At 34.8% G+C, this 72,089-nt stretch overlaps 2 protein-coding genes and 1 pseudogene across 3 annotated transcripts; all 3 read left to right on the top strand.

Annotated features, from left to right (window-relative positions):
- Positions 1–25,885: 25,885 nt before the first annotated feature.
- LOC112727555 (probable inactive purple acid phosphatase 16) lies at positions 25,886–42,771 on the top strand. Its single transcript, XM_025777351.3, has 5 exons — positions 25,886–26,323; positions 28,250–28,474; positions 29,178–29,448; positions 30,010–30,178; positions 42,318–42,771. Exons 1-5 carry the CDS (start codon positions 26,017–26,019, stop codon positions 42,525–42,527), a joined length of 1,182 nt encoding a protein of 393 aa, XP_025633136.1. The 5' UTR covers positions 25,886–26,016; the 3' UTR covers positions 42,528–42,771.
- Positions 42,772–44,455: 1,684 nt separating this feature from the next.
- LOC112730143 (uncharacterized) lies at positions 44,456–46,027 on the top strand (annotated as a pseudogene).
- Positions 46,028–66,333: 20,306 nt separating this feature from the next.
- LOC112727554 (protein IQ-DOMAIN 12) lies at positions 66,334–71,013 on the top strand. Of its 2 annotated transcripts, none has more exons than XM_025777349.3 (6): positions 66,334–67,379; positions 67,649–67,788; positions 67,870–68,157; positions 68,903–69,121; positions 69,307–69,450; positions 70,299–71,013. In XM_025777349.3, the coding sequence occupies exons 2-6, from the start codon at positions 67,705–67,707 to the stop codon at positions 70,686–70,688; spliced, it is 1,125 nt and encodes a 374-aa protein (XP_025633134.1). In that variant the 5' UTR covers positions 66,334–67,379; positions 67,649–67,704; the 3' UTR covers positions 70,689–71,013. The 2 variants fall into 2 exon arrangements, with proteins under 2 accessions (XP_025633134.1, XP_025633133.1); XM_025777348.3 differs by having other exon boundaries at positions 67,254–67,361.
- Positions 71,014–72,089: the final 1,076 nt, after the last annotated feature.

Raw genomic sequence — 72,089 nt, 5'->3', positions numbered from 1 at the left:
GGGTTGGATTGTTTGTAGTTGACCTTTTCTTCTTTATAGATATTGTCCTTCGTATCTTGGTCACAATCCTCTTTTTAATATTTTTGTTGGTTGCCTTCACTTCTTTGATATCAAGAATTGGGTGTAGTGTTATGGTTAGAGTGTCCTCTTCATCAAGAGCTTCTTGGATTTATGGTTCAATGAAACCATCCTTCATGCAACTCTCTGCTTCATAGAGATGTGGACTCCTTTGGTTGTCTTCCTCCCTTTCTTTTGTAGGATATTGCATTACTTCCTTTGGAAGTGAGTTTGCATGTTGCTTTGTCACCTCAAATAGCCTTTGTGGATATGGAATCCTAGGATCATATGCCTCTACCACCTCATTCTTCATTGAAATTTCACTTGATACAGGGACCTCTTTTTCTTGTTCTTCCACTTCCTCGCTCACAAATTGGTCTTCATCCTCCTTGCTTGGTACACTTAAGTGTTTTGCCGCTTGATCTAAATACTCGTCCATCTTCTTGCTGAGGATTTCTCATTCTTCCTAAGATTGTTTTTGTCTTTCCAAGAATTTTCTGTGTCTTTGAAGGCATTGTTCCACTTCTAGCAAGAGAGAAGAAAGTTTGGGAGGATTTTGTGAACTTGGGGGTGTTGTGATGAAGTTGTTTTGAGGTGTATGGAATGAGTTTTGTGGGTAGCTAAATGTATTTTGTGGATTTTCCAATGAGAGTTGTGCATAGTGAAATGAATTTTATGGTTGGTGAAATGAATTATATGAACTTTGGAAGGAATCTTGTGCAGAGGCATACTCAAGTGATGAAGAGTCTTGATATGAAAAATCATGAGGTGAAGTTGGACAATCTTGTATGAATGTATATGAGGGATAATCAAGTGATGATGGCTCTTGATGACTAGAATATGGAGCATCAAAATCGTCTCCCCAGCCACAATTTATGTAGTCGTCATAACAATAAGAGTTAATTTGTGGCTCTGGGAGGTATCCCATTTCATTCGGTTGTTCACAATCCATCATTCCTTGTTGATATTCCCATCCACCATTAGCATAATGACATGAATCATTTTGAAGTGGTGGACAATATCCCATGAAATTGTCTTGATCATTTTGTGGCCCTGGAGCATATCCCAATTGGCTTGATTGCTCATAATCTATCATTCCTTGGTGATATTCCCAACCACCATTAAGATAATGACTTGAATCATTTTGTGGTGGTGGACAATATCCCATATGATATGATTGATCAGAATGTGAAGTAAACATTATTTGAATTTTGTAAAACACAATAACCAAGAAAAATTGAAATTCCTTATATCAGAGATAAGGAGTTCTTAGTGAGGCAATAACACAAACACCTTAGTAGCAAGAGAAAATAGAAAATTAAAATAACTTAAATGACGAAAAACAAAAGAAAAAAATGTCTAATATAGGTAATCAACCACCGGTAGTTTGTTAATCACAATTAATCATCGGCAACGGCGCCAAAAACTTGATAAGTAAAAATTAATTTCACGTAATTACCGGCAAGTATACCAGGTCGTATCAAGTAATAAATCTCAATTAGAGTGAGGTCGATCCCACAAGGATTAAAGGATTAAGTAATCAATAGTTAGTTGATTATTCTAGTTAGATGGTTCATATTGGAGTATAAGTAAACAAGAAATGTAAATAGCTAGAAATTAAAAGAAAGCAATAAAGTGCAAGGAAAGTAAATGACGTAAAAGTAAAGTGCAAGAAAATAAAGTACTGGAAAATAAAATGCAAGGAATATAAAGTACAAGAAAGTAAAGTGCAAGAAAGTAAATGATGGAAAGGTAAATACTAGAAGTAAAAATAGAAGAAAAGCATTGGGATCAAGAGATATTGTATTCTCAGGATCAACAATTCTCATCTCCACTTCAATCATGCAATCATTGATCTCTTGGCAAATCATAAGTAATCAAACTCCAATCTCTTGGTGATTTGATTTCTCTTAACATAAACAATTGCCAATCTCTTGATCTGATTGGTCATGAGAATAGATGAAGTTCAATTTCTGATTCAAAGGCCACACAACTCTCAAGACCTCAATTCATAGTGGTTACATCTCACATACCAACTAAGAGTTTATTGATCAAGAGAATTATGAGAGAAGAGCCTCAAACTGAATTCCATGATCCCTTTCTCAAGGCTCACATGTAATTCAAGTAGATCCAATCCCCTTCTCAGTAGTAATTGGATCTATGAAGTACAAAAACTCTCTCTAAAGCAACAATAAAAGAAGAATTGAAGACGAAGAATAAAAATACATCAACCCATTGAATTGTAATAGAGCTTTCTTTTCTGATGGAAAGAGTTAGTAATTCATAACAAAATATTTACAAAATTAAGAAAGAAAAGAGAAGAAGATGATGGTGAGAAGAGAGGGTCCGAAGACTCCCCCCTTAGCGGCGTCCTCATTCTATGAAACTAAAACCTATATATAAGCTAGCCTAAATTACAAATTGAAATGAGATTGAAAACAAATTGCATGCAAATGAAAATTGACTATTCTAGATTATTCTTGTGGCCTTGATTGGTTGACAATTGTGGGCTTGCTTGCTTGAAGTATAAGTGGGCTTGGAGTGAGGTTAATTGAGCAAAGGTGAGGCTTCCAGGCTTGCGTAGTATTTTTGAAGAAAGCGTAGCGCTCATGCACTCACGCATATGGGTTGCCCACGCGTGCGCGTCATCAATGTTTTTGGCTCTTGTCACGTGTACGCGTCACCCACGCGTGCGCGTGACCTTCAGCATTGGTGTCAAAGGCGTAGCGTTAGTGTCAAAGGGGCTCTTCCACGCGTACGCGTCACCCACGCGCATGCGTCACCCTTCAAAATCTCACTCTCACGCGTATGCGTCACCCACGCGTACGCGTCATCGACGAAATTTTTCCATCATCGCAGGCGCTCTTGGAACAAACGTAGCGCCAAAGGCACTCTCCTAGTGTCGTGCAACACTTTTGAGAAAAGCGTAGCGCCAAAGGTTCTTTCCTGATTATGAAGCGTTTTTGGTAAAAGCGTAGCGCCAAAGGCGCTCTCCCTTGTTTCTTATCTTCTCTGCTTCACCCTTTAAGCTCATTTCTTCTTTAATGCTTGTGTTGTGCTTTTTACTTCTTTTTCCACCATTTTCTAAAAAATAAATCAAAATCAAAGGGATGAAAGTAATCTATGATTTAAGCACAAAAACACTCAATAATTAAGCATGATTAATTAAATTATAATACGAAAAAACATAGAAAAACCTAACATGATGCACAGTCATTAGCAGAGATCCTGTTCATCTTCTTCTTTTCTTTTCTTTTCTTTTCTTTTCTTTATTCTTTTACTTTCTTGTTTTCAATATTTCAAATTATCTTCACACTCTTCTCTCGCCTTTTTCTAAATATCTTATGAAAAGAGAATTATAAGATTCTCAATTTAACTCTGTATTCCTAACGCTTTTAAAAAATCTTATTATTTTATCTTTCTTTCTTATTTGATAAAATAATAACTTTAATAGAATATACTAGTTAAATTAATACAAATAATAATATTACTTAAAGAATAGTAATATTTAATATTTTTATTTTAATATCAAAAACCAGTTTGTAGATCTTTATTCTTAATTTTTAGAAATTTCGTTTTAAATCTCAAGCTTGTTAAATATTTTAATTTTTAACCCAACATTTTATAAAATAACTAATTTAACTTCATATTTATAAAATTACTAATTTAATTTCATATTTCTAGAAATAACCCTGAACTATTATAAAATATCCGGTTTACTTCAGAACTTTTACTTTTTACTCAAAATACCCCCCTAAACTTATATAATTACTATTTTTAACCTCGATCTTTCATAAAATTACATTTTTATATTCAAAATTAATATTTTCATTGGTGACAAAACTCTTTTCAAAACCGAAATATTCTCTTGTGATCTTTTAAAATATATACTTAATTTTAAATCTGTTTTCGAACTTTTAGGTTACTGATTTTTCACAAATTTTAATTTTAATCTTCCAACTATCAAATCTCATCAATTTTCTCAATATTCAAGTTTAACAACAACCCTTAAATCAGGCCACAATAGATCAATTTGGCAGCCTCATCAAAATCGAAACATAAAATACTAAATAAATAATATTTCATCAAAATTCAAACACAAAATCATTCAATTTCAAGTCATAAACATCTAATCAACAATTACGCATCAAGAACATATTTAATTATTATAAAATTACTAAACCTTATCTCCGTACGAGAATTACAACAACCAAAGCTTCAGGAAAGGTTTCTGACCGAACAATTGAGGAAGAAAACGTCAAAATTTGGCTACTCCACCTTTCTCCCACTTGGCTGAACCTTGCATGGAAGATCAGCGGCGCCACCGTCGATTTTTTCTGAACAAAAGTGATGTCAATGTGAAGAGGAAGAAGATACGAACACTTTAATTGGATTAGAGTTTTTATTAGAGTTACGAAAATCAAGAAATCGAACTCGAAAGATCACGGTTCTATGGAGTTTTCTCACAATTCTCTCTCTCTCTCTCTCTCTCTCTCTCTCTCTCTCTCTCTCTCTCTGCTTTGGTTCTTCAAAGAATGAAGAAGAAAAACGATGTTTATGAGGGGGTTTTATAAAAAAAAATGGCATGTGTCATGTAATAGGACACATGTTATTGTTCGAAGCTGCTGAGTTAGCGAGTCAAGTTATAAATATCTTAAATGGATAATTACAAAAGTTGGATATATTAAAACACAAGTAATAATATATATGGAGATAAATATATATGAGTTATTAATATACTCGACTTTGGTTCTTGAAAGAATGAAGAAGAAAAATGATGTTTATGAGGGGGTTTGGTGCACGAAATTGTGATGTCAATGTTCACATTACTCTCTTACAACTTCGCACAACTAACCAGCAAGTGCACTGGGTCGTCCAAGTAATACCTTACGTGAGTAAGGGTCGATTCCATGGAGATTGTTAGCTTGAAGCAAGCTATGGTTATCTCGTAACTCTTAGTCAGGATATAATATCAATAATAATTTTTAGTTTGAATTGTAAAAAGTAAAAAGGGCAGAACACAAATTATACTTGTATGCAGTAATGGAGAATATGTTGGAGTTTTGGAGATGCTTTGTCTTCTGAAATTCTGCTTTCCTCTGTCTTCTTGTTCACGCACGCACGTCCTCCTATGGCAAGCTGTGTGTTGGTGGATCACCGTTGTCAATGGCTACCATCCTTCCTTTCAGTGAAAAGGGTCCAAGTGCGCTGTCACCGCACGGCTAATCATCTGCAGGTTCTCAATCGTACCGGAATAGGATTTACTATCCTTTTACGTCTGTCACTACGCCCAGCACTCGCGAGTTTGAAGTTCGTCACAGCCATCCAGTCCCAGAATCCTACTCGGAATACCACAGACAAAGTTTAGACTTTCCGGATTCTCATGAATGCCGCCATCAATCTAGCTTATACCACGGAGATTCTGATTAAGGAATCTAAGAGATACTCATTCAATCTGATGTAGAACGGAGGTGATTGTCAGATACACGTTCATGGATTGAGGAAGGTGATGAGTGTCACGAATCATCACCTTCTCCATAATTAAGCGTGAATGGATATCTTAGATAGGAACGCGCATGTTTGAATGGAAAACAGAAATACTTGCATTAATTCATCGAGACACAGCAGAGCTCCTCACCCCCAACAATGGAGTTTAGAGACTCATGCCGTCAAAGAGTACAAAGTTCAGATCTAAAATGTCATGAGATCAAAATTAAATCTCTAAAAGTTGTTTAAATACTAAACTAGTAACCTAGGTTTACAGAAAATGAGTAAACTATGATAGATAGTGCAGAAATCCACTTCTGGGGCCCACTTGGTGTGTGCTGGGGCTGAGACTAAAGCTTCTCACGTGCCTGGGCTGTTTTGGGCATTCAACGCCAGGTTGTAACCTGTTTCTGGCGTTGAACTCCAACTTGTAACGTGTTTCTGGCGCTGGACACCAGACTGCAACATAGAACTGGTGTTGAACGCCAGTTTACGTCGTTTATCCTTGAGCAAAGTATGGACTATTATATATTGCTGGAAAGCCCTGGATATCTACTTTCCAAAGCAATTGGAAGCGCGTCAATTGGACCTCTGTAGCTCCAGAAATTCCATTCCGAGTGCAGAGAGGTCAGGATCCAACAGCATCAGCAGTCCTTTTTCAGCCTGAATCAGATTTTTGCTCAGCTCCCTCAATTTCAGCCAGAAAATACCTGAAATTACAGAAAAACACACAAACTCATAGTAAAGTCCAGAAATATGAATTTTGCCTAGAAACTAATGAAAATAAACTAAAAACTAACTAAAACATACTAAAAACTATATGAAATTAACCCCAAAAAGCGTATAAAATATCCGCTCATCACAACACCAAACTTGAACTGTTGCTTGTCCCCAAGCAACTAGACAAATAAGATAGAATACAAATGAGTCAAGAAAGAATAATATCTCAGAGTTTTTGAGTGAAGCTCAGATTCTAATTAAATGAGCGGGGCTAGTAGCTTTTTGCTTCCGAACAGTTTTGGCATCTCATTTTATCCATTGAAGCTCAGAATGATTGGCATCTATAGGAACTTAAAATTCAGATAGTGTTATTGATTCTCCTAGTTCAGTATGTTGATTCTTGAACACAGCTACTTTTATGAGTCTTGGCCGTGGCCCTAAGCACTTTGTTTTCCAGTATTACCACTGGATACATAAATGCCACAGACACATAATTGGGTGAACCTTTTCAGATTGTGACTCAGCTTTGCTAAAGCCCCCAATTAGAGGTGTCCAGGGTTCTTAAGCACACTCTTCTTTTTGCTTTGGACCTTGACTTTAACCGCTCAGTCTCAAGTTTTCACTTGACACCTTCACGCCACAAGCACATGGTTAGGGACAGCTTGGTTTAGCCGCTTAGACCAGGATTTGATTCCCTTAGGCCCTCCTATCCACTGATGCTTAAAGCCTTGGATCCTTTTTATTACCCTTGCCTTTTGGTTTTAAGGGTTATTGGCTTTTTCTGCTTTCTTTTTTTTTTTTTGCAAGCTTTGTATTCACTGCTTTTTCTTGCTTCAAGAATCATTTTTATGATTTTTCAGAATTACCAATAACATGTCTCATGTTTATCGTTCTTTTAAGAGCCAACATATTTAACATTCAAGAACATCAAATTCCAAAGACATATGCACTGTTCAAGCATTCATTCAGAAGGCAGAAAGCATTGCCACCACATGTAATTAATCAGAATTTCTTGTATTAAAAACTCGAGAAATATTGCCTCCTTATCCTAAAGAAAATCTTCTATTTTATTCATGTTTAATGATGATGAGAAAAATAAATTATAGCTTAATTGGAGATAAAATCAAAATATAGATACTAATTACTACTACTTATATGTAACTTCTAAGGTAAAGCACAAATAAGAGCAATTATCGCAAAGTTAAGGCTAAGATTAGAACTCAACAACCTTGAGGTTGGGAAGTGGATGTTCCTCTACTTTGTGAGGTGCTCAGTCCTTCAAGATATAACTTCTGACGCTTCAGTTCCTTGAAGTCACGCCCTTGCTCTTCTTGTTCCCTGAGCAGTTTGCAGAGCATGCTATGTTGATTTTGTTGTTCTTCTTTTATTTGGTCCATAGCTTCTTGCAACTTAGTAACAGATGCTTCAAGATGTTCCCAGTATTCAAATTGAGGGAGTTCTGGTAGAAATTCTTGCGCCCTCCTCTTGATGGGGTCATCCTGTATTTGTTGTTTTTCCATTGTGATTTTAGTGATTGGTTGCTCCACTGAGATATACTCTGTTATTCCCATCTTTACTCCAGCATCTCTACAGAGCATAGAGATTAGGCTTGGATAAGCCAACCTGGCATCCTTGGAGTTCTTGTTTGCGAGTATATAGAATTCAGATGGAATCAGTTGATGAACTTCTACTTCTTTTCCCAACATAATGCAATGGATCATCACTGCTCTTTTAACATTGACTTCAGAACGGTTGCTGGTGGACAATATAGAACGCCCAATGAAGTCCAGCCATCCTCTGGCGACTGGTTTGAGATCTTCTCTCTTGAGTTGATTTGGGACACCCCTTGTGCTGGTGGTCCACCTGGGTCCAGGGATGCATATATCCTCTAGAATCTTATCCAGGCCCATGTTTGTTCTCATCATTCTCCTATTGAAGGAGTCTGGGTCATCTTTCAGCTGAGGTAGCTTAAAGATCTCCCTGATTTTGTCAGGGTGGATGTGAACAATCTTTCCTCTGACCGCAGTCCTATAGTCATAGAGGGCAGTTCCAGATATTCTCTGCCTGTCTGTTTGCCACAGATTAGCGTAGAATTCCTGAACCATATTCCTTCCCACTTTCGTTTCAGGATTAGCTAGGACTTCCCAGTTCCTATTTCGAATCTGCTCTTGGATCTCCGGATATTCATCTTCTTTCAGACCGAACTTGACTTCCGGGATCACTGATCTTAGACCCATTATTTTGTAGTAATGGTCTGAATGTTCTTTGGTTAAGAACCTCCCCTGATTCCAAAGTGGTTTTGGAACACTCTCTTTCTTGCCTCTTGGAGTGGGTTGTTTTCCTTTAGGAGCCATGATCTTAGTGGGTATGATTTAGTGATCACGGATAAACACACCAAACTTAGAGGTTTGCTTGTCCTCAAGCAAAAGAAAGAAAGGAGAGGGATAGAAGGAGAGCGAGTGTTGAATGGTGGATGAGAGGAGGGAGGCCGAAAGTGTTTTTAAAAAGGGAGGGGGGTGGGTTTTCGAAAATAGGGAGAAAGATAAGATAGAAGATATGATTTAAAATTGAAGAGATATGAAAGATATTTGAAAAAGATAAATTTGGATTTTTGAAAAAGATAATATGGAGATTTAAAAAAAAAAGATATTGATTAGTTGAAAAGATTTTAGAATGAAAAGAGATAGATTTGTTTTGAAAATTTGAAAAAGAGTTGAATTGGATTGAAAAAAGGATTTGTGCTTATGGATTAAGATACATTTGATATTTTTAAAGTAGGGTTTTTAGAAATTAGGGATTTTAGAAATCAGGGTTTGTAACATGTTTATGCAAGAAATCATGAATTGAAACATGAAAATTAAAATTAAAATGAAAAATATGAAGTAAAAACGAAATTACCTCCTCCCCACCATCCTGGCGTTTGAACGCCCAAACGCTGCATGTTTTGGGCGTTCAACGCCCAACTGCTGCTTCTCCTAGGCGTTCAACGCCCAGCAGTTGCTTCTTTCTGGCGTTGAACGCCAGGAACTCCTTTGTCACTGGGCGTTTTTCTGAACGCCTAGGACGCTGTAAATCTGGCGTTAAACGCCCAGAAGGAGCTTCTTTCTGGCGTTCAACGCCCAGAAGATGCTTCTTTCTGGCGTTTAACGCCCAGATGGCTATCTTTACTGGCGTTCAACGACCAGTGGATGCTTCTTTTGGGCATTGAACGCCCAAAACAGACTTTTACTGGCGTTTTCTTGCCAGTGAGCTTTTTTTCTCTGTTTTGTGTGAAGAATCCTTTTGTAAACCTGTAAACTTATACAATTGACTCTTTACCTTAGTATCAATGAACTTTATATAAACAAATAAAATCAAGAATAGGGCAAAATGCTTAGAGGAAGTGATGCCCCATGGCTGGGTTGCCTCCCAGCAAGCGCTTCTTTATTGTCTTTAGTTGGACCTTGCTGAGTTTTTAATCTAGCCTCAGCCTTGAGCACTCTTGCTCAACATTGCCTTCAAGATAGTGCTTGATTCTCTGTCCATTAACAATGAACTTCTTATCACAATCAATATCTTGAAGCTCCATATAACCATATGGTGATACACTTGTAATCACATATGGTCCCCTCCACTGGGACTTCAGTTTCCCGGGGAATATCCTGAGCCTAGAGTTAAACAACAGAACCTTTTGTCCTGGTTCAAAGATTCTAGATGACAGCTCTCTGTCATGTCACCTTTTTGACTTCTCTTTATAAAGCTTGGCATTTTCGAAGGCAGTGAATCTGAATTCCTCTAGCTCATTCAGCTGGAGCAATCTTTTTTCTCCAGCTAGTTTGGCATCAAAGTTTAGGAATCTGGTTGCCCAGTAGGCCTTATGTTCCAGTTCCACGGGCAGGTGACAAGCCTTACCATACACAAGTTGGTACCGAGAGGTCCCTATAAGAGTCTTGAATGCTGTTCTGTAAGCCCACAGAGCATCATCCAAGCTTCGTGCCCAATCCTTTCTACGGGTACTTACAGTTCGTTCCAGGATTCTTTTTAGTTCTCTGTTAGAAACTTCAGCTTGCCCATTTGTCTGTGGATGATATGGAGTCATCACTTTGTGGCGAATCCCATACCGGACCATGGCAGAGTAAAGCTGTTTGTTGCAGAAGTGAGTGCCCCCATCACTGATTAGTACCCTAGGGACACCAAACCTGCTGAATATATGTTTCTGGAGGAACTTTAGCACTATTTTAGTATCATTGGTGGGTGTGGCAATGGCCTCAACCCATTTTGATACATAGTCAACTGCCACCAGAATATAAGTGTTTGAGTATGATGGTGGGAAAGGCCCCATGAAATCAATACCCCATACATCAAACAACTCAATCTCCAAGATTTCTTGTTGAGGCATGGCGTAACTGTGAGGCAAATTACCAACTCTCTGGCAACTGTCACAGTTACATACAAACTCTCGGGAATCTCTGTAAAGTGTAGGCCAGTAGAAACCACATTGGAGGACCTTGGTGGCTGTTCGCTCACCTTCGAAATGACCTCCATATTGTGACCCATGGCAATGCCATAAGATCCTTTGTGCTTCTTCCTTAGGCACACACCTACGGATTATGCCGTCTGCACATCTCTTAAAGAGATAGGGTTCATCCCACAAGTAGTACTTTGCATGAGTAATTAATTTTTTCTTTTGTTGCCTGCTGTACTCCTTGGGAATGAACCTTGCAGCTTTGTAGTTTGCAATGTCTGCAAACCATGGTAATTCTTGAATGGCGAACAAATGCTCATCCGGAAAGGTTTCAGAGATCTCAATAGAGGGGGAGGACGCCCCTTCCACTGGTTCTATCCGGGACAGATGGTCAGCCACTTGGTTCTCTGTCCCTTTTCTGTCTCTTATTTCTATATCAAACTCTTGCAGAAGCAACACCCATCTTATGAGTCTGGGTTTTGAATCCTGCTTTGTGAGTAGATATTTAAGAGAAGCATGATCTGTGTACACAATCACTTTTGATCCTACTAAGTATGATCTAAACTTGTCAATGGCATAAACCACTGCAAGCAATTCTTTTTCTGTGGTTGTGTAATTTTTCTGGGCATCATTCAAAACATGGCTAGCATAATAAATGACATGCAGAAGCTTGTCATGCCTCTGCCCCAGTACTGCACCAATGGCGTGATCACTGGCATCACACATTAATTCGAATGGTAATGTCCAGTCTGGTGCAGAGATAACTGGTGCTGTGACTAGTTTAGCTTTCAGAGTTTTGAACGCTTGCAGGCACTCTGTGTCAAACACAAATGGCGTGTCAGCAGCTAGCAGGTTGCTTAGAGGTTTTGCAATTTTTGAAAAATCCTTTATAAACCTCCTATAGAATCCTGCATGCCCCAGAAAGCTTCTGATTGCCTTAACATTGGCAGGTGGTGGTAATTTTTCAATTACCTCTATTTTAGCTTGATCCATCTCTATTCCCTTGTTTGAAATTTTATGTCCAAGGACAATCCCTTCAGTCACCATAAAGTGACATTTTTCCCAGTTTAAAACCAGGTTGGTCTCTTGGCATTTTTTCAAAACCAGTGTCAGGTGATCAAGACAGGAGCTGTATGAGTCTCCATTTACTGAGAAGTCATCCATGAAGACTTCCAGAAATTTTTCCACCATATCAGAGAAAATAGAGAGCATGCATCTCTGAAAGGTTGCAGGCGTATTACACAGCCCAAAAGGCATCCTTCTGTAAGCAAATACTCCAGATGGACATGTGAATGCTGTTTTCTCTTGATCCTGGGGATCTACTGTAATTTGGTTGTAGCCTGAATAGCCATCCAAAAAGTAGTAATAATTATGACCTGCTAGTCTTTCTAGCATCTGGTCAATGAATGGTAAAGAAAAATGATCCTTTCTGGTGGCTGTATTGAGCCTTCTATAAACAATACACATGTGCCACCCTGTAACTGTTCTTGTAGGAACCAGTTTATTTTTTTCATTATAAACCACTGTCATGCCTCCCTTTTTAGGGACAACTTGAACAGGACTCACCCAGGGGCTATCAGAAATAGGATAAATAATCCCAGCCTCCAGTAATTTAGTGACCTCTTTCTGCACCACTTCCTTCATGGATGGATTTAGCCGCCTCTGTGGTTGAACCACTGGCTTAGCATCATCCTCCAATAGGATTTTGTGCATGTATCTCGCTGAGCTTATGCCCTTAAGGTCACTTATGGACCACCCAAGAGCTGTCTTGTGTGTCCTTAGCACTTGAATTAGTGCTTCCTCTTCCTGTGGATTTAAAGCAGAGCTTATGATCACTGGAAAAGTATCACCTTCTCCCAGAAATGCATATTTCAGGGATGGTGGTAATGGTTTGAGCTCGGGTTTAGGAGGTTTTTCCTCTCCCTGAGGAAATTTTAGAGGCTCTTTCAATTCCTCTGAATCCTCTAGGTCAGGCGGAACATCTTTAAAAATGTTTTCAGCTCTGATTCGAGACTCTCAGCCATGTTGATCTCCTCCACTAGAGAGTCAATGAGATCAACTTTCATGCAGTCTTTTGGTGTGTCTGGATGCTGCATGGCATTGACATCATTCAACTTAAACTCGTCCTCATTGACTCTCAGGGTTATTTTCCCCTGTTGAACGTCAATAAGAGTTCGTCCAGTTGCTAGGAAAAGTCTTCCTAGAATAAGAGTAGCACTCTTGTGCTCCTCCATTTCCAGCACAACAAAGTCAGTAGGAAAGGCGAATGGCCCAACCCTGACAATCATGTCCTCAATCACGCCTGATGGGTATTTAATGGAGCCATCAGCAAGTTGGAGACATATCCGGGTTGGTTTAACTTTTTCAGTTAAACCAAGCTTTCTGATGGTGGATGCAGGTATTAGGTTGATGCTTGCCCCAAGATCACATAGGGCTGTCTTGGTGGAATTACCCTCTAGTATGCATGGTATCAGAAAGCTTCCGGGATCTTTAAGCTTTTTAGGAAAGCTTTTCAGAATGACTACACTGCATTCTTCAGTGAGGAGAACTCTTTCAGTTTCTCTCCAATCCTTCTTATGACTTAAGATCTCTTTCATGAACTTGGCATAAGAAGGTATTTGCTCAAGTGCCTCTGCAAACGGAATCTTAATTTCAAGAGTCCTGAGGTAATCTGCAAAGCGAGCAAATTGCTTATCCTGCTCCTCTTGGCGGAGTTTTTGAGGATAAGGTATCTTGGTTTTATATTCCTCAACCTTAGTTGCTGCAGGTTTATTTCCTACAGAAATGGTTGAAGAAGCCTTTTTAGAGGGGTTGTCATCAGCACTTGTGTGTGTCTGATCCCTCACTGGCATTTGAATGCCAGAGTTAGAAGCTGAAGTGACATTAGACGCCAACTCCTCATCTGTTCCTGGCATCTGAATGCCAGAACTGTGCTTCTTTTGGGCGTTCAACGCCAGTTCCTTGCTTGTTTCTGGCGTTAAACGCCAGTCCTGAGCATGGTCTGGGCGTTCAGCGCCAGCCTTCCACCCAATTTCTGGCGTTTTAACGCCAGAATTATTTTTTTCTGGGCTCTTACTGTCCTCAGATAGATTTTGGGTGGTTTGCTCATTTCTTGGCTTCTTGTTGCCTTGAGGTGGGGTATTTAATGTTTTCCCACTTCTTAATTGAACTGCTTGGTATTCTTCTGTTATTTGTTTTGACAGCTGTTGTTTTGTTTGCTTCAATTGTTCTTCCATATTTATATTAGCCATCCTTGTCTCTTGTAGTCTATCTTTGAATTCGGCTAACTGCTGTGTTAGAAAGTCCAATTGCTGATTGAATTCAGTAGGTTGTTCAGCAAGATTGGGTTCAGTAGTCACTGTTTTAGCCTCTTCTTTCATGGAAGATTCGCTGCTTAGGTACAGATGCTAATTTCTGGCAACTGTATCAATGAGCTCTTGAGCTTCTTCAATTGTCTTTCTCATGTGGATAGATCCACCAGCTGAGTAATCTAGAGACATCTGAGCTCTTTCTGCAAGCCCATAATAGAAGATGTCTAACTGAACCCACTCTGAAAACATTTCAGAGGGGCATTCTCTTAGCATCTCTCTGTATCTCTCCCAGGCATCATAAAGAGATTCATTATCTCCTTGTTTAAAGCCTTGGATGTAGCCTTAGCTATGTCATCCGTTTTGGAGGAAAGTATTGATTCAGGAATTTCTCTGTCAGCTGTTTCCATGTCTTTATGCTAGCCTTAGGTTGGTTATTTAACCACCTTTTGGCTTGGTCTTTTACAGCAAATGGAAATAGTAATAATCTGTAGACATCCTGATCTACTTTCTTATCATGTACTGTGTCAGCAATTTGTAAAAACTGTGCCAGAAACTCTGTAGGTTCTTCTTGTGGAAGACCGGAATACTGGCAGCTTTGCTGCACCATGATAATGAGCTGAGGATTCAACTCAAAGCTACTGACTCCAATGGAGGGTATGCAGATACTACTCCCATATGAAGCAGTAGAGGGGTTAGCATATGACCCCAGAGTCCTCCTGGACTATTTATTTCCACTTAGATCCATGATGGAGAAAGGGAGATGATGTAAAATAGAGAAGAAATGTTTTTATTTATTTAATTATTTATTTATTTCGAAAATAAAATAAATTAAAATAAAATAAATAAAAATGGGTGAAGATTTTCGAAAAAATAAGGAGAGAGAAAGTGGTTAGGAAGTATTGAAAAAGATATGATTTGAAAAAGATTTTAAATTTTGAAATAAAAATCTGAATTTTAAAAGTAAATTTCGAAAATTTGCTTTAAAATAGAGAGAAAAGATGTTTTTGAATTTAAAGAGGAGAGAGAAAAACAATAAGATAGCACAAGATTTAAAATTTTTAGATCTAATGCTCCTTGTTTTCGAAAATTTTGGAGGGAAAATACCAAGGAATACCAAACTTAAAAATTTTAAGATCAAGACACAAGGAAAACTCAAGAACACTTTGAAGACTCACAAGAACACAAGAACATGAAGAAAACACACCAAACTTAAAATTTTTAGAAAACCAAAATAAGATTTTCGAAAACCAGAGAAAAATCAACAAGAAAACACCAAACTTAAAGTTTGGCACAAGATTTAATGTAAAAATTATTTTTGAAAAAGAATTTTAAAAAGATGGTACCCAATTACTAAGAACACAGACCAACGCTCTAGCTAATTGGGCAGTAAATGTAACACTTGTCTTGAAAAAGTATTTTTAATAACTAAGAATAAAATTTTTGAAAAAAAAATAAAAAAAAGGATTTTAAAAAGAAAATTTTAACCAAAAACAATATTAGAAGACTCTAAACTAAAAAGAAAAATTTTTCCTAATCTAAGCAACAAAATAAACCGTTAGTTGTTCAAACTCGAACAATCCCCGGCAACGGCGCCAAAAACTTGGTGCACGAAATTGTGATGTCAATGTTCACATTACTCTCTTACAACTTCGCACAACTAACCAGCAAGTGCACTGGGTCGTCCAAGTAATACCTTACGTGAGTAAGGGTCGATCCCACGGAGATTGTTGGCTTGAAGCAAGCTATAGTTATCTCGTAACTCTTAGTCAGGATATAATATCAATAATAATTTTTAGTTTGAATTGTAAAAAGTAAAAAGGGCAGAACACAAATTATACTTGTATGCAGTAATGGAGAATATGTTGGAGTTTTGGAGATGCTTTGTCTTCTGAAATTCTGCTTTCCTCTGTCTTCTTGTTCACGCACGCACGTCCTCTTATGGCAAGCTGTGTGTTGGTGGATCACCGTTGTCAATGGCTACCATCCTTCCTTTCAGTGAAAAGGGTCCAGGTGCGCTGTCACCGCACGGCTAATCATCTGCAGGTTCTCAATCGTACCGAAATAGGATTTACTATCCTTTTGCGTCTGTCACTACGCCCAGCACTCACGAGTTTGAAGTTCGTCACAGCCATCCAATCCCAGAATCCTACTCGGAATATCACAGACAAGGTTTAGACTTTCCGGATTCTCATGAATGCCGCCATCAATCTAGCTTATACCACGGAGATTCTGATTAAGGAATCTAAGAGATACTCATTCAATCTGATGTAGAACGGAGGTGATTGTCAGATCATGGATTGAGGAAGGTGATGAGTGTCACGAATCATCACCTTCTCCATAATTAAGCGTGAATGGATATCTTAGATAGGAACGCGCATGTTTGAATGGAAAACAGAAATACTTGCATTAATTCATCGAGACACAGCAGAGCTCCTCACCCCCAACAATGGAGTTTAGAGACTCATGCCGTCAAAGAGTACAAAGTTCAGATCTAAAATGTCATGAGATCAAAATTAAATCTCTAAAAGTTGTTTAAATACTAAACTAGTAACCTAGGTTTACAGAAAATGAGTAAACTATGATAGATAGTGCAGAAATCCACTTCTGGGGCCCACTTGATGTGTGCTGGGACTGAGACTAAAGCTTCTCACGTGCCTGGGCTGTTTTGGGCGTTCAACGCCAGGCTGTAACCTGTTTCCGGCGTTGAACTCCAACTTGTAACGTGTTTCTGGCGCTGGACGCCAGACTGCAACATGGAACTGGCGTTGAACGCCAGTTTACGTCATCTATCCTTGAGTAAAGTATGGACTATTATATATTGCTGGAAATCCCTAGATGTCTACTTTCCAACGCAATTGGAAGCGCGTCAATTGGACTTCTGTAGCTCCAGAAATTCCATTCCGAGTGCAGAGAGGTCAGGATCCAACAGCATCAGCAGTCCTTTTTCAGCCTGAATCAGATTTTTGCTCAGCTCCCTCAATTTCAGCCAGAAAATACCTAAAATTACAGAAAAACACACAAACTCATAGTAAAGTCCAGAAATATGAATTTTGCCTAGAAACTAATGAAAATAAACTAAAAACTAACTAAAACATACTAAAAACTATATGAAATTAACCCCAAAAAGCGTATAAGATATCCGCTCATCAGGGTTTTATAAAAAAAAAAGGGGCATGTGTCATGTAATAGGACACATGTTATGGTTCGAAGCTGCTGAGTTAGCGAGTCAAGTTATAAATATCTTAAACGGATAATTACAAAAGTTGGATATATTAAAACACAAGTAATAATATATATGGAGATAAATATATATGAGTTATTAATATAAATAATATTAGTAACATAATGATTATAAGAATAAAAGATATATGATGAAGCATTTACAAAGTTAAGTTCATCAAATTCTACCGATATTTACTCATACCAGCAGATTTTGAACTGATAATAATATTTTTAAACAAATCCTTATTTTAATTAAAGCGCGTAAAATAAAATATCAATATAATAAGGGTAAAGTATATTTTTTGTCCCTGAAATTTGACAAAAGTTTCAAAAATATCCCTAAATTTTATTTTGTTTCAATTTTGTCTCAGAAGTTTTCGATTTGCATGAAATATACCCCTGACGGCTAATTTTTCAAAAAGTTTGAGACCAATTCAACAACAATTTATAAGAACAACCCTCAACACAAGCAAATCAAGCATAATTTTTATACATTATTGTGAGATTGGTCTTGAATATTTTGAAAATTTAGCCATCGAGGGTATATTTTATGCAAATCGAGAATTTTTAGGATAAAATTAAAACAAAATAAAACTTAGAGAAAAGGACAAATAGGTCTCTAACCTTTTACCCCGTGAACATTTTTCGTCCCTAACCATTTGAAAATGCTTTTAAATCCCTAACCTTCACAAAACTTGGACGGATGAGTCCCTCTGTCCAAATGCCTCCGTCAGACCCAACGAAAAAGTCTGATATGGCTCCTGTTCTGATGACCTGGCATCACGGGTTGACATGTGGACTGATGAGTGGAAGGCTACTTTCGAAAATTGGATAAATAAGTCCCTCAACTTAAAAACTACACCATTTTATGTTTGGCCCTAATCCTTAAATTGATTGCGTTTCTTTGTGTCTGCTGGTGGTGAGGAGCTCTACCTGCATCAACAATGAGTGCTAATGGAGCATCATCAACATCAAGAAGAAGCTTCAGCAGAGTAAGACAAGAAAATTCAGCTTCAAGCTCAGTTCCTTGTGTTGTGCATGCCAGAGACCTAAAGGAATGTATATGTCAAGGACGATTAGCAACCCGAACAGAATCTTCTTGGGTTACCCATTCTATAAAGTAAGATAAAAAATTTGGGGATTTTGTTCTGAAATGGTTTTAGATAGTACATAATTTTGGAAATTTTTGACAGGGAAAGCAACCGCATTGCAAGTTTTTTGTTTGGGTCAATGAGCATCTTGCTAGAATTGGAAGCAATGGTTGCATCTCTGATAAAAGACCTCTGGGTGAGAAAGAGGTTGAAATTGTTGAAGAGGAAGAGGAATTTGATCATAGGATGGCTGTTCTGGAGGAGGGTACTGCTTTAGAGAAGAAAAAAACCCATTAGCTTATTGTATTAGTATAATTGTATGTGTTGTTTTTGTTGATTTTTATGTATGTAGTGCCTGAGAAATGAATTCTAGAAATTAGAATAGAAAAATGGGTTGATCCAGGTTTTTGTTGTGTATTAAAACATGCCATTTAGGCAATTTATGTATCCTATTATCTAAATGCGATATTAGTATGTTGTTGAAGTTATGTTTTCAATATCTAAAGAAGCTTTGAATGATTGAAGAAAGTAGGCTTAAAAGTTGTATACATAAACACATAACATAGATTGAAAGTTATATAAACATCTTTGCCACAGTCAAATTTTCTAAAAGCTACCCCAAAAGAACAAATCTCCTAAAGTGTATAGTTTTATGAAGCTTAACATCACAAAAGTAAGTCTCAAACTCCTAACAAGTTTGCAATAGTTTATATAATCCTAAGAGCTTCCAAAAAAAACAAGCCTCCCAAAAAAACAATGTTGCCACAGTCAAGTTTCATAAAACCTATTACAAGGCATAGTGGGATGTCCAAGATGACATATTTCTTCACTTCTTTGGATTGATGGAGGGTGGATTAGGGATGAATTTGAACAGTCTTGTTGTAGCTGTGCTTGCTGCTGCCAATGTCTCCCTGGTAGCTGCTATACTTGGTCCAGGCCTGACTTGAGATGGTTGTGGGACAGGTGGAGCACCTTGAGATTGAGGTTGTGGTGGTGTAGGCTGGCTTGGGGTGGGAGTGAACTGGGGCAAAGTGGAGCAGGTGGTCTGAATATCTTCTGCTTGGGCCTCATTTTTGAAATTTTTGGCTAAACTGTTTGGTGAATTGTAGATGGAACTTGAAGTGGAGGCCTAAATGGTGTTCTTCTAGTTACAGGACCTAGCCTCACTTGGTCTGCCATTAGAGCTAGTATTGCAGATCTTGGTGTTGCTGCTACAGATATGGAAGGAGTTGGATTCACAACACTTGAAACCTGGTTGTCGTATATAAGAAAGTATTCATGAAATTTAAGGTAAATAACAGTTTGAGGGGTCAACATTTCACACTAATAGAAGTAACTTACAACTGGAGTGTGTTGCTGGCTATTGTTAATGTGATCTTGGCTAGATGGAGCCTGGCTAGATGGAGCACTTTGGATCTTAGGAGCATCCTGTCCCTAACATTACGTTAAACAAAGAGTTAAATCACGAAGCAAAACCAATTATTCAGATTACTACTTAAATACAGTGCTTACATTCTCATTTAGTGCTGACTATGATAGTGGAAGGATAACTATTGATTGACTTGTGCTACCTTTTTTGGACTTCTTGATTTTAGGTTTCCGGTTGGGGTTAGATGGAGCATCCTTGTATGTCTTGTAATTATGTCATGCTACACCACATTTCCTTTGCAGCTGGCTTCTTTGGAGACATAACTTTTTTTCTTTCCCTTCATTACTCTCTGCCTTTTGCTACCATTGTCATCAGCACTGTTATCTTCTTCGTCACTGTCACTTTCAAATCCGGGTGGTGGAGGTTTGTTGGGCTCATCCTCCATACTCTCGTACCCATCATCAGATGACAAACTCTGAAGATCCACCAAAATCTCTTCTGCGACAGGACTGTTACTTTGGTTTCCAACATCCTCCATGATCTCAGGCTCATCAACAGGGTGGTTAAAGTATAAAACTCGTCTGTTTCTGTATTCTTCATTTTGTTCTCTCGCATTGTATTAATCCCTGCATCCCCTGTCAAAATATGCAGCCCAGACTCAACATCAGCACTCCTTGGATCATACCAATAAACTGTCTTGTATGATTGGTATCCCAAGCCCTTAAACAGTGTGATCAAGTCTCCGAAATTCACAAAATCCAGGTCCATTTCAGGAAACTTCTCTATCTTCCCATTTTTATAATCTAGAGAACCATTACTTTCTCTCACAAAATTACCTCCATGGTGGAAAACAGACACCACAAACACATCAACCATCTGAAAAATAAAAAACAAAAACAAAAACCAATGATCATGAAGTACTCTTTTCACATATCAAAAAGTAATGTCCTTCAAATGACAGAAACGAAAATCACCCCAGAAGTTTTCTTTGCCCTAACAGTTAATCAATTTCAAAGAAAAAATCCCAATACTTTTTTTACAACACTATCAACATGCACGTTTAGTCCTTTCACAACACAGTTCATACTTGCATAAGCATTGAACCTGGCAATCCACTAACTAAGCAACACAATGAAATCTTACATTCGGTGACGAAGACAGCGAATTAGACAACAATGGAGGCTTCTCCCTCTTCGACAGCCACTGCACGCCGCAACCGTCTCAGCCTGGGTAGTGGTTTTTTTGGAGGAAGAAACAGAGTATGTTGATCGTTGGTATTCTTAGGGTTTAATGAATTCAATAAGAGTGGTATGGGTGAAATGGGTATTGTATACAACTTAAGGGATGTGAGTGTATGTAAGGGCCAAATGCAAAACAACGTAGTTTTAGGTTGAGGGACTTATTTGTCCAATTTTCGAAAGTAGCCTTCCACTCATCAGTCCACGTGTCAACCCGTGACGCCAGGTCATCAGAACGGGAGCCACGTCAAACTTTTTCATTGGGTCTGACAGAGGCATTTGGACGGAGGGACTCATCCATCCAAGTTTTGTGAAGTTCAGGAATTTAAAAGTATTTTCAAATGGTTAGGAACGAAAATGTCCGCGGAGTAAAAGGTCAGGGACCTATTTGTCATTTTTTCTAAAATTTTAAGAGTATTTTTAAAATTTTTTGCCAAACTTTAAGGACAAAAAATATACTTTAACCCATATAATAATAATAATAATTTTATCTTTTCACAAAATATCTCATTATAATAAAAATTATATAAAAAATATAATTAATTTAAACTTTAGTTAGCATAAAATTCATTAGGTAAAATATTTTATTATAACAAAATTATATAATAGTTTTAATTAATCCAAATTCAAATGATAATAATAATTATAAAAATTAATTTAATTTTACCTATTAAAATAATTTTTAATAAATAATTTAAATTATTATAATAAATCATTATTAATTTAAATTTTAATAATTATAAAATTAATATAATTATTTTTTAATAAAATAATTTTTAAAAATATAAAATTTAAACTTAATAAAATAAATCATAATGTATTTATATTTAAATTTTAAAAAGATACTAGATGTTACATAAAAAAACCTTTCATTTTCCTTCGTGCAAAATTAGAAAGTCACCATTTTTGGGACACTGTTTAAAAAGAAGCTGAATGTGGGTGGAATTGGATTTACAGTAATTGAATTTATTTATATTTTAATACTATTTTTATTTACTCTATTCATATTAGTAATTCCAAGCTGGCAAGAACCCTACCATGTAGGACGCATTGCAAATGGCATCTCCCAAAATTTAACTTTTGGTCAATATTGTTAGACAGAACTAATTTTTTATGGTTAGTCTTATTCATATTTTTTATGGTTAGAATTGTGAGTACTTGAATTTTTCATAATCGAAAATAGTTAATTATATTTATAAATCATAAACGCTCGATCCTAAACCCTATTAATTTGTAAAATGGTTATAGTTCATGATTTATAAATGATAATTTATTTATATATCGATCATTAGTCATATATCATAATGCTATTTACAATTCATAAATATAAAATGTTTAATATTATTAAAGGATAAAATTAAAAGTTATTTTAAAGTTAAAAGTAAAATTTAATTAAATTAAACATTAAATAATTTGATATATGAACTGTTATGTATATACTAAAATCAGCCACTAAAATCAGCACCAGTATAAAATATATATTAAAAAAATTAAATCACATATGTATTTATACACAAATACATTGATAGCTAATTTTAGTAGTTGATTTTAGTGTACGAATAATATTTTTATTGATATATTAGAAACAAAAATGTATAATTTATTGTATATGTATTATATTTTTTCTTCATTCTTTTTAAATTTATTTATTTCTATAAATAAAATATTTTTTTAATTTATTTAAAAAAAATTCGAAGTTTATTTATTAGTCACTTTATAAACATGAGTAAAAGTTTTGAATTTATAATATAATTTATTCCGTAAAAATTTATTATTATTTTACTTGAATTGTTAATTCTTCTAAAAATAATATATTATTTTTATCTCTAATATTTTCATTTTATTTAAGTTGCTAATGTTATCCTACCATCAATTTTATTAACATATCATTAATGATAAGATGAATAATTTAAATATTAAAAATAACTTTAAAATTTATTTTATATATAAAAAATAAAAATAATACTCTACTCTTAATTTAATTTATATATGTTTTCTAATTAACTAATTGAGATTTGAGAACTTGAGGAAGACATAGAATATGCCTAGCCCAGGGTTTATTCTCAGAGCAAGCACAATAGACTTGGGAATATACTGTGTTTGTTGTACCTTAGAAGGCTATAATTTATTTTTGTTTTACTTAAAACAATGATGTTATTTCAACTTTATTTGATTGTCTACTTGACTAATATCACTTTTTCCTCGTTTTCTTTTTTTATTTTTTTAAAGATTTTATAAGAAAGCATAAATAATTTTATATTTGAATCTTATAAAAAAAATTATTTATCAATTATATTTGGTATAACAATATAAATTTTTATTTATTTACAGATACTTTACTGAGTTATCGTGTCTTCATGTGAGACACATTTCGAACACAACACTCATCAACATTCGTTCAACACGCGTATTTACTGTGTCCACAACTGTGTCTTAATAAAAAATAAAAAACTCTTCGCCGAATATACTTAAATACACCTAAATACTATCATGTATTCTTAATATGTATTCATGAAATAAATTTACAAATAGTATATATTAATATTATTAAAACAAAAATTATTTTAAATACTTTATATAATTAAAATAAGATACTAAAAATAATTAAAAAATTAGTTTATATTTTAATATCAATAAAATATCATAATATCATTACGGTTTATTTAAAAATGACTTTATATTTTATATACATGCGTGTCCTTGTGTTTTATAAGATTTTAAGATTTTAAAATTTGTGTGTCGGCGTGTCCCGTGTCCGTGTCAATGTATGTGCATTGTAATGTGAAAAACATTTAAAAGATCTTTTGAAAAAAATATATAAATTGTAACTTTTAAAAAAAATATTTTTTTATTTGTTTAGTACTTTTATTTGTACTACTAAAAATTTACTAAATATACTAAATATAAAAAAAAATTCATTAAAAAATATTTTTATCAATTTAATCAACTTAATAACATCCAAATAAGTATATAATATATAAAAAATTAATTAAATATTTCAGAATTTAAGTTAAAGACATTTAGTCATTTATACGCTCGTCGAAAAAGATATTAACTATTATGAATTTAGATCCTCTAAATTTTAAATTTTTATTTTAAAGAGTAAAGTGTGATCTTTCATCTTTGAATATTTTCTCTGTTATGTTTTCTCTTGATCCCACTTATAAAATAAATAGTGAAAAATTACACTTTATTTTTTAAGGTGAAATCTAAAATTTAGAGGATCTAAATCTAACTATTATAATATATGAATATTAATAGAATAAAAAAAATTATAATAAGTATAACAAGGTAAGAAACTTTAGAGGATGTCAAATAAAAAAAATATACGATCATATATATATATATATATATAAAAGTATATATTATTTTTATAAACTATTTTATACTTTTTATGATATAAAAAATAAATTTTTTATTTTTCTCTTATAAAAAATATAAAAATAATATATATAATATTTTTATTATTTAATATTATAAAAACTATATATATATATATATATATATATATATATATATATATATATATATATATTTACAGTATTTCCCAATTCAACAGGTTAAGGACTAAGTCGGTATTGAACTCTATTTAAGAGTTTATCTTTGGTCAAGAGATTGCTATATATACAAGACAAAATTCAAACTTTCAAAACTTACTTAAGTAGACTAGTGAGTTAACCAGTGAATCATCCAACTTGATTATAAAACTAAATTATTGTAGTTAACTTACTAACTGATGATTGCAGCAGCCCATCTAATGCCAACGGAGAAACTCCAAAATCATAAAATGATAAACAAAATTGTTATTTATATACTAAAAATTTGTTCAAATTTTAAATACAATATTTTTTTACATAACTAATAAAATACTCTACGTAATTAATAATAATTTAAAAATTAAAAAAATTATTTTATTTTATACATTAAAAAAATAAACTAACAAAATATTTATTTATGAGACTTATTTAAAATTAATATTTATTTATTAAATTAAAAATAATATATAAAATAATATATTTTAATATTTTTTTAAGTATTCTTAATAATAATAATAATAATAATAATAATAATAATAATAATAATAATAATAATATTATTATTATTATTATTATTATTATTATTATTATTATTATCAATTTGTTATTTACTTTGTCTAAAAAGGGTCGATCATTTATATTATAACAGCTTGTTTCGAATTATTAACTGAACCACAGACATACATGCTTGAATCCATTTATGCTACTTCGATTTACACAAAATTTTTGATAATTTGATTTGGCCTGATTAGATTTAATAGAAAAATTGACAAATCGAATAAATCTCATTCGATTTATATAAAGATGTACATTTCAAAAATTAATATAACATTTTTTGATTTAGGTGATTGGTATAATTTAAAATTATATTAGTTTATTTTTTATTTTATCCTAATTTTACCTTATCAAATCATAAAATGTAGGACATGCTTACAAAGAAAGGAATCACAAAAGGTAATTTAGCCCTTTTCCAATCTCCAATACTACGCCACTGCCACTGAACACGAGATGCTATGCAGCGTCGGTATTCGACTAATTTTTTTATATATGTAAAAATGTTGGGTATAATTTTTTTATATGAATTTTAATTTTTTTAATTTTTAACTAAGAAATTAAATCTTTAAATTTAAATAATAATAAAATTTTTTAAAAGATATGAAGATCAGATTTCTTAAATTTTTATTTTAAATTTTTTTATTTATGTTAAAATAATTTTTTAAATAAAATAAATTTATAGGTTTAATTTACAAATTTAAAATTTTTTTAATATTAAAATATAAATTTATATATTTAAAAAATTTTAAAATAAAAAAATAAATTTAATCCCTAAATTTGTATATTAAAAAAAAATTTAAAAGTCACAAATTTTATACTCTTCACATGAAAAAAGCACGTCAAATTTTCATATGGTTTAAAATCACCATCTCCAACCATCCAATCCAAAAAATCAAATCACCATTACACACAAAATAAAAACCGACAACACCCATTCCGTTTATTCTTCCTTCTCGTAAAATCTCTGATTCATCTTTTCCTGCATAATGGGAAAAAAAACTGATAAAAGCCACTGGAAGACGGTTTTGCCCCTGTTATTTCTGTCTCTGTTCTCCACCGTCGGATCATTATGGTCGTCCTCCAATCATGGGCGAGCATCATCAACAATCCGATTCCAATTAGGAAGAGATACGGGTGGGGAGAGGCTGGTTCCGATGCGGGCAGGTGCACCCTTCAAGATCGCTCTGTTTGCGGACCTCCATTTTGGAGAGGCCCAGTCAACAAACTGGGGACCAATTCAGGATGTAAACTCCATTAAGGTGATGAACACAGTGCTAGACGACGAAACTCCAGGTGAGGTGAATACTCTAGAACTTACTCTATTATCTTATTTCAACCTTTTAAAATTCGGCTTGAGTTGTCACGAGCAGATATGCTCCATACATGACAAGTCAAACTATTCTTACTCATTTTCTATTTTGTTGGTAATAAAACGGAAAGAGTACATAAAGAGTACGCAAACATAATAAAATTGTGAAAGAATAATAAAAAAAATGAAAAAATTTCATTGATTGTTAGATTTGATTAAAATTTATAAACTATAAATGTAAAACTAAGTATATATAGAGCATTGGCTTATGAAAGATAAAAACAAATAAAGATAAGATAAAGATAATATAAGATAAAATAATAAAGACTAAAATTATAATTGAATTTGTGTATTCTGTTGGGCTGAATTTTTGTATCGTGAGACGTCTTTATTGTTGTCATAGGCTAAGGTAGAAGAGTGGTTTAATAGTTGGTTAATTGATTAATTGTTGATTTAAATTTAAGAGTGAATATCCAATCTGACTTTTCGGCTCCAAATAAAAAAGAAAATACCTTTTTCGGCCATGATTTTACTTTTATGGGATTCCTGTGTCAAAAAAATATTGATATGAAAGCTGATCAGTCTCATAAAAATAAAGATGAGAGACAAAAAATATATTTTTTTTATTAAAGACCTTGTTTTTCAAAGTATTTGTGATGACTATTTAGGATTTTTATTCTAAATTTTTTTAATCTCCCTGATGAAACTGTTTTACTTTTCGGATTAAATAATTATATGTTAAAAATGAATTGTTTAATAAATTTTGGTTTCATATGTTTTGGAATTTAACTTAAATATATTATAACTATTAATTATAAGATTAAATATAATTCAGTGGACGATAATAAATTGCAGATTGCTTAGTATCATCTTAAGCTAAGCACAAAGATTCAAACAAACAACAAAAAGACAATGTGTTTTAGGTATAACAACTTAATTAAATGAAAAGCATGCTTCATGATAAATTTGTTTTAAAGATTTAAATGTAAGGAATATATAAATTAAGAGTTTAACTTTAGGGTAAAGTATTAAATTGGTCTTTTATGTTTGGGCGTAATTCTGTTTTTTATGGTATAAAGTATTCTATTTGAATCCAAAGTCATTTAGCTTCAATTTAGTCCCACCAGGGGTCAAAGATAAATAATTAACGAAATGTCCTACAATACATAAGAACAAGGTCGATAATCTAGAGAATAAGTACAAGCTTCAACTGCACAAAATCAACCATGAACATTTATTTATCATTTTTCCTATAATTAAAATGAAATACTTTCTATAAAACTAAAAAAAATGTTTAATACATGTATTGATGCATCCAGAGTTGATTTTGTGCCTCTGGAGCTTGTACTTATTCTCCAAATTATCGACCTTGTTCTTATACTGCTGTCATGTATGACATTTTGTTAATTATTTATCTTTGACCTCACGGTAGGACTAAATTGAAGCTAAATGAAATTTTTTTGGATTCAAATAAGACACTTTAAATTTTAAAGATCAAAACAGGATTACGCCTAAACGTAGATGACTAATTTAGTACTTTACCCTTAATTTTAATGTATTGATAGTATAAACTATTTTAAATAATTATCCAATTATATCCTTTTTTTAGGACCATTCACGTAAATAATATAAAAAATAATTATTTTTGATGACGTGACATTTCATGATTGGATACACAGGTAAAAAATACAAGGATATGAACATGTTATATGTGATGCTTGAGTAGTTACATGTTTAAATTCCAACTATGCTAATAACTTAGGAAAAGTTGTTATGGATTTATTGAATAGAACTGCTTTAGTTCAAGGTAGCTATGGATCTTTTCTTGCCCCCTATGTCTGTGAATTAATTTTCTTTATGATCATTTATAGGTTTCATGAAAACCAAAGGCTAATGAAATTATATGACAGATTTTGTGATATATCTTGGTGATGTGATTACGGCTAACAACATAATGGTTGCAAATGCAAGCTTGTACTGGGATCAGGCAATCTCTCCTACGCAAAACAGGGGCATACCTTGGGCCAGTGTATTCGGAAACCATGACGATGCTGCTTTTGAGTGGCCATTAGAGTGGTTCTCAACACCTGGGATTCCTCAAATCCGTTGCCCTCCAACCGAAACTTTTTGTTCAGGTACTCGGTAATACGTTTCAGATAATTAAGGTTCTTGTTATTGTACAGTTTCTTGATAGGGAATTGAAAATATAATCATAGTATATGATCTTTAATACATTCGTAGAAGTAGGTTGATCTGGTTTGTGTAGAGTTATGAATATTTCTCTGAGGATTAAAGAATAGGTTGTTTGTAATTTTCAAAGAGAGAAATATTAGGGAGCCAACACTTTTTAGTAATATTATCCAATATTTTTAGCTAACATTTTAATTTTATACTATTAAAATTAGGATTTGAAGTTTAAGATTTAGAATTTAATACTTAAAATTTATCTAAATAAGTTAAAATTGAATAAAAGTACTTTATTTTTTAAAAAAATATTTTTTTTTAACTCAAAAAAGTCCATCCAAACTAACACTTAGAATATTGGCAAGTGTCAGCCAAAATTGATAAATTTTGTTGGTCATGTAGCATTACTCAATCAGGTATAGTTATCTAGTTAGCTAGTAAAAGCACACAAACAAGTTACAAGTGCATGCAAACACTCATAGGGACACAGTTGGAGGAGAGGCACTTGAGCGAGAGATACGTGAAGAAGCTAGTGACAAGACGAAAAATTCATCACGTCAGAAAACTTGTCCACTGAAATCGCGTTTTAGTTGCTGAGTTTTGGTTACGTTTAATAAATTCAGACCATGCTGATTCAGATTTGATCATTTTCAGGAGAAGAAGGATGTTTCAAAGGAACAGGACGACTTGAACTACTAAAGAACGAGATCAAGCACAATGGTTCTTTCTCTACCTATGGTCCTAGAAATCTTTGGCCAAGTGTCTCTAACTATGTCCTTCAAGTTTCATCATCAGAGGATCCACAATTGCCCGTGGCTTTCCTCTACTTCCTTGATTCTGGTGGTGGTTCGTATCCGGAAATAATATCTAGTGCTCAGGCAGAATGGTTTCAGCAGAAAAGCAAACAAATTAATAGTGATTCAAGGTAGAATAAAGCATTGCATTTATATTCGGATAAACAGTTTTTCTTCTGGTTTCTTATTTGTGTTTTTCAATTAAGAACTCTGATGCACGGACACTAACACAACACCAGACACAACACGAAATATGAGACACATAAACATACGAATTTTAAATTTTTACAAGACACGAGAATACATGTTAAGATTGGTGAGTTTTAAATTCTTACAGAATATTTAAAATATTTTCATGTTTTAATAAATAATAATATATGCTATTTTTAAATTCATTTCAAGAATACATGTTAAGAATAAGATTCGAGATGTAATAATTAGGTGTGTCTAAGCATCTTTGAAAAAGAATTTTTTATTTTTTATTAAGATACGGTTAGACAAAAAAAACACGCAAAATGCGTATTGATAAGTGTCTTGTCCAAAATATGTTCGACACCCAGATACGATAAGTCAGCAAAGTTTAGTGCTTCATAGATTAAGAAAATAACTAGAAAATAGTTCTTTGATTATCATGTTTTCTCTTGTATTTTTCTCATGACTCAAATGAAGCATATATTATTTGTAATTGGCAGGGTGCCAGAGATTATTTTCTGGCATATACCGAGTACGACCTACAAGACCGTCGCTCCCAAGCTTACAATACAAAAACCTTGTGTCGGTTCAATTAACAAGGAAAGTGTTGCATCTCAAGAAGCTGAAATGGGTATCATGAATCTTCTTGTGAATAGAACTTCTGTCAAGGTAAGTTCTAAGCCATCTTGGTGAGTTGGAAATAAAAAAGTTGTAGGATTATGACTAGTTAAGTAATACACTTCTTATTAACCAAGTAATACACTTCTATCTAGTTAAGTAATCTCTCACAAAGAAGGATGAAAGTATCTTATCATTGGCCTGGTTGCGTTTTAGGAATAATAGCAAAAATTTATCCTATAATCTTATCATATGTTATAATTGATTAAATCTCTTCTCATCCAAATGCAAACATCGTTAAGATTGGTGAGTCTTTTGCTTGATTGTTGATTTTATTTTGAGAAAATGGAAAATATTTTTTTTAGTGATACTTTATTAATCTTGACCATATAATAGGTATAGGGAGAAAAGTATGTACATATACACAATCTTTGGGATTTAGCAGAAGCATCCCAAAAGATTATAACCCAACCATTATAGTGCCAAGCTCCCTCTTGTCAGCTAAAGAGTTGTCCTCTATACTGTGGTATTATTAGATATATAATTATTCATGTGTCTCCACCTGATAATTTAAGTTTTTAGGATATGATTTCATGATAGGTATCCCGTGCAAGCTTATAACAAGTCCTAGATCTCATTCTTCTCGTGGATATTTGGTAAAGCAACACCTAGTGGTATTGAGAACCAGAAATTTTTGTGTAACTTAGATGAAAGTAAGTTTGATATTCTAATTTATTTAATTTGAAATTCTTTTACTCTAAAACCTTTTCTTTCCCATGAAGAATTTAGATCTCCAACCTACTAAAATTGGGTAATCTTTAAAAAAAGTTTAACTTTCCGAGTCATTTTTCCGAGCAACCATTCTCTTTAATCATAAATTGAATGGATTCTTTAAGTCCCAGTGCCTTTGCTTTACACACGGATGAAGTTGCACTAATCCCAGTATCTCACACAACATCACCAAATGTAAGGCTCGTTTGGTTAGTGCCTCAAAGACATAACATCTTAGAGGAATGACATTAGTATCTGTGTTTTAGTGTCCTCTTCTACCTTATCTCTTGTTCCAAAATCCAAATGCAGCATTTCTCAATTCGAACCCCCTCGATTTTTGAAGTACTCTCAACCATCTCATTACTTTTATCCAATTCTGTAAACATTTTATCAGCATAAATATAGGATACTCCTAATTTTCTCACATAATATCTTTTCATATACATCAACATCTTCAATAATTATTTAATTCCTTAACATCCACGATGCCTATATATAACTGTAAAGAACAAAATGATCCATTTCTTTTGTTTCACACTATAAATTCTGATTTTAACTACAGACCAAAATAGTTACTGTGATTATTTGGCATTACACACACCAACTTTAACCAATTATAGCAACCCTTAATTTTCCAGGAGAATTCGCAATGCAAGAATAAATGGTTATTAGTTTCCTCGATGATAGAAATAGGTTTCTATTGTTTATAGGAGGAGATGTAAGGAGTAGATAAGCTGAATTTTCACTACTTAATTCATAATTGTTGCTGGTTGGCTGCTAGTTAGCTCTTTTAAGCTAGTTTAGCAGGTTAGGAGCAGTAGTTCTAGGCTTAACTACTGCCTATAAATTCTAGGGGTTAGTTAGTTCTAGTTAGTTTTATTCAGTTTGTTAATTTAGGAGAGGAAAATTCTCTCCAGAGTTGATTAGATCCAACAATGTATTTTAATTAGGGATTGTGATTTACAATCCCTAGTTCATCAATAAAATCCCCTAATTCTGCTAGCTCTTAGTTCCTACCAACTATTATCAGAAGTCCATAGATCTTGGTACTTGTGGTGAATGGTGCAACCACGATCACACAAAATGGAAGGGAGATTGGATGTGATGGAATTGCGTTTTAACTGATTTGAAGACCTGTGTCGCGCGTTGCAGGAGATGCTGCAGAGGACCGATGCACGAGTGGATTCCATGGAGCGAGGCGCTCCAATCCACCACGACCGGAGTTCTCCGGCGTTGCACCAGGCCGTCGCCGGCTCGGAAGGAAGCAGAACCGCACCGGAGTAGTGGTGAAGATTAGAACTCCTGATATTTCGAGGTGAGGACGCGATGACTTGGATCGAAAGTATAGAGCAGTTCTTCCTGCTCAGAGCGGTGCTAGAGGAGGAGTGGCTCGCGGTGGCGACGTTCGCCATGGAAGGCCGCACGTTCACATGGTTTAGGTGGTGGGAGGCGACAAGCTCAGTGCTCCAGTGGCAGTTCCTCAGTGTGGTGCTGCTATGGCACTTTCAACTGGCATGGCTATAGAGTCCGTATCAAACGCTGCTGAACCTGAAACAGTCGAATTCGGTCCGGGACTATGTCGAATCAGTTCGTGCTTCACGCGCGGCCTTTCCGCGGAATTGTGCTGGAATTGCTAATGGACCTTTTCTTGAACGGCCTGAAATTGGAAGTGGGTGAAGAATGTAAACTGTTTCCATATCAGTCAGTGGATGAGTTGATGGAGTTGGCACAAAAGGTAGAAAATCGCAACATTGCCTTGCCAGGAGTATCAGGACACAGTAAACCACCGACTTCCAACTTTGTCATTACCAATTCACCTGCCACCAAAGCTGTGCACCCTGCTACAGCGTCTGATTCTGCAGATCATAAGGGCGTAGAGTCAATGATGAATCCCTTGCGATGGCGCAGATTGAGACATCTCAGCAACGAAAAGTATCTGGCGAAGTGTGCCAGGGAGAATGTTTCTTCTGTGTTGAACTGTACTCAACGGACCATGTATACAAGAGCAAGGAGTTCAAGCTGCTAATCATGGAAGCAGAGGCTAAGGAAGGAGACTGGTTGGAGCACGAAGTTGTTCTGGACATAATAGAACAACTAGAGCTCAAACTTTCATGTTCCAATCGCCACCATAGGTCGTTCAAGGTGTGGGCTGAGGTGAAAGGGCATCGAGTGACGGTGCTGGTTGATTGTAGGGCCTCGGATAACTTCGTAGCACCAGAAATTACAGCAAAATCGGCGCTGGTCATAGATACTACACCTAAGTTCCGAGTGAGGGTGGCTGACCATCAAAATTCAGGGGGACAGGACAGATGCAACAGAGTAACATTAAGCTTCCAAGGGCTGTTCATAACAACGGATTTCTACCTTTTTTGCATCGAAGAATCGGAGTTTGTTTTGGGGATGGAATGGTTAGACAAGTTGGGAGTCATTAGAGCAAGTTTTAAGGATTCTTGGATCAAGATACTCAAGGGTGGGGGCCTTTAATTTTGAAAGGTGACCCAAAACTGTGTTAAGGTGGGCTAAATTTACACTCGGCTTCGATTGTAAGTGTGCCACAGTTGATACATACAGTGTTGGACGATTACGAGGTAGTCTTTCATCCACTATCAGGGCTACTGCTGCATCATTCGCATGATCATGCTATTCCCTTAAAAAGGAAGGAGCTGTTGTGCCTAATATTAAGCCTTACCATTTTTCATATCACCAAAAAGTGATAATTGAAGAAATGGTTACGGAGATGCTGGTTTTAAGAATCATTCGGCCTAGTATAAGTCTGTATGCTAGTCCCATCTTGCTGGTCAAGAAGAAAGATGGAGGTTGGAGATTTTGTGTGGACTACCGCGCTCTAAATGGGATCACCATAACGAATAAATTTCCAATTCTAGTCATTGATGAGCTTTTGGACGAGTTAGCAGGGGTGTCGATTTTTTCCAAGCTTGATTTGAAGTCCGGGTATCATCAAATTAGGATGCGCGATTAAGACATTCACAAAACTTGCTTCCAGACGCATGAGGGACACTACGAATTCTTGGTAATTCCTTTTGGCCTAACCAACGTGCCGAGTTCTTTTCAAGCTTTGATAAATGACATCCTTAAGCCGTTGCTTCGGAAGTTTGCATTAGTCTTCCTCGGTGATATCTTAATCTACAGCCGGGATGTCGAGAGTCATGTCGTTTCACTTGTTGCAAGTATTTTGCATTATCACCACCAATAAGCTTGTGTTAAATTCCAAGAAGTGTACATTTGCGGTGGATTCAATGGAGTATTTGGGCCACATAATCTCGACTGAAGGGGTGGCTACAGACCCTAGCAAAACAGCAGCCATGCTTACTTGGCCAGTCCCTAAGGATGTACGTGCCTTGCGGAATTTTTTGGGCCTCACTGGGTACTATTGGCGGTTTGGGCAAGGATATGGCATCATTGCCAAACCATTGACAGATTTAACAAGAAAGAATGCTTTTAAATCGAACGCTAAAGCCATGGCAGCCCTTCCCACATTGGCTGTCCCAGATTTTTCACAAGAGTTTGTCATAGAGACCGATGCCTCGAGCGAAGGGTGGGGGCCGTGCTGTCTCAACAGGGGCGCCCGATTGCATTTCTAAGTCAAGCATTGTCACCAAGAGCGTGTAAAAAATCAGCTTACGAGAGAGAATTGATGGTAGTGGTGCTTGCTGTCCAGAAATGGCAACATTACTTGCTGGGAAGTCATTTCATGGTGCTAACGGACCAGCGGAGCTTGAAGTTTCTTACCAAGCAACATTTGATGGATCCGGCCCACCTCCAGTGGACAAAAAAGTTGTTGGGCTTGGACTCCGACATCAAATATCGGCCGCTATTGGAAAATAAGGCAGCGGATGCTCTTTGGCGGCAAATGATAGCTAAGGCTATCTTGGTAGTGCACATAAATCTTTGGGATGGTATAGATGCTAAGATAAAGGAAGATCCAGAGATGTAAAAAATGGTGATTGCCTTGTAGTAGGGGTCTGAGGATTTCCCTGGTTACTCCTCAAGGAAAGGGAAGCTGTTCTATCAAGGAAGAGCAGTGTTATCGGCAAATTCGGCTCACATACCCTCCCTGTTGGCCAAGCATCATGACAGCAGGATGAGGGGCCATTCGGGGTACTTTTGTACATACAAGAGGCTGGCGGTAGAGGTCTATTGGAAGGGGATGCAGCGATGGGTGAAGGATTATGGACGCTTGTTTTATTTGCCAACTGAAAAGAGATTTGGTAGATTCTTGTGAGAGAGAGAGAGAGAGAAGAGAGAGAGAGAGAGAGAGAGAGAGAGAGAGAGAGAGAGAATTCAAGAAGAGAGGATATTTGTGATTGAATGCACCACCGAATTTTACACCAGACTTTGGTTTATATACAGCTATGATAAGCCTCTCTTTACAACACACTCAACTTCACTCTCAGCGTGGCACTACTCACTAACAGACTTCTAACGTGTCTAACTAACTCCAACTTAATGCTTTTGACTACTACTTACTCTCTATACTTTCATCCCCCCTCAAACGAAGGCATTGAACATCTTCAATCCTGAGTTTGCTTCGAAAGTCAAGGAACTTTGTGGAAGAAACTGCTTTGGTCATTATGTCTGCAATTTGAACATCACCAAGGATGTGTTTCACTGCAATTCTGCCAGCAGCAACATGATCACGAACAAATGCCAAGTCAACTTCAAAGTGCTTTGATCTAGAGTGCCAAACCGGGTTGGCAGACAGGAGCACAGCGCCAGAGTTGTCACAATACACTTTTGGAGTTGGACCTGTGATGTGAATTTCACGTATAAGCTTTGTCAGCCATAGCAATTCTGCTACAACAGCCGCAATACCTCTATATTCCGCCTCTGTACTTGATCTAGAGACACAGTGTTATTTCTTAGAGGACCAAGAGATAAGATTCCTCCCCATATACACACAATAACCAGCAGTAGACCTCCTATCTTCAATATCTGAAGCCCAGTCTAAATCAGTGTACCCAGTTGGAGACAGGTCAGAGCACCTCTGTAAATGCAAGCCCAAGGAAGTGGTTCCTTGTAGATACCTTAATATCCATTTCACTGCCTTCCAATGTGATTCCCTTGGTGACTGCATAAACTGACACACTTTATGCACCGAGAAAGCCAATTCGGGTCTGGTGATAGTGACATATTGCAAACTCCCCACTATAGAGCGGTACAAGCCAGCGTCGCCAAACAAGTTGCCATCTTCCGAGGTCAATTTCAGATTAGATGTCATGGGAGTAGGAGAAGGTTTACATCCATCCATTTTCACCCTCTTCAACAAATCATTGATGTACCTTGTCTGGGAAAAAACAAGACCACCAGTGGTAGTCTTGGTGACCTCGATTCCCAAGAAGTAAGATAGTTCACCCATGTCTTTAAGAGAAAATTTGCTATTAAGCTTTGTTGTGATGTCCCGAATTGTTACTGAAGAGGTTCCAGTGATGATAATATCGTCAACGTACACCAGTAAAAAGGTAGTGGAATCAGAAGAGTGCCTGACAATTAGTGATACATCATACTTGGTGGGGGTGAATCCCAACCCATGCAGTGCATTAGAGAGCTTAGTGAACCAAGCTCTTGGCGCTTGTTTGAGTCCATATAGTGATCTGGTGAGTCTACAAACCACATTTGAGCCTCCAATTTCAAATCCTTGAGGCTGCCTCATGTAAACTTCTTCATGAAGGTCGCCATTTAGGAACACATTGTTGACATCAAGCTGCCTAATGCTCCAGCCTTTTGATAGTGCCAGTGTCAAAACCAGTCTTATTGTTGCCGGTTTAATAACTGGGCTAAAGGTTTCTTTGAAATCAATTCCATCCCTCTGACTGCACCCTAAAGCAACCAGCCTTGCTTTATATTTGTTGATTGAGCCATCCGCATTGTATTTGACTCGAAATACCCATTTGCTACCAATAGCATTTCGGTTCTGTGGCAATTCTTCAAGTCTCCATGTATTGTTTCTCATTAGTGCTGTATACTCTTCTGTCATTGCTTATCTTCACTTGGGGTCACTCAATGCTTCTCTTGCTGATGTCGGTTCAAGGCTCTTTTCAGTGTTTGCTTGAAAGGCCTTCGGTTTTCTGATGCCATTTTTCGATCTCGTAATCATGTGATGGCTACCTGATGGAGGTTCCTGTTGGTGTAAGGGTGAGGGGTCAATGCCAGGTTGCATTAAGGATTGAGAGTGGTCAATGGATAAACTAGTGTTAAGTGATGGTGACGGTGAGGGAGTAAGGTGGGTAATAAGAGAGTTGGGAGCAAGGTTTGTTGGTTGAGAAGGTGGAAGGCACACAGTGGAAGGTGGTGGCTAGTTTGGGAGAACAGGAATGGAAGGCAATAGGTGTGGATAGGAGATTTCTCCTTTAGTGGTGGAGATGGTAGTCTTCTTGGAACTGTACATTTCTTGTAACAAGAACCTTTCCTGTTTTTGTTAAGCATTTGAATCCCTTATAATGAATTGCTGGACCAAGATACACACAGGGCTCAGATCTGAACTGTAATTTATTAGTGTTGTAAGGTCTGGTGTTGGGATAGCAGAGGCAACCAAATACTCTGAGCATGGACAAAGAGGGACTCTTTCTAAATAGTTTTTCAAAAGGAGATCTGAACTGCAAAACTGGTGTGGGAAGCAAGTTTATGAGCTGAGTAGCTGTGGTGAAAGCATCTCCCCAATACTTGATAGGCACACTGGCTTCAGCTAGTAATGATAAACCCATTGTAGCAATGTGTTTATGTTTCCTTTCGGCAGCACCATTCTGTTGATGAATATGTGGACAAGAAAAACGATGCAAGATACCTTCTTGTTTGAGGTAATTAGACAAAGCAATATACTCCTTTGCATTATCCGATTGTATACATTTAATCTTTGCATTAAGTTGGAGCTCAACCATTTTCTTAAATTCAACAAAAACTGACTGCAATTGTGACCTATTGTGTAACAAATAAATCCATGTAAATTTAGAATAGGCATCTATAAAATGAACATAATATCGGGCTCCTTTTATTTCAGAAATGGGTGCTGGACCCCAAATGTCTGTGTACAAAAGTTCTAAAGGTGAATGGATTATTGTTTCTGACTTAGGAAAGGGAAGCTGTTGTGCTTTTCCCATACAACAAGCATTACACAATGAGTTTGAAGCAGTGAAAGGAATTTGGTAACTTCTAAGAATTCGAGTAAGAACATCAGAAGAGGGGTGTCCTAATCTAAGCTGCCAAAGCTTGAAATTTGACAGTCCAGCCACTGTTGCAGCATAAGCAGCTGGTGAGTGTGCTTTATTGGTGACAGCAGGTCCAAAGGAGTACATTCCAGCTTTAACTGTTCCTTGGAGAAGCGTCTCCTTGGAATCCTGAGATTTCACTAGACACGTGTGAGGGTGAAACTCAACCCAGACATTATTATCACATACAAATTTATATACACTCAACAAATTCTTTTTGATATCTGGTACATGCAGTAGTTTTTGCAATTTAAAAGTGTAATTAGAAGAAAATGGTTTGATTAATGAGCTTCCAACTTTAGTAATTGGCAAAGAATTTCCATTACCTACAATAACCTGTTCACTTCCATTGTAGTTGCTGTATTCAGGCACATTTGATGGATCTGGAGTCATGTGGTATGTTGCACCTGAGTCCGGGTACCAATTTGGATCATAAACTGTGGATGGAGCAGCTGCCATTGCAACATTTGCCTGAGCATTGTGTCCACTGTTCTAGCTTACATACTCTTTATTGAACCTGTGCCAACATTCCCGTGCTAAAATGCCCTGGTCTTTCACACACTTGACACACTAATCTGAAGAATTGGCCTCTTCCTCTTCCAGAACTTTGGTTGAATCCACTTGTTCTTCCTCTGCCTCGCGGAGCATAGCTACCTCTTGACTGAAAACCTCTTCCATTTTCTCTTCCATATCCTCTTCCATTATAGTTGTCAGGTCTTGTGTAATTGTCAGTTCTTCTTTGAGTTGCTGTATGAGTCAGATTTGCTTGAATTGAGCCTTTCTTGAATTTTTCAAACCATTCCTCTTGTGTGAGTAACAACGCTTCCAGCGCTCCTACTGAGATTGGATTATCTCTAGCATTTATCGAGGTGATGAACGAACAGTACTCTTCTGTTAATCCAGCAAGAATGGCTTCAACATGAGCAGCTTCATCCACAGGATCTCCAACAGAGATCAATGAATCTACAGTTTTCTTGATTTCAAGAAGATAATCATTCATGGAACCTTCCTTCTTTGTATCACTCAGCTTGCTTCTGAGTTGTCTAATCTTGGCTTAAGTTTGCGAAGCAAAGAACATCTCCAATCTCTTCCAGATCTGATGTTAATATGTGCAGCCTACCATTCGTGCAGTGAATGATGAATTCATTGAAGTTAAAAGCCAAGATTTCAATAAAGCATCTTGCCTTTTCCAAGCCCTAAATTCTGCAGTGCTCTTTCCTCTTTTTTCATCTTCAATATCGAGTTGAACTGTTTTGGTATGTTGTCTCCTTTGATGTGATTGATGAGATCATGACCTTCAATCGTTGCTTCAACTTGCTCCTTCCATGGCAAGAAATTTTCTTCATCTAACTTGATTGCAATCGGATTTGAAAAGCTGTGTATCACTTCTGTGCTGTTTCTATTTGTTTCTGGTTCCTCCATTTCTGCGCCCTAGGCTCTGATACCATGAAAAGAGATTTGGTAGATTCTTGTGAGAGAGAAAGAGAGAGAAGAGAGAGAGAGATAATTCAAGAAGAGAGGATATTTGTGATTGAATGCACCACCGAATTTTACACCAGACTTTGGTTTATATACAGCTATAATAAGCCTCTCTTTTACAACACACTCAACTTCACTCTCAGCGTAGCACTACTCACTAATAGACTTTTAACGTGTCTAACTAACTCCAACTTAATGCTTTTGACTACTACTTACTCTCTATACTTTCACCAACAAAGCAAATACGTCGCGCTTAAGCCAGTGGGACTGCTGCAATCCTTGCCAATTTCGGAGAGAATATGGGATATATCACTATGAATTTTGTGGTCGGCTTGCCTAAGACAAAGGGCATGGACACCTTTTTTGTGGTAGTCGACTGGTTGAGCAAATATGCCCACTTTATATCGTTATCACACCCTTTTTCTGCCAAGGAAGTGGCTGGAATTTTCATTAAGGAGGTGGTAAAGCTTTATGGATTTTCGAAATCCATTATTTTTGACCGAGATAGAGTTTTCATGAGTAGATTTTGGTTCGAATTATTTCAGGCAGCGGGCATGAAACTGAAATATAGCATCGCGTTCACCCACAGACGGACAGGCAGACAAAGGTGGAGAATAGGTTCCTCGAGACATACTTGAGGTGCTTTGTGGGTGGATATCCAAAGAGGTGGTTGGAATGGTTACCAAGGACAGAATATTGGTTTAACAGGACCTTTAATGCTTTAGCATGCACTACCTCATTTCAGGCCGTTTATGGGGTGCCTTCCTAATTTTGTTCCGAGAAGAGACATACCCATCGCAGGTTGAGAAAGTGGCTGCACTGGCAGCGATCAGAGATGCGGTTCTAGCTGACTTAAAGCAGCATTTGATGCAAGCTAAGTAGAGAATGAAGCAAATAGTGGATAAGAAGAGAAGGGAGTTGGAATTCGGGATAGGAGACTGGGTGTACCTCAAGCTACAACCTTACCAAATCTGTTCCTTGGCTCAAAGGATAAATGAGAAATTGAGCCCTTGCTTTTATCAGCCTTTCAAAGTGCTAGAGAGGGTGGGCCTAGTGGCATACCGATTGGTGCTGCCGAACGGGTGCAAGCTCCACCCGGTCTTCCATGTAAGCAAGTTGAAGAAGGTTGTCCCGGCATCACAGCAACTGCATGTTTTTCCACTAGCGATGGCAAAGGATGGCGAATTAATGGTGCAGCCCGAAGGTATTTTGGCATCTAGGTTAGCGGGGGATGGCTCCTTAGAATACTTGGTTTGTTGGCAAGATCTTCCATCATGCGAGGATAGATGGGAGGAGGCTGTCGCGCTGCGACGCTCTTTTCCCGAGTTCCACCTTGAGGACAAGGTGGTTGTCCAGGGGTGAGTAATGATAGGAACAGGTTTCGATTGGTTTATAGGAGGAGAGGTAAGGAGTAGATAAGCTGAATTTTCACTACTTAATTCATAATTGTTGCTAGTTGGCTGCTAGTTAGCTCTTTTAAGCTAGTTTAGCAGGTTAGGAGTAGTAGTTCTAAATTTAACTGCTGCCTATAAATTCTAGGGGTTAGTTAGTTCTAGTTAGTTAGAAAATTCTGTTCAGTTTGTTAGTTTAGGGGAGGAAATTCTCCCCAGAGTTGGTTAGATCTAACAGTGTATTTCAATAAGGGATTGTGATTTACAATCCTTAGTTCATCAATAAAATCCCTTAATTCTGCTAGCTCTCAGTTCCTATCACATCCACATCACAAAACACAAAATTTCTAAGTTATCATTGAAAGGAAAACATAACTTCACATGGCTTAATGTAGAAAGATAAATGGGCATTTGATTTTAGTTTTTCATTAGTTTAGGTGTTATTGGAGCATTAAATTTTAGGTATAAGATTGTGATTCTAATTACAACATACTATAGGGATTATGAGTTCTCACTTGTTTAATACCTAAAGCTTTACTTATAAATTTTATATTATTATGCTTTTTTATTGAGACGTTGCTTGAAATTCCTGGAGTTTTATGTGAATAGCGCTCATTGCTGATAACAAAACCGTTTTGAAAAGATTCTTTGTAGTCAGTCATATCTTGAAAACACATTCACGTGGTACTCGATGAACATAGAATAATTTCTCCATTTTGTTGCACTATTTGATCATCCTTTAAATGAGATTCTTAGATGTTCCTTTTTATCCATTATCTTATTTTGTCCAGTTGTTTATTTTGTTAATTTTAATTTGCACTTGTTTAGCATCCATCTGCTATTGGACCCACAAACTGAATCCATTTACCTTGTTTTACTTCAGATTTTAATGTATTTTTTTCTTTTAAGGATAGAAATTTATAAAATTTGTGAAACATCCAAGAACATACGTATGCCACTTTGCCACTATAGCTCACAACATAATACAGCCGGAGTTCCCAACAAAATAGTAAAATGTATCAATGATGTCTTCTTATGAAAGTTAGATATTTTAATTTTGGCCTCTCTAAATTTTGTTAAGATGTTAGTCCTTCTCTTTTACTGTTGGCCCCTTATAGCTCCAAATTTTGGTCATTGTTAGCATTTTAAAACATATTTTTGGTCTTGTAAAGTGCTCTTAGTAGTTTTTAAATCATCAAAATATTTGACACTAATATATCTAGCTTTAAAAAAAAACACGTTAGAGTTACTAAAACTAAATCCAAAGCAACTCATTTACTGCAATTACAAAAGTATTTAAACTTTTTAACCTTTCATAAATTGCAGGCAATATTTGTTGGACACAATCATGGCTTGGATTGGTGCTGCCCATACCAAAAACTATGGCTATGCTATGCAAGACACACTGGCTATGGTGGCTATGGAGATTGGCCTAGAGGAGCTAGAATTCTAGAGATCACTGAGAATCCCTTCTCTCTAAAGTCTTGGATAAGGATGGAGGATGGACAAATGCACAGTGAAGTTGGCTTAAGTTGAAGGTCCATCATCTAAGTATAGAAAATGTTTAATCAAAAGTAAATACTAAAGACACCTATGACTTAAAAAAGTAAATACACTGGAAAATAAACGAAAATTGATGCTAGCAAATTTGTAAATTTGTATTCTTTGCGGGCATACGTGTGCACGGGATTGTAGATATACATTCTTATGTATCTTGTTATTGAATTCACTATACATATTGTTCTTGTGTGGTGAGCATTGTAGGATGTATAACTCGTTTTGTCCAGGTCTAAACTCGCCTTCGCTTGAAATGGATAAGGTATAGCTCCGAGAAAATCAGTGGCAGTGGATACCTGCAAAAATATTCCAATGCTCAAGTAAGAGTGAGAGAAGAATAGTGTATATTCAGAATAAATAACATACTTTTTTCCTTATTAGAGTTTCCTAACATTTTTGTTATAGGCAGGTTACAACGTTGACCTAGTCTATTGGCAACTGCTCCTCAGTCTTATCTGAAACTTAATGAAATAAATATGTTAAATTTATAATGCATGTGTGAAAAGGAAGATGGCCTTTTGTTCAGCTAGTCAGTTTTTGATTTATAAGTATAGTGGGTTCGAGGTATAATGGACAAAACATAGCTCCCAAGCTTAACCTAGGAAAATTTTAATAAAATAGGTTGAATTTTTGTGACCTATAAATCAACATTTTGTAATAATGTGGGCAGCCACCTGATGGAGGAAAATCGTCGGTTAGGAATTTTCACAAAATAAATCTCGTCGAAGTATAGATCCAAACCAACAATTAACCCTCAATCAAAGTTTAATTTGTTTGTCACTTAAGTCAAACATAATAAAAACCGAGAGTATTTAAATCTCGGGTCATCTCTCAAGGAATTACAGGGAACTGTGCATATTATTGGTTATGGGAAAATATTTTTGGGGTTTTGGAATAAGAGACAAGAAATGTAAATAACAAGAAAGTAAGCTAACAACTAAGAAAGGTCTTGGCAAGAGGTGAGAATTGGAATTTCTATCTTCATTATCATCCTCAATTGTGATGGTAATTGTCTTTTGCTCTCACTTAGTTATCCTCTAACAATTAAAGAAAAGTCAAGTGAGCAAAATTAACTCTAGTCTACAAGTCCTAATCAAAGATTAGCTTTAGTGGAATTCAAGCTAACTAGCAATCCGCAATCACAAATCAACAATAGATTTTGATAATTCAAGAGTTTCTAATGCTCAACCCAAGCTATGAATACAAAAATCTACTCTAAAACCAAGCCAAACATTTTATCAAACACTTGGAAGGCATAAAAGAAAAGTATGGTAAAATTGCAAGAGTAATAAAATCTAAAGCTACCAACTGTAAAATAACAATAATAACAACTCAATTGAACAACTATAAATATAAAAACATCAAATTGCATTAAACAAAATCATGATCCAATAAGAGTTTATAAACATAAAAGTGACCAAAATAAGAAATTAACAAGAAGAACAAAGAAAATTAAAGCAATAGAACAAGGAAAAGTAAAGGAAACTAGATCAATACAAGAAATTAAACATAAATCTAAGATGCAATTAACCTAAACCTACCCTAATTCTAGATAGAAGAGAGAGCTTCTCTCTCTAGAATATAACCTAAAGCATGTTTCTATCTTAACCTAATTGCTCTCCCGTTGTTCTTTCTTGATTTTGGCCTTAAATACTTTAGAAATGAGTTTGATTAAGGCTTGGATGAACTCAGAAATCGCCCCCAGCGTGTTCCTTTAATGAGGTCACGTGACAAGTGCCACGTGTACGTGTGGTGGCCTAGCGAATTTCCTTCCTCATGCGTACGCGTGGCCATGATGTCCACCAAATCCTCATTTCTTTATGAATATTCTATTTTACATTCTTTTTCTTCACTTCTTTGATCCAATCTCCGCCTCCTAAGCCTGAAATTACTAAACAAATACATCAATGCATCTAGTAGAAACTTTTGGAATGCCTGCGAAAGTTCAAGTTCTTTATGAGCGAGCTATCACGGACTTTCCTATATCACCTGATCTTTGGCTTGATTACACTTGATACATGGACAACACTTTGAAGGTTGGTAGTGTTGTCAGCAATGTTTATTTCAGGGCCACTAAGAATTATCCTTGGGTTGGAGAACTTTGGGTAAGATATCTGCTTTCCATGGAGCGTAGTCATGCTTCTGAGAAAGAGTTGGCCGAAGCCTTTGAGAAGTCCTTACGATGCACCTTTTCAACTCTTGATGAGTATCTTGATTTGGTTCTCACTCGGATAGTTGGCTTACGGCGAAGAATGGCATCCATTGGGGAAGAGAATCAGCTGGAATTCACAAAAATAAGGGAGGTCTTCCAGCATGCATCAGATTACCTGTTGCCACCCACAGTTGAAGAATACAGAGGGTTTGCTGCATTTGCATGCTTATTGGGCCTGTTTAGAGGCAAAACTTGGAAAAGACATAACTGCGGCATATGGAGTTTGGGAGAATTTTGTTAGGATATGTGGATCAATGTTAGAGGTATGGAAAATTTATATAGCAATGGAAGTTGAATTAGATCACATAAATGAAGCGAGGTCCATATACAAGAGATGCTACAGTAAAAGGTTTTTTGGAGCTGGTTCCGAGGATATATGCCACTCATGGTTGTGCTTCGAGAGGGAGTTTGGCAATCTCAAAGATTTTGATAATGCTTTAAAAAAGGTTACTCCTCGTCTGGAATAGCTATGATTATTTAGAATGAATCCAACTCAATAGAGGAAAATGAGAATAATCTTAGGAAAAGTGCCCACAACAAGAGAAAGCTTGGGTCTGACATAAGCAAAGAACAGTCTCCTACCAAGCGATAGAGAGGCATTGATAGAGTGGCAGAGAAAGCACCTGTGGAAAATAAACATCATGGGCAGAACTCTTCTCAGGAGACAAAGTTGAAAGATGCTAATCCAAGGAATAATGAACTCGATAACAACCTTCCCCCCAGAGAAAGCAAGACATACTCTGATCAGTGCACTGCTTTTTTTTTTTCAAATCTTCATCTTAAAACAAATTATGAACATATACGTAATTTCTTCAGTGGTGTCGGTGGAGTTGTTTCCATTCGTATCTTGAATGACAAGTTCACTGGAAAATTAAGGGCACTGACATATGTGGACTTCTTGGATGATGAGCACCTTACTGCAGCTTTAGCTAAGAACAAGTAGAAGTTACTTGGGAAGAGGTTAAGTATTCTTTGATCTGATCCAAAGCGTGAGAGAATGGAGTCTTTTGCTCCAAAATCCTTGAAAGAACATGCAGATGCTCCTGATCATTCCAGTCGAAAAGGTTCCATGTGCAAAGAAACCGGTGATACTTCCAAGCATGATGTAAATGATGATGGGATCTCTTCTAGAAAGCCAAGGAAGAATACTTTTGTTGTGCCTAGAAATGTCAGACCACTTGGTGTCACTGCCAATAGCTCAAAAAAAGAAAAGGACGATGAGAAGCCAAAATCCAATGATAAATTCAAAAAGATGTTTATTCGTTAAGGGTAATCCTGTTTGTGGTGCCAATACTTTATAACTCTAAAAATAGCAGTTATCTTTGAGATATTTTTGGGTAGAAAGTATGCAAGTTACCTATCTTATATGTTATCTTGTTCTTTTCTATACTAGTAAAAGTTACAAATTACTTGTAGGCATAAGATCCATATTAGAGTTGTTGATGTAATTGACTCTTCTTTATTCATTGTATTTGAGACATCAAAGTTTCTGAACATTAGTACTAATGTCTTGGATTGTCTTTCGTTGCAAGGGTATTTATTATTGGATTCTTAGTCTATTTGTTCAGTTTGTCTTTATGGTTCTTTTCATTCATTAGTTGAAGGTCCAGAATTTTAATTCATTTGAACTATATGTTTACTGTGTTGTCAATGATGACTCTATCGTTGTCTTTACTACTAAATATAAAGTTGATCCTGTGAGTAAAATGTATATGTACTCTATTTACTAGTTTAAAATTGTTGATGTAGATTATGTAATATATGTTCAAAATGGATATGTACACGTGATTTACAATATTTAGGGGTTTAATTTAAAATTGTTGATTCTTCATCTTTTAATATGCACGGCTGCAATTTTGGACTAATTCCAAAATTTGGGAGAATGAGGAATAAAATATCTTGTTATTATGCCTATAACAAATTAGCAAATGTGTGATGAACTACATGGCTCTCAACAACTTCGAAAAGGCCTTATGTTGCAATTTGTCAGCAACGTGTTAAAGACTTGGGTGTTTTAGGGTGTCCAAAGTTGCACATTGAGTAATATGAGATGCTTGATGTTGTATTTAAAGAAAATAGTTTTGCTCTCTTAATAGCTAGTTTTTAAGGCATGGTTCTCCATTTTCCTTAAATACTTAACACACTGCTCTCAGAATTTAGTGGCAAGGTAATCTGGTGTATCCAAATATTACTGTTAGTTTTGGAAATGTTGATGCATGTGGAATGATGACACACATGCTTGCTTATGATGTATGTTGAGGCTTTTTGTCTTAATTGTACATGATTATTGTGCTTTTTAAATGGTAACATTTTGTTTGATTATCCAAAGAAATACAATAGACAACATGATTTACTGAATGCCATTTCAAATCAATCTCTCTCTGTCTCATAATTGTACATGATTATTGCTGGATAAGTGCTTGCCTGCTTGCTCTTTAAGATTCTACTAAAATTTAAAGATTTTAATTCCGATGAACCATATATAATACAAATAGAATGTCCCATTTTAATAAACAATTAGCTTCAATTTGTGCTGTTCTATTAGGCTTTCACAAAAACAGTTGTTAATTAAAGGTAGACACTTGAGATTGTAGTTACAAATGAAGTAGATGGATCATATTAAATGACACAATCTTGTAAATCTTAGTTGTATAAAATTTTTATATGATAGCATCTTGTTATTCTTTACATATTTATTTTTCATTATTAAATATTCTTGTATCCATAGATCTTAGTGGGTAGTGAGGGGAAAAAAAAGTTAGACATCTGAGTGAAAGTTCTAAATGTCGGTATTTTCAATTTTAGAGTTCTGGTCATATTTTAAAGTATAACCTTTTGTTTCATTTTACATTATACTGCATTAAATTTGTGCTGTTTACTGTTTTTTGCTGCAATCTATTGTGATGTTGCATTTTATGTAGATGTAGATTGACACAATGCAGAGCTATAATTTTGAATCCTTGTGAAGATTTAGTTTTTGTTGCCTAGAAATAAAGTATTATTTTCGCAAATCATCCTGCAATATTATTTTGATGTACATTTGCATCTTGAAATCACCCTTATTAATTACTTTATTCAAAATTTCAACTCCTCTTTTTATTTTCTATTTATTTCCATGCAGGTATTGGTTTGAGAATTTCGAGAATGACCAAGGAGTTGTTTATAGAGTGTGGGGGTATTTGGTAACCACGTCATATGGTATTTTATGCACCGAGTAATTTCTTTTTTATGCACACATAGTGATAAGTGATAACAATGTAAAATAACATAAATATGAAATGACATAAATAACATAGTGCTATCTATTTCTAAGATTTCGTTTTTTCTTAATTTATTTGTAACTCTGAATTGTGAAGTAGTTTTTTGTTTGCTCATGTTTGAGATATAATTGACATGTCACGTGTCACTAACTGGTATATCATCATCTCATTACTAGTGGACGGATAATATTCTAACACGTGGTACTGACGCCCTATGTTTGGATGCTATGTTAGAGCATTGTTAACAAAAAATAGTTGAGTGACTAACTTAAGTCACTAATATAAACTTCGGGGACTAAATACAAATTTCAGAGATCAATTTAAGGCGCGAATACAATTTTAAGAACCAATTTGAGTATTATCTTATTATTTATCATGTATGTTCTTTCTTTTTTTTATTCTACAACTACAATTATACTTTGTCAAACATGTGCTATGTTTAAGATGTCCCTCCCAGGTAAGTTGGTGGGTTAAGTACTTTTTTTGTCCCTAAGATTTGGGGTGAAAATCAAATTCATTTCCGACTTTTTTTTGTTATTAAAATCATCCTCAACCTTTACAAACACTTTAAAATCATCCTCCCCTCCATTAACAATTTTTTTTGGACACTTTTATCCTTTAGGTTGTTACCGGTAGTTGATGCCTTTAATGATTAAAAAAATTAAGTTTTTTTTATAATCGGTTGGAGAAATAGAGATTAAATTAAAATTTCACCACCAACCAAAATAATAGAACATCTGCTAGGGTTCTAGAGGTTGTAGTGCAGCCATGGCTTCGGAGAGCTCAAGGTAGTCTCAGAGTCGCTCGTCTGCGTAGAAGAGAGAAATTCTTTGTGGGCATGGTGAGAGACCTGTGCTGCAAATTTCGGGAACGAAAAATGACCTTGGTCGACAATTTTGGGGCTGAATCTACTATGAGGTGCGTTTTTGGGTTTTTGTTCTTGATTGATAATAATATTTTGTTTCTAGGGACTGACTATGGTGGGATCTTGTAGATTAAAGAAGAGTGTTAGTTTTTTCGTTGGACAGACCTAGAAGCTGAAACTGAAGATCTGCATGTTTCAAGGTTGAAGAGAAAAGTTGTATCCCTAAAAGCAAAAGTGAGAGAGTTTGAGTGGAAGTTGAAGGTTGCTGCAGTGTTGGACATGGTTGGTTGGGTTGGTTATTTTTTTCTGGTTGCAGATTTATTGAATCAGAAGCAGGGGCTACCTTATGTAATGCCTCTGAAAATGGCTTGATGAAATCAGGGGAGAAAATAGGGCTCTTTTAGTTAGGATGTATTTAGGCTTTAATGAAATTGTGTTGTTATCTAAGATTTTTTCTTTGAATGAAATTGAGTTTTGTAACTTGACATGTATTGTGTTAATGAAAATCTGCTGTTGTGGCTGGACAGAGTTTATGTTAATGAGTTTGATTTTTGTAGGGTGGTCAAAAATTATGTAAGTGAAATTGTGTACCTGTAATTTGACAAAAAATTGGCAATGAAACTGGATGTAGTAGCCTGGAAGCATTACTCAAGAATTGTGTCAACTCAATTGGTATAGCATGACCTGCTTTGATAATGTATAATATACAATATGCAATATGAATTAACATCAGAGAGCACCACAAGCACAATTATTAAAACACAACTATGTCAAATTTATTAATAAGCATATCTAAATAACAACAAAAGATGAAAACTTCAATCACCATCAAATTCATTAGTTGACAGTTGGACCCAGAACAAAACATTATCTAGTTAAATGTAAACAACAACAAAAGATGGAAACTTCAGTCACCACAAACCAAGAGCAACTCTATTGCTATTTAAACAACATTAAGCGTAAACAGTATGTAATAAGTTTCAGCCAAAATAAAGTCTTACAAACATAGAGTATAATCAACTCAGCACTACATTAATAACATAACAACATCTTAAATGATCTCAAATTTTTAAAGTTTTCCCCAAGCTCTTGGAGGAAGTTTTACCATCAGCCTCAACTTTCTTGGAAAAACATGTACTGCAATGTTGTGACTGAGAGAGACATTCTTGACTGGTTGGCTTGAGCTGGATGCATCCTTCTCCTTAGGCACTAGTGGTGATTGTGTTGAGCTTTTGATGGGCTTCATCCTGGACCTTCAGTGGAGAGTAGCTGTTGTTGGTGTGTTGAGCCTAGATGATGGTGGTATGGGCTTGGACTTGGGCTGGGATGACTTAAATCTGGTTGTGGGTGATGTGCTAGTGGCTGGTTAGGGCTGTGATGATGATTTTTGTTGCAAATTAGACCTCTTCTACCCTCTAGTAGTAGATTGGACAGCAGGCTGTGATGATGACTGATAGGGCGAGGGTTATTGTCATTCTAGAATCTCTCTTAATAGAAATAGAACTTCGTTGTAAGTATAGTTCCAAACCAACTAATAACTCTCGATCAAATTTCAAAGGAATTGGTTGTCACAAGTTCAACCCCAATAAAAGTAACCGAAGTATTCAAATCTCATGTCGTCTCACAAGGAATGGGCAAACATGTGCATCAACATTGGTGAGAATTCCGGGGTTGCAAGTCATGAGCAAGAAATTAAACTAAGAATCCTAACAAGCAAGTAATCTTGAAGTGTAAGAAACTAATTCAAGTGACTAAAGCAAGATGTGAGCAATTTCAAACTAATAAGATAACATCCAATATAATTCTACTCTAAAACTAAACAATTAACTATAACTAAGACAAAGCAATTAGGATTTTTGGGTTTTCAAATATGAATAATAAAAGCAACTCTTGGCTAGACATGAGAATTGGGGTCACCATCCTTATCTAATAACCATATCTTGACAATTATGAGAAACCAAACTCATTAAGTTTACTTCTATACTTGAAGTATATTAAATGGTTTAGTCAACATCAACCCATAAGGTCCAACCTAGCTACTAATTGACTTAGTAGTGGGCTAGTGTCAATGGTTATCAAATTGACCACTAAGAGTTCCCAAATCATCAAATCTATTAGACCCAATGACTCAAATTTACCCAATCCCCTTAGCCTAGGCCAAGAGTAAAGAGAACTACTCCATGATCAAAGGAAACATTTCATCAAACACATGGTAAGCATTACTAAAAGACATACTCAAATTGCAATTAAATTGAAATTAACAAGTACCCACTAACAATTATCAATGTAAATTCACTCAACCAACACAATTAATCATGAAAATCATTAATGTAACATTAACAATTCGAGATCCATAAGATTCACAAAATGGGTAGAAAATGACAAGTGACAAGAAAACATAAATCTAACACAAGATTTAAACAAAATTATACTAAGGAATTCAAATTAAGCAATCAAAACTAGTAATCAACAAGATCCAATTCAGAATTCAACAAGAGAAGATCAAATCAAACTAGATCTAGAGAGGAACAAGGGTTTCTCTCTCTAGAAGAACAAAAACCAAAAACTAGCTAAAAATTGTATCTAAGTGTGAATGAATGATCCCCTGCCTTTCCCCCTAGCATCCTTGGGTCTTTTCCATGCAGAACCAACTTGAATTTGGGCCTCTTGAGCCTCAGAAATTGCCAGACACAATTTCCTTTAATGAGGTCACGTGCAGCTTGTTGCGCGTATGCGCCATGCGTGCGTGCGCACCGATTGATTTTGCGATCCATGCGTGCACGCCATGTACGCGTGCATGCCAGTGTGAATTTCTCTAATCCGCGTGAATGCGCCGACCTATGCACGCCGCTTCCAGCTGTCCACATCCACGCGTGCGCGCGAGGTGCGCGTGCGCGCGAGGTGCGCGTGCGCGCGAGGTGCGCGTGCGCGCGAGGTGCGCGTGCGCGCCCATAATGAAATTCCCAAAATCCAAATCTTCATGTTCCTTCCACTTGTGCATGCTTTCTTTCTCTCTTCTAGGCCATTCTTGCCTTATAAATTCTAAAATCACTCAACAAATACGTCACGGCATCGAATGATAATAAAAGAGGATCAAAATATAGTAATTCTAAGGTAAAAGAAGCATGTTTTCCATCATGAAGCAATATTAGAAAGAGAACACAAAACCATGCAATTCTTGTGAATAAGTGTGAAAAATATTGACAAAACCCCCCAAATTCTACATAATATAAACCACAAAATTGGGGTTTATCAATGACTTATACCTGGTTGTGGGTGTTGAAGATGAACTCTTCCTCCCTCTATTGGTTTTCTTGACAGTAGGTTACTTAGGTGGTTGGGCCTAAAATACAGCAAAAAATAGCATTTAATCAACCATTGCAATAAAACCCTAACATACATATTGTGAATACACTTACAAGGAGGGATGGCTTCTTTCATCCTCCCCTCTTGTGACTTGATTCACCACAGTTTGAGCACCTCTGAATCTGCTCCCTCCTAGACAAGTGAGATTAGCTTCTATCCTCAGCTTCATTCGGTCCTCTCTTCCTCTTCTTCACTGGTCTATGGCTAGGCTTCCGATAGGGTGGTGGCATCACATTATCAAAGTCAGTATTCTCCCACAAATCTAGTCCATTTAGAGAGTTGATTACCGAATCATAGCACCTGACATAGGCCTCTTTCTTGTAGCAGTCATCAACATATGCATCCATATTAAGACCTTTAAAGTTGATGCAGCTGATGGCATGTGTGTATAGAATGCCACTGACCTACCACTTCCTACAAGAACACTCACAAGTAGACAAATCAACAACATATTTGTTCAACCCATTTACAACCACATATGTCTGTGCAGCAGACCAATAAGGCCTCCACTCACCAGCTGGTCTGCCCCTCCTCTCTACCTTCTTCTTAATTCGAGGTAAAAATTGTACAATTAAGCTTTTGAATTCTTTCTCTATTAATAGCCCATCTACTTATCAAATAAACCCTAATTTCTTCTAACATAGTAACAATAGGCTTTTTCCTAGACTCTACTATTGCACCATTAAAGCTTTCACACATGTTTTTTACAAGAGTATCGCATTTAGAATGAAAATTAAACCTGGACTTGCTCCAAAATCTACGAGAAATAGCATTCAGATGCCTGTGAGCCTCCACATTGATGATTCAGATGACTGCCATCTCTCTCTCCCACTCCTTTCAGTGTGTAGCCTTTGCACACCTCCACATCAATTGCTTCAAGTGTAATCCAGGAAACTTTTTCCTGAAGTTGTTGTACAGATGGAGGACACAAAACCTGTGGTCAACACCTGGGATGACTTTGTCAAAAACGGGTAGTAGACTATGACAAAGGTGGTAAACAGTTGTGTTATAACAATGTTATTAATTAGAATTAATAGATTCAATAAATAAAAGTTAACACAATAATTGTGAGGGTCGTACCAAGTAATACCTCAGGTGAGTGAGGGTCGATCCCACGAGGATTAATGAACTGAGTAACAATGGTAGAATGACTCACTTAGTTAGGCAAGCAAAAGGTGATGTTTTGAGGTTATAAAACGCAGAAAATATGAAAGAAAATAATAAAAGTAAAGTAAATTATATGAGAGAATAGTTGAGGCTTCGGAGGTGTTTATCTTTCCGGATTGAAACGTCTTACCAACTATTTTAACAATGAATGATTCATTCTATGGCAAACCATAAGTGTCTAAACCCCAATCTCTTAGTGATTTAGCCTCCTCTACCTTTAATCAACCGCCACTCTCGTGGTCACATAATTCTGATTAGAGGGTTAAGCTCAGAAAACTAGTTTAATGCCACAAAAACCCTAATTACCTAAAGCTAACAGGATTTTATGTCACATATCCCAATTAGTTCATGTAATTAGCAATTTAGGAGGATTTGTTTTCAAGATGTACTTCAAGCAAGATAACTCTCTCGAAAATCACAAGAACTCAAGTAGAAAAGGGTCATACTCTCATTCCACCCAATTCATAAGATTAAGAACGAAAATAATCCTTAGAATTGAATCAAAACATTAAATAAAAAAAAAGAATAATAAGCTTAATTCATAAAAATAAACAGAGCTCCTAACCTTAACCAAGAGGGTTTAGTGGCTCATGACTTATAGAGAAAAAATGTGAAAATGCGGAAGTGAGGAGTCCCCCTCCCAAAGGAGAGATCGAGTGTGTCGTCTAGGGAGGAAGAAAGTCTCCTATTTATAATAAAAACCTCTAAGACTAAATCTAGAATTCAAATTCAAACTAAGTCAAAACAAAATCAAATGTAGATCAAATCAAATCTTTTGATTTGAAGCTAAAATAAAATATTGAATTCTAAACCTAAAAGATATTGTTTGTAATAAAAAATTACAAAAAGAAAATAAAATAGGCTAAGAAGTGCTAAATCCACTTGAGAGGTCCAAAAAGGAGTGATTCGGGCTGCGCTGGCGTTTAACACCAATAATGGGCGTTAAATGCCCCAAAGGGGGTTAATATTCCTGTATGCTGAGGTCCCCTACTGGCGTTCAGCATCGGCAAGGAGAAGTTTCTAGCGCTAGTTTGTCCTTCTTGGGCGCTAAACGCCAGGCTCGGTGTTTGGCACTGGATTTGGCAGTGATTCCAGAAGAAAAGTATAAACTATTATATATCATTGGAAAGCTCTGAAAGTTGAATTTCTAATGTCGTTGAGACCGCGTCAATTGGACCTTTGTAGCTCAAGTTATGCTCTTTGGAATGAAAGGAGTTTAGGGTTGACAGTATCTACTATTCTTTCTTCGTTGTTGCACAAAACTCTACCAAATTCATCCGATCGTCACCTGAAATCATAAAAACACCAAAACAACTCAAAGTAGCATCCAAATAGGATTTTTGGACTAAAATATAATGAAACTTAATAGAATATAATCAAAAACAACTAGAAATTGCTATGAAAAGGGGTATAAAATATTCACGTATCACAACACCAAACTTAAACTGTTACTTGTCCTCAAGTAACCAAAACAATATAGGACCAAAGAAGAGAAAAGCTTAAGATTTTGAGTTGTTAATGAACCTCAGGTCTAGTTACAGAATGGGGCTTATGACACTCTATTTCTGAATAGCTTTGGCATCTCACCATCCTTTGAAGCTCAGAAATATCAGCATCCCTTGGAACTAGAACTCGGATGATATTATAGATTCTCTTTTTTAGGCTCTAATTGATTCTTGAACATAGCTTTTGTTTTTCCTTGGTGCTTTGCACCTTTGAGTCTAGCCGTGACTATAAGTGCTTTGTTTTCAAGCTTATCTTGATACATAAACACCACAAGCACTTAACTGAGGGAACCTTTTAGGTTCAAATTTTTCTTTGCCTTTTTTCCCTGACAGTTGTGCTCAGAGCCTTAGGCATACTCTGTAACAGCATTGGGTCACGACTTTAAGTGTTCAGTCTCAAGGTTTACTTGACACTTTCACACCACAAGAATATGGTTAGGGAAAACCACTCTTTTGAGCTTTAGATCAATTTGGACCCTCCTACCCATTGATGCTCAAAGCCTTGGACCTTTTCTTTTGATTTTTCTTTAATTTTCAATTCCTTTTGCTATGTTTTTTTTGCTTCAATAATCAATCTTTATCTTATTTCAGAGAATCTATAATATTTTTTTCAACTCATAATATATAACTCAAATCTCATGCATTCTACTACTTCTTTTTCTTTTGATTTTTCTTTAAGCTTAGTGAGCAATACATGAGACACCTTTCAAAATAAATATAAAATAACAAAATAAAGAACTAAACTAGAAAGCAAGAAAATCCTACTAGTGATCATGAAAAAGCTAGAATAGAAAAACAGGAAATAAGCTAAAAATTACTAGAAAAACAGAAGATAAGATAAGGTAGGGGATAATGAAACTTAACCACCTCAGTTATGGTAGCTGTTGCTCCCTTCTCAAGCTGTGCTCTTCCATGAAGATGATTCACCTTCATTCGGTGCCATTGATGATAATATAAACCGAGATCTTACTCTACAACACTAAACTTAAAAGTTTGCTTGTCCTCAAGCAAAGAAAACTGAAAACGGAAGGGACATGAAGAGCACATGGATGAGTAAAAATAATACAAAAGAAGATAGAAGAAAAAATTTGAATTTAAAACCCTTTTTTCTTTTTTCTGGCATTTAACACTAGGAATGGGCGTTAAATGCCCTAAGGGAAGCGAAAAGTAATTCTGGAACGCCCCCTTTTGGGCGTTAAACTTCCAAGCCAAAGCTCCCTCTCTTGGTGCTAAATTCCCTCCCTGGCATTTAGCGCCCACAGTTGTTTTTCTCCATGGCGTTCTGTTCTTCACTCTGAGTCCTTCTGGCCCTGTTCTAAGCACTGCGCATGATCACAAACTAGATTAAACCTAGGAAAACTATGGAAATAAAAAAAATGAAATCAAACTAAAATAAAACTGAAATAAAACTGAAATAAACTAAAGGATACTTATGGTTGGGTTGCCTCCCAACAAGCGCTTCTTTAATGTCATTAGCTTGACACTTGATTGTTGAATTTTCTTCCTCTTCTTCCAGTTGGTTAAAAGAAATTACTCCAAGAAAAAAGAGGAGAAGATTAGTGCCCTCTGATTTGAATTCCTCCTAACAAGCTTTCTTTTGTTGTTATCAACTTGATTCACAGTGCTTGTTGGAGTAGGGGTTGGATTGCTTTTTGTTGACCTTCTTTATTTCATGGATGTGGTCTTTTGTTCCTTGGTCACAATTCCCTTTTCAGTGCTTTCCTTGATTTACTTCACCACTCTGAATTCAAGACTTGGGTGTTGTGTGATGGGTGGAGTGTACTCTTAATCAAGAACCTCTTGAATTGGTGGTTCAATGAACTCACCCTCTATGTAGCTCTCTGATTCACTGGAATGTACTGGCAAGTGCACCGAGTCGTACCAAGTAATACATCAGTTGAGTGAGAGTCGATCCCACAAGGATTAATGGACTGAGCAACAATGGTTGAATGAATAATTTAGTTAGGCAAGCAAAATGTGATGTTTTGGGGTTATAAAACACAGAAAATATGAAAGCAAATAATAAAAGTAAAGTAAATTATATGAGAGAATAGTTAAGGCTTTGGAGGTGTTTATCCTTCCGGGTTAAAACGTCTTACTAACTATTTTAACAATGAATGATTCATTCTATGGCAAACTATAAGTGTCTAAACCCTAATCTCTTAGTGATTTAGCCTCCTCTAACTTTCATCAACTGCCACTCTCGTGGTCACTTAATTCCGATTAGAGGGTTAAGCTTAGAAAACTAGTTTAACGTCACAAAAACCTTAATTACCCAAAGCTAACAGGATTTTATGTCACATATCCCAATAAGTTCATGTAATTAGCAATTTAGGAGGAATCTGTTTTCAAGCTGTAGTTTAAGCGAGATAACTCTCTCAAGAATCAGAAGAACTCAAGTAGAAAAGGGTCATACTCTCATTCCACCCAATTCATAAGATTAAGAACGAAAACAATCCTTAGAATTGAATCAAAACGTTAATTACGATAGAAGAATAATAATCTTAATTTATAGAAATAAACAAGGCTCCTAAGTCCTAACCTTAACTAAGAGGGTTTAGTGGCTCGTGACTTACAGAAAAAAATGTGAAAATGCAAAAGTGAGGAGTCCCCCTCTCAGAGGAGAGATCGAGTGTGTCCTCTGGGGAGGAAGGAAGTCCCCTATTTATAATAAAAACCTCTAAGACTAAACCTAGAATTCAAATTCAAACTAAATCAAAACAAAATCAAATGTAAATTAAATCAAATCTTTTGATTTGAAACTAAAATAAAATATTGAATTCTAAAACTAAATGATATTGTTTGTAATAAAAAATTATAAAAAAAATAAAATAGGCTAAGAAGTGCTAAATCCACTTGAGAGGCACAAAGAGGAGTGATTCGGGCTGCTGCTGGCGTTTAATGCCAGTAATGGGTGTTAAATGCTCTAAAGGGGGTCAAAATTCTTGTATGCTGAGGTCCCCTGCTGGCGTTCAGCGCCGGCAGGGAGAAGTTTTTGGTACTGGTTTGTCCCTCTTAGGTGCTAAATGCCAGGTTCAGCGTTTAGCGTCGGATTTGGCAGTGATTCCAGAAGAAAAGTATAGACTATTATATATCGTTAGAAAGCTCTAAAAGTTGGCTTTCTAACCTGTTTAGACCGTTTCAATTGGACCTCTGTAACTCAAGTTATGCTCGTTGAAATGTAAGGAGGTCAGGATTGACAGTATCTACTATCCTTTCTTCGTTGTTGCACAAAACTTTGCCAAATTCGCCCGAAATTCATCTGAAATCATAAAAATACCAAAACAACTCAAAGTAGCATCCAAATAGGATTTTACACTAAAATATAATGAAACTTAATAAAATATAATAAAAAATAACTAGAAATTGCTATGAAAAAGGTATAAAATATTCACGTATCACATACCTGATCCCCCTTCTTGTTTGCACTGCATATGCTGTTACAATGTCTTTAAATTCCTCTTTTGAAGCAAATACAGTTCCCACCTCCCACTTATAACTCGTCATGCCTTTAACATCCTTATGAATTGGATACCTCCTTGTTTCATAGTTATTTTCCTTTTGTCTATCCTCCTTATCTGAACCACTACCAACTTTATAATCCAAATCCATTTCATCACTATTGAAGCCTTCCTCGTCACTAAAATCACCATTCACAACCCCTTTGCCTTTATCAACCCGATCACCATCCTTAGCACTTGTCAGTTCTTCAAACCCACTTTCATTATCATATTCCTCTTCACTATCTGTAAAATGAACATCATCTGCAATGTCAACCTCAAGATCAGATGGAATAAACTCCTCGTCATTGCTGTCATCATCACTGTTCGATTGCATTTTCAGCAACCACATCTGGGTACAAGTTATCTCCTTCATTAACTTGTTCCACATTATCATTTTCCACCTATTGACCTTGTTCACCCTCATAAACCACCAACTGATTCCAAGAATTTTTCTCTGTTTTGCCTCCAACATCAATATACCCAACTTCAGGAAAATTATCACTATCCTCACCCTCATGCACCACAAACATCTCAACATGACTCCTCAGCTTCACTATTCTACACATCTCAAGTACATCTCTATCAGCAGCAAATAACTTCAGATCTTTCTCTAACTATTCAGTTGTTGAATCCTTATACCACAGAGTTGATATGTTCTCCTTTGTGTACCTAAACTGCCTTAACTCTACAGACCAGCAAGCACTTTCAACATCTTCAATGAGTGTCTTTTGTCTCCCTATATACTGCAATGTCCCATTATCATATCCAAATTGACCTCCATGGTAGACACTCAGATTAAAGCTTTTCATCCCCTAAAACGAAAAAACAAAAAACTTTAAATCAAACCCTAGCAGTTTTAGGAAACTAACAGAATCCATTACAACATTATTACATTCAAGCTCCACAAAATCGAAACTAATGGTGCATACATACCTGAATCGAGATGACAACAGTGGAAAAACCTCCTTCCACACCCTTGCTAACGCAGTCCAAATGCAGTAACGATACTCCTCAGGTAACGATGAACCTCTGTTAGGGCATCATTGAAGGTAAAACATCAGTTTTTAAGTGTGTAATATAAATGAGATACTGAATACCTTTCACGAAAATGAAAACGAAGCGTTAAAGACTTTAGGAGTAAAAGTGTCCGAAAAAATTCGTTAATGGAAGAGAGGATGATTTTAAAGTGTTTGTAAAGGTTGAGAATGATTTTAATAACAAAAAAAGGTTAGGGATAAATTTGATTTTCACCCCAAACTTTAGGAACGAAAAAAGTATTTAAACCTAAGTTGGTAGAATGTAATGTATGGTGTTTATGTTAATACTCAACATGCTTTTATCGTGAACTTCTTTTGACTAAGATGTGATCATTAGTTGACCCATGCAATTGGATCATTTTATGCACAATGCTTAAATATAAATTATAAGCATAATCTATATTTAAACTAAGGCCAGTTTAAATGCATCATAGCTAAATAATTTGTCTTTCACAAACGAGTAAATATGATATAGACAGTGATATGGCTATTATAAAATCAAATGTCATAATTCAGTCTCAGGCGTTATAGTTCGGATAGAGCATTATAATTCGGCCTCACATTATGACTTGCTCTAACGATTATAATTTGGTGTCATACATAAAACAAATATCATAACGTCCTGATATGATATCAATCTTTTTTTATGTAAATAAATTCTGAAAATACAATTGCCAAAACTGACTTCGCATATAAAAAAGGTAAGACGTTTTTATCAAGACATGATTTTTCTAAATACATTGAACTAACTTAAATATTGGAGTGTCTTTTGTAGGTATTCCTCCACTTTGTTCTCTCTACATCAAGGCATACTCTCTGGACAAACGCTCGGACACTCAAACAACAAGCTCAAACTCAAAAGAGAAAGTTCAAAGACGACCGTTGAAGTAGACGAGTTATACTTAGGGTGTGTTTGGCAAACGCATTGGGGAGGAGAAAAGCACGTTCGAACTTCTTGAAAGTTTCACTTTTTTGTTTGGCAATTTTTTCTTTCTAAACGCAGAATTGATTCTGCCTCTGAAACCACGTTCAGGAGAAGCTAAAATTTATAGCTTCTGCATTTTACGTTCATGGTTGCTTATTACCTTTGAAAAATTAGGTGAAAATTTTATTTCTTTTTTACCAACCCTACCATTCATTTTCTTCAATGAAAAAGATATCAATAACTATTACCTTCACAATAATTCTTTGTAGTTCTTCCTACTTCTTCCTACTTCTTCATAGTTCTTCGTTCCAATTTTTTTTTCATTAAAATAGTTTAGATTTGTTTTAATCACTAGCAAATTAAATATTTTAATTTTTTTATTATTTTTAGTACTCATTTTTATATTTTAATTTTTATATTTTTTATTAAATTTTTTATTTATATTTTTTATTTATATAATAAATATTTTTATATTATTTGTGTAGTGTTCTGATTTCTCATGTTATATTTTTATGAGTTTTTTTTATCATTTACTATACTATTTTTTATATGTATATTTTTTATGAAATATTTTTTTTTAATTTTTGTTTGGCTTTGTTCATATGATTTTTTATTTATTTTATTATATTTCTTTTATTCATATGACAAATGTTGTTGACTTTTTTATATGATATTTTTATTATTTTTTGTTCATATGAATTTTTTTTCTATCCTTTACTTTATGTTGTGTATAAAATTTTTTTATTTAATTTTATTTATATAATTTATTTATTTTTTATTGTATTTTTTTGTTCATATGATATATGTTGTTGATTTTATGAAATTTTTATTATTTTTTATCTGTATAATTTTTTTATTCTTTGATGTACTCTATTTTTGTTTTGTATTATTTTTTATTTTTTATTTTAACTTTGTAAAATTTGTAATTGTAATTATTATATATTACGTTTATTATCAAAATTTTGTATAATATAAATTATGATCCTATAAAAAAGGATAAAATAAATAAAAAATTAATTATAAGTAACAATAAAATCATAAATAATGAAAATTTATATTCTAAAATAATACTAAATTAAAGAATACTAACCGTATTAGAAAAAATATGGAATATTTTTTTTGTTTGACATTATAAAATTTATAGTACACTCTTTTATATTTTTTATTGTATTTATTTTATTTATATGATAAATATTTTTTATATTATTTTTGTTAGTGTTCTGATTTTGTATATATATAAAAAAATTATTTAAATTGATATTTTTTTAGTAATTTTTTTTATCTAAAAGTGATTTTGAGTAATATAACTTAAACAACATTTATTTTACTACAATCAATTTTAATATAAAAATTACCAAACATAAATCACGTTAACCCAAACTTATTTTTTATCAAAATCAATTTTACAAAATCAATTTTATCTGTAATCCAAACACACACCTAATTCAACTACGCAAGAATAGAGAGTACATTGAACAATGCTACATAATCATTATAGCATAAATGATAAAGTTGCGGATATTACTAGCTAGATATTGTTGTTATTATAAAATAATATATAATCCACGAAGTTTAAGTATGAAGGAAGCGATTGAATTAATTGAAGGATTGCTTTTAAAAATTTCAGGTTCAATTATAATAAAGCGGAGTTTTAATTTGCTGGACCTTTATTCCCCTAATAATGAACAAGTTGTTGGGACATTGAAACAGAATGAGTCTTTTTTTTTTCCCCTCAGTTTTGCAAGAAATCCCATAGATAGAAAAGGCGAAAAAAAAAAAAGGTTTAATTGGTAAAATTCTATGCATTGATGACTTTTATTGTCAATAAACAGCTCTAAAGTCACCTCGTCTTTGTTCCCCATGTGTTAATGGACCACAGTAGAGAGACTGAGACTAATTTCACAATTTTGATTTGAATAAGTCAAGGAACGTGATCTCATCAAGTACTATACCAAATATTGGGACCAAATTTGAATACAAAAACCAGATAGGCACTACTTTCCTCCCAAATTTTCTGTTATTTTAAAAACTTTAATGGTAACTAGTATAAGATACTAAGATAACTATACTACTATGATTAGTTATTTAGAACAATTCTGCTTAAAACAGCATTAAGTTTGGCCAAGCTATAAGATACAATCTTGTAATACGTCGTCCTTAGAGATATGACATCTGAAGGGCTATATTTAAGAATAGTTTATTTGGCCTCTTGACAATTAGAACTCCTCAATAAAATAACTCTTACTAAAAGAACCATTTATAATAAAGATAAGATTTTAAAAAAATTATCTCCATAAAATTATCTATTGAAATGAAAAATTCTAAAATTTTGTAAAGCTTTTATTTTGAAGTGACTTTTTTGATAAATTATATTATATTTATATATATACTAAAAATTAAATCAGTCACAAATCAATTATATATATAAAATACATATTAAAATATAAAATATATATTAAAAATATATGAAAGAATACAAAGCGAATTTTCTAATGACCTAAAAATAGGTGACTAACTGTGGCCAGAAGTCGACCTACGGGTAGTGTCATGACATATGCCATAGATAATTGTGATTGGAAGCGTGTGATTGAAACGTAGAGCAAGATTATGTTAAAGCAAAATGTAGTAAGTTTTTCATTTTAACTGCAATGGTAATTTCATAATTTTGACAAAGAACATTTTTCTCGGAGCAAAACGGTGGTTCTGGCTCATTTTAGAGGAGGCGACAGTGACTACAGCGGCGGTGAGTGCAACAGTTGCGACAGAAAGGGCAGAGCAAAGGCAGAAGCACCACAACAAGGTAGCAACGACAATAGGTGCTTCCAATAATGGTACAAAGAGTTCAAGTATTATTTTGTAATTATTAGTTTATATTTTAAAATGTTAAAATATTTGATTTAACTTTATGTATTTTATTTTTATTTTTATTTATTTAATTAATAAATTAGACTTTACATTAGTAAACTTAAGATTTTTATTTTAATTCAATTTGAGGTATATAAATATTTTTTAAATTATTGTAGCCGTTATAGAGATATCAGGAATATGAAAAAACACTTCTAGTTTTATAATAAAATTACGGTTGGGATAAGTGAAGTTAAATGAGTCTATTTTTTGTTGTATTAAAAAATTAAATAGAAAATAGAGTGATTTTTTTTTGTTCAATTTCAATTTATCACATGATGTGGATAAATTATGTTAAGTGAATTCCTTTTCTATTATATCAAAAAACTAGATAAAATGTTGAGTGATTCATTTTGATTCAATTTCAATCTATCACTTTTATTTTATATTTTTATTCACTTTCAATCCTTATCTTCTTCTTTATCCTCTCATCTTTTTATCAAGGGATAGTGTAGTCACAGTGCAGAAGCTGAGGTGACAACATCCATAATGACGGCAACAGCAAGAAGGGCAGCAAATATGACAGTGACGAAAACTCCCTTCCTTGCATCCCTCTCTTAGCAGCAGCTTCCATTAGTGAGCTCTCTTCTTTCGAACCCCATGACGGGACAACAAGAGCAGCTCCCTCCTCATAGAGGCGGTGCCTCTCATGTATTAAGGAGACAATGACCCCTAAACTTCAATTTTTTCTTATAAATCATGAGTAATTTTAGTTTAACTCTTTTAAAATTTTTATTTTAATCTTTTTATATTCGAAAATTAAATTTTGGCCCTTTCCCAAATTTTATGTAGTTCCGCCCTCTTCTTTCTCTTTTGTTGTGCCTTCTTTTCACTTATCGAATTTAAAATATTTCTCTCCAACGATTTTCTCATGTTCTAGTGGAATTATCATCATTATAAAGGTCAAAGTCTCACCTTTCTTATTTAAATGTGACATATATCTTTTTTGAATTTGTTCATATATTTTGGACACGTAAGTCACCAATATATAAGAAGTACCACATACTGCATCAATATATAATATTGTGACTAATTTAATAATTGATTTTTTATGTGCACATATGTTTATGGGTTATTTGGACAGAAATTTTAGTAAATTGGGATCGATAACTCTAATAATAGAGACTAAACTAAAGACGACGGGAGATATACCTACAATAACACTCTGATTAGGGTTGGTAATGGGTAGGGTAGGATAGGGTTTGGACTTTATCCTAATTCTACTTATGGATTGAAATTTTTTTTAAAATTCTATCTTATCTTAAGAATTTTTTAACCCTAACTTTACTCGCACCTTAAAGTTCTAAACCCTACCCTATCTGACTCTACTCACAAAAAAATAAAAAAAATTTAAATAAATATAAAATTCAACCATTCTAAATTTTATACATATTAATAAAATAAAAAATAAAAAATTAAGTTCAAATTAAAATTAATAACAATAAAATCTTAAAGAAATCTAACATAAAATTACAAATAATATGATTATTAATTAGTTTAGTAGTTATTTTAAATTTTTATAAAAAAAATATTGTGAATTCAACACTTACTTTTTTCACTATATACATAACTTTACATATATATATTATATAATATATTAGAGATGCGGATATAGTAAGATAGAATATATCATGAATCTGTACCCTACTCTATCCACAAGCAACCTCACACTGCATCCTACTTTATTCCCAGTGGATCGGATAGAAAATTCTACCTGAACAGGTTGGTTCACATTAAGTACTTACGAGTAGAGTATATATTGCGAATTCTAACTCCGACGCCTAAATTAACGAGTAGACAAAAAGTAAAAAGATTAGGATTAGTGTGTACGAAGCTTTTAGGGCCCCTATTTATGCCGTAGGAGAGCGATGCCATGAAATTCCGGATTTGGTGAGATTCCTGGTGATTTCTCTCCCGAAGATTATTAACTCTTGAGATTCCACGGTCGCGGATTCCACCCTGGACTCAGGGGCTAGTCGCCTCTTGTTTGAGTCCAGACATAGGTTCATGTTCAAAACATAGTCTGGAAGGTTGGGTCCAAAACAACATAATATTTTTATTTTTTAACATTAATTTTTTAATAGAGCAAAATTTTAAAATGACAAATAATTTACGACGGCACAGTTGGAGATAATAATTGAGTAATCAAGGTGTAGTATGACAATAATTTCATCTTTCTTTTTAAAATAACATCAAATAATTTCTATGCAAGAGGGACTCAGCCAGTGACGTTTTCAAACTAAATTTACGGTCTGTGTATTAAACGGAAGCCATGGTGGTTCGGATATTTATTGGTATGCTGACTTTGGGGCAAGATGAATTCGGCGTTGTCTATGGATATGTCACACTCACACTATTATTTATTTCTTGAATTTAACATGAAGAATTTTCCCTTCTATCTTGAAATCAATGCCAATGCCAATAGGATAATGTGCTTACTCGTATATGTGGTCTCTGCACGAACAGCAACTCTGCTGTGTAGCCCTTAGCCAAAACCCAGTTATTACCGGGAACATGCAAAGCTAACTAAAAACTCAACATTTGAAGGGTAGGATAGGAATAAGAAAAAGAGTTTAATTTTCATACTTAGTCCGAACCGTGTAACAAATTCGTATAATCACATCCTTCTTTTGAACGACAATTCATAAGATTACTATAATTAAAAAAATTAGATGTACGATGTAAAATTGTTTTACGTAATTAAAATTAAATTCTAACTTCTTAGAAAAACTAGAAATACTTTACAACATCAAAATTTAATTCATAAAGAAAGCTGCAGCTTTTTGAGATGAAACAACAAATTATTCAAATGATCAATGCCAGTTCCCCTGCCTCTTTTGGACGGAACGAAATGTAGAAAAACCAAAAGGTCATTTTGGTAAAGATTCAAGGAACCTGACACTTGCAATGGAAATGGACCATAGCATGCAGTTGTTTAATTGATAGTTGAAAGAGCAAGAGAGACATGAGGGGTCCCCAGAGCCAAAATGCGTTGAATGGAATTCGGCTTCTTTAGTCACCTTTGTAGGCTAACTCCCATTGGCCTCATCATTACAATACTCTTCCTTATACCTTTCCCAATGCATTTCTCGCTTCCCTACTCTCATTTCATTATGACCATATATCATTGTAATTGATGACAATAAAAGTCCACATATAAGAATTTTGTTAACGTGTGAATGTGTGATTTTAAAATATAAGTTAAGATTATTATTAATGAAAAATTTATATTTTGTTTTTAATAAATATAATAATATATATTAAAGATTTAAGTTCATTAACTTTTTATATATTTTTTTTAAAAAAGTCATTTTAAGAGTATATACTCAAATTAGTTTTAAACGAATTCTAAATTAGATATTTTAATTTTTAATAAATTTTTTATTATTTTAAAAGTTTTTTATTTTTGTGAGATAGTTTGATCTCATTATCATTTATAATAAAATATTTAATATATGTATTGAACAAATACATTTTATTATAAGACAATTAGATCTCATCAAATATTATTATAAAATAAATTTGTCATGTTCATAAAGAGATTAATCTATCTCAAAGACTTGTATAATAATAAAAATCTGTTGAGAATCAAAATGTCCGATTTAAAAATTAAAAAAAAATTAGGCGTTTACTCTAATTTTAATGGGTATTTAGAACATATCTTTGTTAACTAATACCATAAATATTTCAAAATATATTTCATAAAAATATAAAATTTAGTAATTTTGCAACTTTAAACTAAAGATATCGAGTATTCATTGAGCCTGAGAAACATGCTTTAGTCTTAGTAGTCTGATGAGTATCAGACTTGTCTAAATTTTTTATGTTAAAGAAAATAAATATATTACTCCAATATTATTATTGATGGTACTCAATGTTCAATGTTCAAAGTTCAAACACATTGATAGAAAGTTATAGGTACAAATTGTGATGACACGACCAAAGGAGGAATGATCCCACCAGGGGAACCATAAGCAAAAAGTTGAAAAAGCTTGAAGTAGCATTAAGGGTATCCATGTCTAAGGGGCTTCTTTTTCTTACAACTACCATTCTTCATGCAACAACATAGGTTATTCCTTTATGAAAGGTTAGTTTCTAGAAGTAGCTTATTCTGCTTTGTTACTTGTTATACTGTTAGATGTGATTATTCTTTAGACATGTGTTTTCTGTGTCTTTCTTTTCTTTTTAATGCTCTTCTGTTACATACGTACATGTTACATGTTATATGTTTGTAATCCTAATAAGCCAGCAAATGATAATTGCTGAACATGGAAGTAACCATGTAATTATCTCTTAATAATTACTAAATCATGTTTATATATTATTGTAACCATTACTTAATTTTGCTTGGTGTAGCAATAATATGTGTTCTAATTAAGAACATAGAAAGGTGAATGGAGAATTTTGCTTGAATGATGTCACAAATCTTCATGGCAAAACAGAATAGCTGGTTTGGGTGGGTGAAGAGGTTATTCACATCTGAGTCAAACAACAAAGTAAGAACTTGCCAAGAACTTTGATGTATTTTACAATCATTTTCGTTTAATATTCTTTTCTTTTTCTCTTTTGGGTCTCAGAAACCAAAGAAATGGGGATGGGGACTTGGAAGGCTAAAGGGGAAACAACAGTACCCAAAAATCACTGCTCCAAGAAGAGCATTGATTGAAGCAAGTGCAGAGCAAAGAAAGCATGCATTGACAGTGGCAATTGCAACTGCAGCTGCAGCCGAGGCTGCAGTTGCGGCTGCACATGCTGCTGCCGAGGTTGTCAAGCTCACTGGTGGTTCTTGCTCTTATTCGTTCTTGGCCAAAGGTGATCGGAGCCTCGCCGCCATCAAGATTCAAAGCGCTTACCGCGCACATCTCGTGAGTTTCCAAACATTTAATCTCCTATGCTTTTCTTCACGGTTCACATAAGTGCATTTTCTAGACTACAGAGTACAAATAGTCTAAATTTAATGTAGATATATACTTGAATAATTTCTATGTTCTGAATGATGTACTAGAAACTAAGCAGGCTTTTGCTTCCAAATTTAGAATTATGACTATATGAAGTTCTGGTGTCAAATCATATATAACTTGATACTGTAACTATCATCATGTAATTCCTCTTGATTAACTGTGATGTTCGCTGGAACTTATGTTGCCAATTCTATTTTGGATCAATTTGATTATCTATTTATTGTCAAATGTATTAAAAGTCAAAGTAATCAAACTATAGATGATTTCATAAGGGCTTATGCTCTAAACCATAGTTACATGGAAAGCAATAGAGAAAATACCTGAAGTTACACTCGAACTTCAATTTAGTCCTTGAAGTTTCAATTGCCTCAATTTAGTCCCTAAACTTTTCAAATTTTAATCACGTTAGTCCTGCGGTGGTTTCAATCACAGAGTCAATTGCAAAAGTTTAGGGACTAAATTGAGACAATTAAATCTTCAATGACTAAATTGAGACTCGAGTGTAACTTCAGAACCAAACTAAGCATTTTCTCAAAGCAATATATCACATATTTTGTGGGAAGTATGTCCATGGCGTCCCGGTATGGAACGCGATACGTGACATAATCGGTAAATTCATGTAACTATGCTCTAAACTCAATCAAAACAGGCAAGGAAAGCATTAAGAGGACTGAAGGGAGTGACAAAACTGCAAGCTCTCATTCGTGGTCAAGCAGTGAGACGTCGAGTGTCCAGGGCTTTGAAGAATTCGGCCACCAGTGCAGTTAAAATCCCGGAAACAATCAGCCAAATTGAAGAAAGCTACAGAAAAGACCAGATAATTTCTTTTGCAAAGCAAAAGAACAAGTTACATGAAAAAGAATTGAAGGTATGTAATGTAACATAGTTTATAGATAAAGTGTGGAAAATGCAGATTCTACGTTGATTTGAGTTTCAATTTCACTCTGATCTCTTAGTGCTTCCTTAAATTGCCAGTTTAGTACATCTAGCATCTCTAGAAAAAGTGTGCATATTGTGACCAATTTCTTTGTTTTTATTATCTCATGAATATAGCTACAGCCAGAAGGGCATAGACATAGTCCAATAAGTTGGGATTCTAGGTTGCAGTCAAGAGAAGATATTGAAGCCACATGGTTGAGAAAGCAAGAGGCCGCTGCCAAAAGAGAACGCATGAAGCAATATTCCTTTTCACAAAGGGTAATCTCGTTTGATTTAAGATTTAACATAAAATGGTAGCATTGTTAGTCAACAAAAAAAAAAAAAAAACCAAAAGAATGAAACTAATAAAATCACAAAGTGAGAACAAGTTTACTACACAATTTTAAACACAAAGGAAATAAAAAACGAAATCACAAACATTCCCCAAGTTTTTCTTTATTTCTTTTCAAATTTTCTATTGAGTTTACTTGTTATGCACCTCCTTTGTAATATTTTTTATACCAACATCAATCAAGTGCTCTGCACCATAGACAAAAGTAATTTTCTTTGAGATATTGGGTGTGGTAGTAGACTATTTTTACTTACATTATAGTATTCTAATTAGATAGGAATATAAACTCTTTTTAGTATTGACAATACATAGAAATTAAACTATTATTGTTTTAATTTTTTTTAAAAATACTATATACGCACAAAAAATATCAATTACCAAATCAGTTATTATATATTATTTTATAAATACATGTATCATTTAATTCATTTTTAATATGTATTTTATATTTCAATATATATATGGATAATTGATATATTTAGTGTCTGAATTTTAGTATACGCATAACATAATTATTTTGTATACAATAATAGTAACAAAAATAATGAGATATTGGTCTTCCTTTTTTTTTTTAAATAATGTTAAGAAGACAAAAAATAAAACTCAAACTTATTTTATTTAATATTTATTAATTATAACAATAATTAATAAATACTAAACAAGATAATTTTAAATTACTTTAGCTAATCTTTTATTGTCTTCCAAACATTTTTTTATTTAATACTATTCTTATCATGTCATTCATCTGATAAACTACATGCAATGCCTTCTCTAGGAAAGAAAACTTCCCCAAATGAGTGAAGAATCTGTTCACAACAGGGAATATGGAAACGAGAGAATCCGCACCTTAGGCCAATGGCTAAATAAGGAAGCCGTTGACTCGAATACATACCACCATAAACAAGATCATCCCTCGAACTTTATTACAAGAAGAGAAGCACATCAAGGACTCAGCCCGCAAATTTCGATTCCCCGGAGATCATTTTCGCATACAAAAAGATGTTCGGTTGGAGCTATTGAGATCTCCCTACCGAATTCTCCGGTCCTTCCAACTTACATGGCCGTGACTGAATCCAGCAAAGCGAAGGCGAGATCTATGAGCACGCCACGGCTAAGAACAGGGTATTTGGACACATGCTCCAACAAGAGCGAGTCTCGGAAATAAGGTGTTTCCTATTGTAATGGTGCAACTATCAGCAGAGATTCCAGAGCATAAAAGGCCATTCTATGACTAGAAGATATCAAATATGGTGTGTCAATTGCTGAAACCTTGAGATGGGTTGAAAACTCACCAAGTTCATTTCATATGTTTTGGTCCTTCACATTACTCTAGTATACACATGCAGAGATATATATATATATATATAGTCATATAGAAGTGCTTGCTGTGTGTGCTAATTTGTTTTCTTGAAGAACACACTCTCTTTCTGGTTTTGGGAGTGAGAATTATTACTATCGGATACATAATACATGACAACATATCTAAAACAGTATACATCTAAACACTTTCATGTTTTATCACTACAATATTTTGGGTCCGTGCCTACGATTTTTTTTGTCACAGTAAAAAATTGTGATTATAGAAGGTCTATAATCATAGTTTTAAGAGATGACTTAAAAATATTTATGGTCACGGTTTTTTAAAAAAAGATAACTTAAAAGGATCTATAATTACGATTTTAGAGAATGACCTAAAAAAGTCTATGATTACAGTTTTGGGAAGTAACCTAAAAGGATTTATGGTTATATATTTTTGAAAAATGGTGACCTAAAATAGTCTATATTCACAGTTTTGGTGAGTGACCTAAAGGAATCTATGATCATAGTTTTAAAGAGGGACCTAAAAGAGTCTATGGTCACGATTTTACGAAAGAGTGACATAAAAGGATCTATAGTAACGATTTTGGAGAGTGACCTAAAGATATCTATGGTCACGGTTTTTGGGGTGATCTAAAATGGTCTATGATTACGATTTTTTGAAAAAGAGTAACCTAAAAAGAGTCTATAGTCACGGTTTTGGTGGGTGACCTAAAAGGGTTTATAGTAACGGTTTTAAAGAGTGGCTTAAAACAATCTATGGTATAACAATCCGTATTTTTGAAACTTTTCTTATAAATTATTTATGACCTATTTTATTAAATTAAAATATTTATTTGAAAACTATTTTATTAGATATAATCAAATTGATTTTATGATTATTGAAGTTTAAATTGACTAAAATTATTATATATAATTTTATTGAATGTGATATTTTGTATAATTAAAACTAGAATTTTGATAATTTGTAAATGATAAAAATTATTTGATTTAAATTAAGTGATTGACTAACTAGAAAGCCCATTTTCCTCACAGCAAGTGTCAGCAAAGACTCCCCTGAAAGCTTTTAAGACTTTCTTTATCCTGAATTCGATGAAAGAAAGAATGAAATGAAGGGGAAAGGTGCGATTCATCAACAAAGGGATAGGGATAAGGATTCGCAGGTGGGGTCTAGCAGTCAAGTAATTCTTGACTTGCGATCGGGTACCTATCTATAAGCGGACAATCTCAAAAGAAAGAGGAAAACCTT

This window comes from Arachis hypogaea, chromosome 12, assembly GCF_003086295.3.
Source record: "Arachis hypogaea cultivar Tifrunner chromosome 12, arahy.Tifrunner.gnm2.J5K5, whole genome shotgun sequence".
Lineage (NCBI taxonomy): Eukaryota > Viridiplantae > Streptophyta > Magnoliopsida > Fabales > Fabaceae > Arachis > Arachis hypogaea.
The sequence above is the reverse complement of the archived record's forward strand: the minus strand, read 5'-3'. Positions and strand labels throughout refer to the sequence as shown.

What these genes read in the sequence shown, in the direction of transcription:
- LOC112727555 (XM_025777351.3), top strand. Translation starts at nt 26,017, where the DNA reads ATGGGAAAAAAAACTGATAAAAGCCACTGGAAGACGGTTTTGCCCCTG. An exon ending in AACCGAAACTTTTTGTTCAG is followed by an intron (nt 28,475 to 29,177) that starts GTACTCGGTAAT and finishes GATCATTTTCAG; the next exon opens with GAGAAGAAGGATGTTTCAAA. An exon ending in CAAATTAATAGTGATTCAAG is followed by an intron (nt 29,449 to 30,009) that starts GTAGAATAAAGC and finishes TGTAATTGGCAG; the next exon opens with GGTGCCAGAGATTATTTTCT.
- LOC112727554 (XM_025777349.3), top strand. Translation starts at nt 67,705, where the DNA reads ATGATGTCACAAATCTTCATGGCAAAACAGAATAGCTGGTTTGGGTGG. An exon ending in GCGCTTACCGCGCACATCTC is followed by an intron (nt 68,158 to 68,902) that starts GTGAGTTTCCAA and finishes CAATCAAAACAG; the next exon opens with GCAAGGAAAGCATTAAGAGG. An exon ending in AATATTCCTTTTCACAAAGG is followed by an intron (nt 69,451 to 70,298) that starts GTAATCTCGTTT and finishes TGCCTTCTCTAG; the next exon opens with GAAAGAAAACTTCCCCAAAT.